Source organism: Arachis hypogaea, chromosome 17, assembly GCF_003086295.3.
Source record: "Arachis hypogaea cultivar Tifrunner chromosome 17, arahy.Tifrunner.gnm2.J5K5, whole genome shotgun sequence".
NCBI lineage: Eukaryota > Viridiplantae > Streptophyta > Magnoliopsida > Fabales > Fabaceae > Arachis > Arachis hypogaea.
The window spans coordinates 10,002,874-10,074,962 of NC_092052.1; the positions used below are offsets into that span (position 1 = coordinate 10,002,874).

Here is a 72,089-nt window from a genome sequence, read left to right on the forward strand (position 1 = left end):
AAAGTGGATAACGAATGAACACAATTTTTTATTAGGGTTCGATAATGCTAGGTTTTGAGAAACATAGTCAATTTTCTAAGTAATCAAATCCTTATGTAGTGTTTTTAATCATGATATTCTTGGCTGTCGTTGTTGTGCATTACTGTAAATTTTTAATGATTCGGGTTAAAAATGTTGCAGATGTCTATATTTGTGATCCCTGTATTTAATCATGGCGGAAAGCTTATAAGATCTGCAAATAGTAAGCTGCGTTACTTAGGCGGGGAGGTAGAAAAAATTTCCTCCAATGGATGTTGACTTTGTCAATAAGAAGGACTTGGAGGAACTGTTCAAGAGATTGGGGTATTTGACCTACAAAAAAAAATTACTAGCATGACCCAACTGTTATTGAGTTTGAGGATGGTCTGCATGTGCTTCGTGGTGACAAGAAGATCAACAATATGTGTGATTTCACTATGAGCCACATTCTGAATGAGTTCCACCTTTACTTTGAATATGGAGTGAAACTTCTATTGTAACTGAAGATGATCCTGTGGTTGAGGAAGTGGTTTTTGAAGATGATCATGTATTGGTGATGACAGATTCTTCAAAATCATTATTCTCATTATCTGATTCCTACGAGAGTGTCGAACATGAAGCCTACAAGCTTCCTCCTTTTTTGTATCAACCTTGTAAATAGTGAAGAATTCTGTGAACCAACTAACCAATTGAAACCTGATCCACCCAGAATTGTGAAGTCTGCTGGTAGACCAACTAAGAGGAGAAAGAAAGCAATTCAACCTCCTACACCAGATAATGGCAACAAAAGTCAGAAGAACCTTCCAGATTATTTATAGCAAATGTAGAGAAAAATGGTACTACTTCAAAAGATACAAGGGAGCAGGGCAGCCAAAAAGAAAGAGATAGAAGAGGGTATCTTTGGAAGTTGCACCAGTTAATCAAGATGGGAACAACAATGAGGATGCTGATCCATCTGCTGATCCTGCACCAGTGGTTGCTCCTCTAATTCAGGTTAACTAGATTATATAATTTCATCCATGGAATTCTAGGTCAATGGTGATTAGGGGTGCACATGGTCCGACCTAATCCGAATACCCAATCCGAACCCGAATATTTTAGGGGCTAAGTTGGTGTGATTTCACTGGGTTTGGGGTCGGGTAAGAGTCTTAAAAATAGACCCAGTCATTATTTAGGGTCGGATCTGAGTTAAGGCGATTCCGGTTTCACTCAACCCATGTGCACCCTAAGGAAACTAAAAAAGGTATATATATTTTAAATTAATTCCAATATTATGTTTTATTAATTATAAGCTTATTGTTTTATTTTTAATCACACTTGTTGAATTAGAAAATAGATAAAAAAATATCAAATTAAAATTTATGGACAAATTCAAGTTTAAATATGGATATCAACTTCTCGATAACAAGTTTCTATTTTATAAATAAGTGTATCATAAATAAGTTTCTTTATAAATTATTGTTAAAGCTTTAAATGCCTGATTTTCACCCGGTTTGGATATGGTATAATTGTGTCCCGAAAATGTTTAGGTTTCATCGAGTATAAAGTTGGGTTATGGTTTAAAAAATAAACCCAGTGTATATTTAGGGTCGGGTATAGATTAAGACAAACCCGATTTCACCGACCCATATACACCCCTAATGGGCCAACTCTTGTTTCACATTTCAGGATGGAACCTTTGGTTAAACTCACAACAATCCCAAGCCTCATAAAACCTACTTCAAAAGAAATTAGGGTCAGAAATGTGAAATACCCTTAGTTGTATTTTTTTTTTGGACATAATTTTTGACTATTTATATTTTGTGAAATGTGATTGCTATTTAATAGACATTCATTGTTTTTTTGCATATTATTTTTTGCAACTAAATCAGACTAAGTCTAAGAAAAATAAGAAAAATATGCCAAAGAGACCACATGCCCCACAAGATGGACAGGAGAAAATCTCAATCACTCAGTTTGCTTTTTCATTGGTAAATTCTCTTCTCAACTCCTTTTTTACTTTCTCAAACCTTGATTCTGTCAATTAATTATACAAAAGTCATGAAATGTGAAAAATAGAAATAACTGAATACACAATATCTATTAATCCAGAACCATAGTTTATTACAATTTCACAGTCTAATCTTTCACTGCATCCTTAAATTGTACCACCTACAAAACATTAAGATTACACTAACAAAAGCATACTAACTTTATCCATTTATAACTAAACTAAACCCCTTTACTATTACAACGCCCAACAAAATCAAGCCAAATAATTTTCACTTGTTAAGAGCACTACTATCCTTCTCAACATTTTTGTCTTCAACCATTTTCTTCTATATCTCTGCAATCCTTTCTTTCATATTTTTCGTTGGGTCTGCAACTTCATATTGTGCTACTTCATCAATACAAAAAGAGGCAATATACTTATCTAGCCAAACAAAATATTTGCAATATCGTGCGTTGACAGCGTTGTTCTATAGCAAAGATACCCACGGCTAAACTCCAAAAACCACCAAATAACTTCGCAAACCAAACAAAACCATAAATATAGAACTTACCTTAAAATAAGAACAACAAAAAAAAAGCCTCCTTGGATTTTATGTAGGGATAGATTCAAATAAAATAGCATAACTTCCGTAATTACACATTGGAGAAACAAATTTCTTCTTCATCATCCTCAACACTCCTTTTAGACTGCTTCCATCTAGGACTGGCAACGGGGTCGGGTAGGGTAGGGTTTGGATCCTACCCTAACCCTACCTGTGGGTTGAAAATTTCATTAAAACTCTACCCTACCCGCACTCTAAAGTTCTAAACCCTAACTTACTCTATCCTACTCGTAGAAATATCAAATTTTTTAAAAATAAAGATAAAATTCAATCATTCTAAATTTCATACATATTAATAAATATTTTAAATTACTAAATTAATTAACTAGTTTAGTGATTACACACTTATTGCAAGTCACTATATTAGAGATGTTATGGGATCAACACTCACCTCGTTTGAGTGCTCTAACTCATCAATCTAAAAATTTATAAAATACTTTTGAATAAATATATTATATACAAATATTTATATATATTCTTTATAAGTTTATAATGTCATTTGTTTAACCCGTATATTTTTTTAAAATATTAATTTTAAAATAATTCACAAATATATAAATTTATTTGGATTATATAATATTTTTAGTGTGAGAGAAAAATTATACAAATTTAGCAAATGTGGGTTTTTTTAATTAAAAAATAGAGTTGAAATTTTCAATGTATTTATTTTTTATTTATTAAAGTGAAAGATTTTTAATAGCCAAACCTAAATTATATATATGTATATTATATTTAAATAATGACAAATAAAAATTAAAAATAATAAAATTAAAAAAAATAATTTTCATTAATGAAATTTTCGCCGGCAGAAATTTATCAAGAAGGATAAATTTGGTTTGGCATAAGGCTATTAAACAAGGAATTTTGGGGAGTTGGAAAAAAACCCTAGCAGAGAAAGAGTACGTACTCCGTACTCAAAGAGAATGAGAGAAGGAGAAAGCGGGGACGAGCGGTTGAGGGTGAAACACGGTGAGGAAGATGGCCATGCCATCGGAAGAGATAAGGGGGAGAGCGTGGGTGGGTGTGCATCCGGTGTTAAGGAGGGTTCTTCTCGAGAGGGGTTAGGAAAGCCAACCAAGGTCTCTTTTAGAGATAAAGTTATTGGTGCAGAAAAGTCTAAGGCCTTTGCATTAGTAGGGTCTTTATCTGGGGATGGTATCGCGACGGTGACAGGTAAGCAGGGTGATTCTCGTCCACCAAGTGTCAGTTTTACCAAGGAGGCAAAGAGCTGTCTAGCTGAACCTTATAAGGAAGCCATCGTGATCAAGGTGCTGGATAAGTATTATGGCTACACGGCTCTCATGCATAAGCTCCGGATAGTATGGCGCATCAAAGGAGGGTTTGATTTGTTGGATGTGGGATTTGGATATTTTTTGGTTAAATTTGATATTGCTGGGGATCGTGAGAAAGTCATTCTTGGTGGCCCGTGGTTGATAGACGGTCACTATGTTGCAGTAAAGCCATGGGATGTGGATTTTAGGCCATGCGAAAAATCCTTTGGATCAACGCTGGTATGGATTCGAGTCTCGGGACTTCCAATTTGGTGCTACCAGGAACAAGCAATGCTGCGAATTGCTTCTGCAATTGGGATTCCGGTGAAAGTAGATTTGGCTACTAAGCTTGCAGAAAGAGGAAAATATGCCCGAGCTTGTGTTCAAATTAATCTTGAGTTGCCTGTAATTAAACATATTATAGTGGAGGGTGTGACTTATGAAGTGGAGTACGAGAGTTTACAGTTGATTTGTGCTACTTGTGCACGGTATGGGCATGATAAATCGTTGTGCATGGAGAAGGAGTCCTTGGAAGGAAACATAAATTCCTTTGGTGATGGAAAAAATAATGAAGCCCCAACACTAGTGCCACACAACAATCATGAGATTCAAAAAGAGGCTGAATCAGAAGCTCGTGATTTGGGTGAGAAATTAGGAGTTGTTAAAGGGAAGGATGTGGTTACGGAATCATTGGCTCCTCACGTGCCTGATGGTCTTGTTAATGAGGCATGCATGGATGATGGAGAGGGCTGGCAACAAGTGCTGCGTAAGAAAAAATTTACAATGGGCCAGTCATCAGGTTTGAAGGACCAAGATGGAAAGCAGCACAAGTTTGGTTCGAGAAGGGTTCCAAGGCCCAATTTGCATGGTGATGGAGGCAAATCAACTGGCATTAGGATGGGGAAGCAAGAAAAACATGAAATTGCGCCATCTCCATCGCGCAGAACTCCTGCACGTCGTGGAATTTCTCTACGGAAGCGTCCTCGGCCTTCCTCCTTGCAGAACTCGCCAGTTGATAAAAATGGTGGCACAACGGAGGAAACCTTAGTAGATGGAAGCATGGCAAATGCAGTGTCAGGGGGTCCAAAGGTGGCAATTATTGAGGATCAGAGTGTGCCAGTACCGCAGGACAAACCACCTATTGAGGTTGGTGATTCTGTTTAGAGTTTATGTTCTTATTTATTATGTCCCTATTATTTATGGATAGTTTAAATATGATTGTTTGGAATATTAGGGGTGCTTCTAATAAGTTAGCCCGGGTGCATTGTAAGGAACTTGTTAGGAAATTTAGACCTGTTTTCTTTATTGTGGTTGAAACTCACTCCCCTTTTCAGCATTTAAAATTATTTTGGGAAAGGTTGGGGTATCACTCTGTTGGTATAGTAGAGGCAGAGGGGCATAAGGGAGGTATTTGGTTTCTATCCTCTATGAAGGGTGTTTGTTGTAAGTTCATTGATGCTTTTGATCAGGGTGTTACTGTTGAGGTTCACTTTGATAATTTAATTTGGAGGTGTAGTGGTATTTATGGCAGTCCTCAATTTAATAAAAGGGTTCTCCTTTGGGATTATCTTGTTGCACAATCCATGGTTTTTCAAGGACCTTGGATTGTTCTTGGTGATTTTAATGAAGTCAAATTTTCTCATGAATCTAAGGGCTGTCAATTTTCTCATCAAAGAGCAGACATGTTTGCTACTTCATTAGGGGATAGTGGTTTGTTTGATCTGAAGACTATCGGGAGGCAGTTTTCTTGGTACAGGAGGGTGAAAAATTATGTTGACGTGGCAAAAAAGCTTGATCGAGTATGTATAAATAGTAGTTGGTTATCTATCTTTCCAGAGGCTTATGCAGAAGTTTTAAATAGGCTTCAGTCTGATCATTGCCCTATTCTGGTGCGTTGTAAAGGTCGTCCTCAGCCTAAAGGGAATCGACCTTTCCGATTTGTTGCTGCTTGGGCTACTCATCCTGGGTATAAAGATATTGTGAACCAGTCATGGTGGTCTGGTAATAGAGGAATTCATGGCAAGCTTTCAGAAGTACAGAAGAATTCACTAGAGTTTAACTCGAAAGTATTTGGTAACATTTTTGTTAAGAAATGTGAATTAGAGCAGCAGATTAATTATTTACAAAAGCGTTTGGAAGTGGTGGATAGTATTTATTTGCGTCAGAAAGAGCAACAGTTGCTTGATGATTATAATAATACTCTAGTGCAAGAAGAGCTCCTATGGTTCCAAAAGTCCAGAGAGCAGTGGGTAAGGTTCGGGGATAGGAATACAAGATTCTTTCATATTCAAACTCTTGCGCGAAGGAAGCATAATAAGATTCATGGCCTTTTTCTCAAGGATGGAGTGTGGGAAACTGATCCAGAGGTTCTGAGTCAAGAAGCAGAGTCTTTCTATAAAAGCTTATTCTGTCATTTGGATGATGTTGATTTGGGTTGCCTTGGTGATGTGCCTCTTCCTTCTCTGAATGAGGAAGCTTGCAATAATCTTACGGCACCAGTTACTATGGAGGAAGTTAAAACAGCTGTTTTTCACATGAACTCTTTTAAAGCTCCAGGTCCGGATGGGTTTCAAGCTTTCTTCTTCAAAGAATATTGGGAGATCATTGGTTTTGATGTTTGGAAGATGGTTAAGCAGGCATTCTCCGGTGTTACTCTTGATCCGAGAATGTTGGAGACTTTACTGGTTCTCATTCCAAAGGTTGAATCACCGGTATCTATGAAAGATTTCAGGCCGATTAGTCTCTGCAATGTAGTTTACAAGATCATCACGAAGGTCCTTGTTAATAGGCTTCGTCCTCATCTTGCGGAGATTGTTGGCCCGCTTCAAGGAGGATTTATTCCGGGACGAGGAACTCCTGACAACATCATTATTGCTCAAGAAGTCCTCCACTTTATGAAGAAGACTAAATCAAAGAAAGGCACACTGGCCTTTAAGATTGATCTGGAGAAAGCTTATGATAGAGTTGACTGGAGGTTTTTAGCTCATACCCTTAAGAGCTTTGGTTTTCCTATTCCTACACTTAATTTGATTATGAATTGTGTCACTGCTTCTTCCTTATCTATTCTTTGGAATGGGAGTCGTCTGAATGGCTTTACTCCTAGCCGAGGTCTTAGACAAGGAGACCCTATGTCACCCTATCTTTTTGTGTTGTGTATGGAGCGACTGGCATGCTTTATTAGTCATCAGGTTGATTTGGGCTTGTGGGAGCCGGTTGCTATTTCTAGAGGGGGACCAAGAATATCCCATTTAATGTTTGCGGATGACTTGCTTCTATTCTGTAAAGCTACAAAGAGACAAGTGCAAAATGTGATGTTGGTTTTAGAGAGTTTTTGCAAAGCATCTGGGATGAAGATTAATGTGGAGAAGTCTAAAGCGCTTTGCTCCAAGAATGTCTCTGCAAGAAGGAAAGAGGTTTTCACTGGGGTATCCTCTATCAGATTTGTCCAGGATTTGGGCAAGTATCTTGGAGTTACCCTTAGCCATTCTAGGGTGACTCGTTCAGCTTTCAATGGTGTCCTGGATAAGATTCGGAGTAGGCTAGCAAGCTGGAAAGGGAGTTTACTCAATCGGGCTGGTAGACTCTGCTTGGTTAATTCTGTTGCCGCTGCTATTCCCACGTACCAGATGCAGGTCTCTATTTTTCCCAAAGGAATCATTAGTAAATTGGAGTCTATGATGAGGAATTTTCTTTGGAAAGGACAAGTTGATGGAAGAGGATTGAATCTTGTTAGTTGGAAGGTACTGGTTACTCCAAAAAAATATGGAGGTTTGGGGATTAGAGATCCTTATTGTGTAAATATTGCTCTTCTTGGGAAGCTAGTTTGGACTTTTTTCCAGCAGCCAAACAAGCTATGGGTCCAATTATTGGATGCCAAATACCGATCATCTCTATATGACTGTTTTAGTTATCCTAAGAACAAGGACTCTCCCATTTGGAGGTGTCTTTGCAAGGCTTGGAAAGTGTTGAAGGATGGGTTTGCTTGGTGTATTGGAGATTTGAACCAGAATTTTTGGTTTTCTAGCTGGAGGAGAAAAGGACGGTTATCTAATGAGATGGATTATGTCCACATTTCTGATTCGAATCTCCGGATACAGGATATTTGGTCGGTTGGTAGGTGGCATTTGGATACTCTTTATTCTCCTTTATCTCAAAATCTGAAAGATAATATTCTCTCTTACAATCCAGATGAACAAGCAGGTCCGGAAGTGGGTTGGTATTGGAGTGGGTCTGCTGCCAAAGTCTATGACTCACGCAATGGTTACTTGTGGTTGTGTAAGCAGCTGTTTGGTTGGGAGGAGAGGGAGAATTGGCTTTGGCTTTGGCGTCAGCTTGTTCCGGAAAAGCATAAATTTTTGGCTTGGTTGTGTCTTAAGGAGGCTCTTCCTACTGCAAGTTTTCGCTTTAGAAGAGGGATGTCGTCATCGGATATGTGTCCAAGATGTCTTTCTAGCCAGGAATCGGTTATACATTGTATTCGGGATTGTCCAAAAGCTCAGCTTGTCTGGCAAAGGTTGGATATTCCTTGTCATCCTTTGGATTTGAAGAACTGGTTCTTGTATCATAGCAGAGAGCACCCGTTCAAGTTCTTTTCGGGACTTTGGTGGATATGGCGAGCAAGGAATAACGACATCTTTAATCCCCATGAAACTTGGCCTCCGGAAAAAGTCATTTGTCTGGCATTAACTTCAGAAAAGGAGCTTAGAAATATTTTTGAATTACAACGTATGTCCCTTCCCTCTACTCTAAATGGTTTTTGGAATCCCCCATCCATTGGTACTTTTAAGATTAATTGTGATGCTAGTTATTTTGGTTCGGGTGATAGTGTTGGTTTTGCTTGTGTTATTAGAGATTGTAATGGGAGCTGGCAAAGGGGGTGTTTGGGAATGATTGAGAGTAATAGTATTCTTCAAGGAGAATTGTTTGCTATTTGGAGAGGATATCTCTTAGCTTGGGATGTGGGTCAACGAGATGTTATTTGTGAGACAGATTGTGTGGAAGCATTTAATCTTGTTACTCAAGATGGTTTTGGGTTTATTGATCCACTGGTGCTCAAAATAAGAGATATCATGCATTGGAATTGGCGTGTTGACTTTCGTTTGATTATGAGAGATGCAAACACGGTGGCAGATACTATGGCAAAGATGGCGATGAAGTTACAACTTTCGCATGTGGAGCTTCTTTCACCTTGGGAGGAGTTTAAGAGTAGTCTTAAACGGGACTGTCCCTCTATTTAAGCAGTTCCTTGTTTTATTTTTTTTGTTTTTCTTTGTTTAATTTATTTCAGTCACCAAAAAAAAAAAATTTGGTTTGGCATTGACTACACATATCTATAAAACACTTTTCGTTTTTGATATTGGAATAATAATGATATTTTTTGAAATATGAATTGATGGGTGTTATTTTTAAATATGAAACCATTTAGTTAGAGAAATAGAAATCGGATCGTCTAATTTATGAGAAGTATAGAAATTAGACCGTTCTATTTGTGTGCCTTCTATATTTTTAAAAAATATACCAAAAATTACGAAGTAAAAATATATCACTACTTTTACTTTCATATAAAAAAAATCCTAAAAAAAGGGATTTTTTTATTTTAATAAATAAATTAATTATAATAATTTCTGAAATAAATAATTAAAAAAATATTTACGAAAATAAATACTCTTCTCTTATCTCATTTATACGGTAAATGAGATAATTTTGCACGTATCTCGTTTAGTATAAACGAGATAGGTGTAGTTTTTCAATTTTCATATATCTCGTTTATATTATGTTATCTCGTTTATACTGTAAATGAGATATATGTATTTATAAATTAAATATAATTTTTGAAAATAATAAAAAATATTAATAATTTAAATTGGACCAAATTCTTAAAAATAGAATATTTCAAATAATAGAAAAAATAAACACGTTACATATTAAACAATAGAAAAGATGGAATGTGCATTTAAAATAAGCACGTTACATATTCAATGAAATACGTGTAAAATTATCTCGTTTATGGTGTAAAAGAGATAATGAAAAGGTATTTATTTCAATAAATATTTTTTAAATTATTTATTTTAGTAATTATTATAATTAATTTATTTATTAAAATAAAAAATGCAAAAAAGGGAGGGTTTTGTTTTGGAAGGTTGAAACCGAAAACAAAAAAAAAAAGGACTAAAGAGCGGGAGGACGCAAAACCTCGCTACTGCGAACTACGGTTCTGCTCACTTCACGCAGCAACAAAACTCAACTCTCAGTCTTCACACTCAGCTACTTTAACTCAAACCAGAGCTTAAACCAAACCCCCCAATAAAAAAGGAAATGGAGAAAATGTCGTCGAGCATTGGCGTCCGTCAATTAACGGTGCTCGGGGAGTTCAAGCCGTTCGGTCTAATCGCCGAAGCACTTGACGGAAAAGTCGCCGACGACGCTGTCACCGACAAGTACGAATATTTCCTGTTCGATCCTGAAATCACGCGTGACACAGACGTCGAAGATAGTTGCGACGAGGTCTCTTCCGCCTTGACCAGTTGCGGCGATAACGAGCTCTTCATCCGAGGCAACCGGTAAGTAAAACCCTTATTTATGTCCTTACTTGATTCTGTAGCTGCAGAAATGAAGAAAATCGACAGCAACGAGATCGTGTTGAGCTTTAAAATATTTTAGTTTCAAATGCTGCATGATTGTTCACTTCGTTTGGATTCACGAGCTTTGTGCTGTAATCTAAACGCACATGGTGATTTGTGACGCAGGATTATTTGGTCGACTGGTGCAAGAGTGTTTAAGAGATTTACCTTGCGGTCACCGGTTGTTAAGGTGTGAGTTTTTGGCTTAAGCTTTATTTATGTTGTAGTAGTGGTTTTAAGTAGACTGAACTTTGGTTATGAAGTTAAGGATTGCTTTCCTGTAATCAATTTACGGTTACATTTGGATTGCTTCACTGTGTAGTGTTTTATTTTATTTAATGCTTTTAAAGTTAAGGAACATTATTTTTATGTAGGTTGTTATAATTTTAGTTGTTGCCATATATTTTGTTTGATAGATTTAAGTTTGAGGTTTAGGTACTTGCTTTGCTGTTACTTGTGATCAAATTACAAGTACTCTTTTAGAAGTGTACTAGCTCTGCTTATAGTTGTGATCGAATCACAAGTACTCTATTTGAAGTAAGAACAGATGCAGTTCAATTTCCCCTCTACACTTCCTAATTCTGAGCTTAAGTAACACTCGACTACTAATTCTGCAAATGCATTGAGATATCTTATAGGATACAGATCAACTCACTAATCTTAGTTACCTCAGGGTATCTTGTATCGTGTCATATTCATAACTAAAATGAACCATGATGTGAGACCAATTTAGGTCACCTATTGGACTGGTGTCCTAATAGTTATCATGCTGCACAGTTTCCTTTGACGAGTTTGCAGAGATAAGCTTTTCCAGATATATTGTTGCTCCTATTTGGAAACAGCCAGATTCCAGAGTTGTTTTTGCAATTTTGTAGCACTAGATACTAATGGAGTAGGCTATCTGGCATGGTTGATAAATATTGGGTATTTCATTTTATTTGTTTCAGAGATTTTGGCCGAGCTTAGGAAGTGAAAACCTTGCAGCAGCATATAGTTTATGCTGTTGCTCAAGCTTTTCGTTTTGGTGGAGTGTTTTGATTTTGAAGGAAAAATTTGGCATTAGATCTATCACTGGATAAACAGTTTTCATGATCTTTATTTGGATTTTGGTGTCCAACTTATAATTTCTTTTAGGGAATTTATATGGTAGGCATTCATATGATTGTTGAGACAGTGATGACCTTATTCTATTTATTCTGTTTAAAGAGGCTATATTTTCGTTCTTTTAAATCCTTGTTCTTAATAATGAAAGCCCTCTTCTATCCAAGAATGTCTCCTTTCCCTTGACTTGGCTTTGACCTTTGGGTTTTCAAGGAGGTTGATATTTATCCAATCAGCTGAGGCTGCAATGTTGTCCATGCAACCAGGAAGTGCAATCGTAGATCTCTAAACTTTCAGAATACTGATTTATTTCCTCCGCTGTAGTAAAGCTAATTTTTTGTTCTACTTACTAAATAATTTGTTTTCAACTATTTATTTTGAAATTTTAGGTGTGCTGGTGTCGCATGGGTCATACAGCTGAGGCTCTTCTATGTATATTACAAATTGATTGTTTGACAATCTATAATAACTCTGGTGAGTACACTAAGTGAATCTCAACCATCATACGATCGAAAATTCAGAATGAAATCATATGGGATGGCAATGAAAGTAGTTTTATGGCTTGATGGTTTAAAAGCTTTATTTTAGTTATTGGAATCAGGTTTCTTCTAGTCATTATTGGTATAGAACTAATGGACCTACAATCAAACTAGCCAATAAACTGCAGGTTTATGTGTATATGTTGTGTTTGTAGCACGAGGAAACTGGCCCAATTGTTTTATGGGTTAAATGCTGCAACGGCTTTCTTTCTATAACCTTGACATCTGCATGGATTCTTCAATTTCATTTGTTGTGTTGCTTTATCAAGGAATTGATATGCCTACATGCTCTTTTTTTGGGGGTATTTGATTTCAAATTTGTGCTTTGTCTACATGCCAGCCTGTTAGTATTTTCACGTTTGCTGTGGTGGCTAATAATTCCTTTTGTTTCATAGGTGAAGTAGTATCACCACCACTTTCTCGTGCTGTTTCATCTATATGGCCTCTTCCATTTGGTTTATTACTCCAGCAGGAAGTTGAGGGAAATATACCATCACGTGCACCTTTTTCATCTACAAGCCCTTTGATTGGTGCTCGTGATATGTTTACTGCACCTAATCATATGCAAAAGGGGGAAGGAAATGCAGTATGTTCACATCTGATCCTGATGGATCCATTAGATGAACAAGAAGTAAGTTATGGCACCCTATGAAATGTTGCTGAGGGTTTCTTCTTTGTTGTTATATCTAAGTTTTCAAATCTTGTGATGATGTTACATATCTAATGCATTATATTCTTGTCCTGGCAATACTAGTTATTGTTTTATTCCTTCTAAGCCTTTTCCCTTCAATTACTGTGATTGTAGCCGATATTTATTGAAGATCGAGGGAAATCAAACGTAATGAAGGAATATGATGAAAAGACAATTTGGACAAGTGATCGAGTGCCGCTTATGGCATCCTATAATAAAGGTTTCTTTCATTAAAGTTCTTGCAAGTAGTTTCTGGTTTCATTGTCAATATGTTATTCTTATGGTAACTTTTTATGGTGGTATATTGATTCAGGAAAGATGCAGCACTCATTATGGGTTGCAGAAATTATCAATTCTAACTTTGATGAGGCAACTGCTTGTTCATCAAATGTAAACCCTATGGGAGTATTACCCAAACACGTGTCCTTTCGTAGAATATGGCATGGAAAGGGAGCTCAAATGGCTGCTTGTAAGGTAGTAACAGCTTCTGTTATCTGGCTATGGTTGAGTGTACTTGATTATGCAATTTAATTATTTATGTATTCATTTTGAATTTCTGAAGGGAAATGTCATTCATAAGTTAATTGCATACTTGTTTCCTTTTTTCAAGCAATCAGTGAGAATGTGTTGATGCCATCATGGTATAACATGTTCTAAAAGCTGTTTTATTTGTAATACTATCAGCTGAGGAATAAATAATCAAAATGAGGAACTAATAATTAATTTATTTCTTAACTTTAATTATTAGTTTAACACATGTAGTGAATTTGAAATGATTGTCAAAATTTTTTAATATTTTATTTGATTTATTCTTCAGTTTTTAGTGGACCACCTTGTTGCACTAGTGCTTTGTGAATGTCTTTTAGAAGTCTATACATTATTACTGTATTATTTCCCTTTTATTTCTCACTGTAAGTTCCAACCATTTTCTATTGTATGCTAAGATTATCTTATTATTTGGTTTTGGTTTTATATTTACAGTTACTCTGCACATAACTTTAAATTAATTCCTTTTAATGATGTTTTGTAAAAGAATCTGTCCAAGTTGCCTAAATGTTTTGTTGCAATAGAATCAAATTATGCAATTGAAATTTTTTATTCAGTTTAGACCAGTACCCTTAGTCCATAAATAAAGAGTTGAATGCTCTTAGTATTTATTGTTTCTGTATTCTTTTTCTTTTTTCTTTTTTTTTTGTTTATGAATTTTCGTTCAAATGATTGCTAGGTCTTCATGGCCACTAATGATGATGCAACTCCTCTTGTCTGCTTCTTTCACCAAGAACAAAGAAAGTTGTTGTCTGTTGGGCTTCAGAGTGTTGAGATAAATAATGAGATTGTGTTTGATGTTAAACCTGACATGAGCTGGATCATAGATGCGGTTGCAGCTGCACCTGTGACTGTAACTCGCCCCAGGTGAAAGTCTATTTCCACATAACATATTTGCTTTTATAAATATATATAATTTTCTTCAAATATATATGTGCTTTTCAGGGTCAAAGTTGGACTACTTCCTTATTCAGATATCATTGTTTTGGCACCGGATAATGTTCTGCTTCTCTATGTAAGCATTACGCATGGGTGGGAACCTATTGACTGACACATTCTTAATTTCTTTTCTTTGTCCCGACATTTCCTCCTGTATGTCCATTGTTTTATATCTACTTGTCTCTCTTTGGCATCAAATTGTATTTATGATACAATATGTTTCCTTGGTTCCTTGTGGGTTAATGTTCGTGTTTTTTTTTTTCTCTTTTTTGATTAATGCTTCAATGCTAAAAATGTTGTTTCAATTATCACTTATTTTTTCAGATAATGGATGTGACATCATTTTTTAAATTTACCTTTAAATATTTGAACTTCAGGAAGTCTTTTTTCCTTAGTAATATTGTATTGATAGACTTAGTGGTTTGGTAGAGGTCATTAAGTTTCTATTAAGCAGTCATTTTTCACTGAATGATGCCTTTGACTTGTTCCGGCCTTGTGATGTTCAACTGATATGTTCCCAAGATTTTTGTTGACATGTTTTTTTATGTTGTCTGAATACAATTTCTTATAACTTATAAATGTAGCTTAAAACTTGGGACTTTAAATTTTTTTAATTTTTTTTTTATCAGATTGATGTTTTGTTCCTTATTTGACTTTCTTCATTTTCTTATATAATATTTTCTGTGATTCAAGTGGCATCAAGATGTTAATATATGTTTTGGTATGTTTGCTTGTATTGTAGTCTGGGAGGCAATGTCTGTGTCGATATGTATTACCTTCTTGTTTAAATAAAGGTCAGCACTTGTATGATTTGAAGTTTCCAGAAACATCTTTTCCTAATGACTTAAAGATTAGTGGCCTGGCTGATGCTGTTGAGGGGCGGGTCAATGTAATAGTAAATAATAGGCAGGTATGAAGATTTGTAACTAAGGCTCCTTTCTTTTCCCTTTTCACTTAGAAGTTGCTGGCAGATTTTTTGGTACTGGATTCAAAGTTCTACTTATTAACAGGAAATCCTGATTTCGATATTCATGCCTTATATTTGCAGATGTTTAGATGTGCATTACGACAAAGTCCTTCATCATTATTAGCTAATGACTGCATCACTGCACTTGCTGAGGGGCTTAGTTCTAGTTTCTACAGACATTTTCTTGGTGTTCTCTGGAGAGATGGTGATCCTGCTCATTTATCGGAGGCGAAATCTAGTGTTGATTCAGAATGGGACTCTTTTTGTCATGTGATTATGCAACTGTGCAGAAAATCTAACGATACATCCCAAAAGTGTTCTGGTTCAGTGGCACACTCTGCTTGGGACTTCCTTCTCAATAGCCAATTTCATAATAACTTCTGTAAATTAAACTCCATGTTTGGAACATCGGGTGCGGCATCACTTGATCAGAAAAAATCAAATTTCTCTAAATCACTTGTGGACAGTAGAGAGAGTTATGAAAAGCCATTTTATTCGGATCTGCTAGTAGAAAGCCTGGACTCTCTTCATGCATTGTATGAGAACCTGAAATTTGACAATCTTCGGAAGAGGTATTGCCTTTGATATCTTATTTTCAAGCAGTTTAGGTACCTATTTGCATTTGTCTCTGGTGGACATAGCTAAGTCTGTTCTGAATATCTCTTATTTCCATTCTGGTAGGCTTTTTGCCTGCTAATGCTCACTTGGTTTAGCAACCAGCTAACTGATTGGGTTTGGTGATCGTAATCTTGAGTTCTTGACTACCTACTAGTTATTAATTTATTGTTATTAGTGTCATGTTGGTTTGATTATGATATAGCCCTAGTTTAAGATCAGTAGCTACCATTTATTTTATAATCACATCGGGACATTCTATTGCATGATTGTTAGAAATTCAAAGGGCATGATGTTTTGAATTAGCAGTTGGTTACATTTGTCTTGTGCAGTCTTCATATTAATGTTATTTGAATATAATCGATATACCAAGTCATTTTTCCCCCTTAACATATGAGATTAAGACTGACCTATTTAATGGAGAAAGTTCAGTGGTTGAGGAGTAAGAAGACATATGTATTGACGATTCATTCAAAACATGGCTAAGCAGTTAGTAGAAGACCTTGGTTTGTGTGTTTTGGGATTTAGGATCTGTTTGAAAAGTTTCAAAAGTAACTTTTTGAACTTTTGACTTATGAAAAGTAGTAGTATTAATATCTGGTGCAATTTTTAAAACTAAATTGCAACTTTCTAAGAAGCTATTTAGGAGTTTATAGAGAAGTTAAAAAAAATGATTTTTCTCATAATACTATTACTTTTTATCACATTTCTATAAAATAAGCACTTTTAGAACTAAAATCCCAAACACAAAAGAACTTATTTATAAGCTACTTTTAATATAACAATTTATTGTTTAAGTTATTTTTTCAAAAGGAGCTTAATTAAGCTGTTTATCCAAACTGGACCTTACTACATTTGTTACCAGAATCCTATTGCTAGTAAATCAGCCATTTAAAAATTTGGAATATAAAAAAAAGACTTGTAAAGTAATCTACAAATTGCAGGATATTTTGGCGTTCTATTACACTTGAAAAAAAAAAAGGATGGAGCCGAAGAGGCTAATAGATGCAACAATGTTGTAGTATTTCTGCCCATCAGAATGAGAACTCTTCTATGGTAAAGATCATAAGCAGAGCACCAAGAGAGGCTGACATTCCATAGAGTCTTTGCTAAGAAAGGCTAAAACATTTTTCATTTAATACTTCTTTTATTGCTCTATTTGACACCTTTAGAAGCATCCATCCTTATGTAGGCTGTATTCTTCTTTTAGACCAATAGTTTTTGTTAGGCTCAATGTGCTTGGCTGCCATTGTTCTTCTTGGCCTGCTGTTTCTATTAAAAGTTGAAAACTGCTGGAAGATCATCCACATCCATCAGTAGCCTCTGTTCGTCTGTATACTTGGCTCTGAAGGTTTCTCTCAGGACTTCATCTGTTGTTACTCATTTTCTGCATCTCTATATTACCATAATTTGTAGATTTATGGTGTACAGGAGGGGAATTGCACTTGTTTTCCTTATGCTGTGGCCTAGAGAATAAAACTTTTTCTTGTGAGCCGAGTATTGTCAGCTAAATTGTGAATTTCATATTCTTTCTGTTTGATTTTCAGATAAACTAGTTTTATGGGATAGAATTACACATTTGGCCTCTATTTGGTGTAAAGCTCTTGATATTTTTAGATCACTTTCCCTCTTGGTCATGTTGAGAGATTGGAAAACTATGGTTTACTAATCTTTTGTTATTTTATTCGGAGGATTTGTTATCCTGCCATCTTCTTGTAGCATTCTTTCCCTGTCTTAATGATATTTATTTTAAAAAGAAAAACTGTTCTTAACTTATTTTTTCTACCATCTGATTTATGCATTTCTTCTTGTTCTGTATGCTGTATGATTTCCAGTGTTTTCCTTAGTAATTAGTTTTTCTATTTTAATTTTTCTTTTTTGGTTGAAACTATATTTTTTCTGTGATCCTATATGGTAGTTGTTGCTTATAGGGACTTGGAGCTTCTAGCAATTCTGTTATGCAACATTGCTGAATTTCTTGGTGAAGACAATTACTTAGACCACTATATTCGAGATTTCCCTGGCCTCTGTAAAAAGTTTATGCTGTCTAGACCCACAAGTTCCCATAAAATTTGTCCAAGTTTGTTCAGATGGCTTGAGAACTGCTTGCAACATGGATGCAATTATACCAATATTTGTGATCTTCCGCCTTTAGTCCGTAGAGATGCAAGTTCTGTGGTTAGCTTGGCCCGACAAATAGTTTCCTTTTATAGTATATTATCTGGTGCAGAATTGCAAGGGAAGAATCTTTCTTCTGGGGTTCACTGTAACATTTCCATGGGATCACATGGTTCAAAGGAGGAGCTTACTGTTTTAGCAATGGTTGGTGAAAGGTTTGGACTTCAACAGTTGGACTCACTTCCATCTGGCATATCACTTCCACTTCGTCATGTAAGTTTGAATTTCTTGAGGATGTTTTATGTCAATTTATAATCAGACAAATTTGTTCATGGAGTACCTCATGCTGCAGGTGGTATTTTTTTTCCTGATATTTAAAACTGTCTGTTTTCTTATTTCTGCTTGCATAATCTCGATAAGACAAAATGTATCAGATTTTGCCTGCTGTTTTTCTTACATTTCTTTGATTGTTTCAATTATCTTGTAGCACTATTTCTTTTCTTCCTTTTTTCTTTTATTCTCTATAGTCCCATTGCTACTATGGTATTTTTCGTCTTCGATTATTCAGGCTTGCAAGGTATCCGTTTTAATAACTTGATTGAGCCCTTAGCACCTAATTACTGTTATGCTTTCTAGGCATTAGATAAGTGTCGAGATTCTCCCCCCAATGACTGGCCAGCAGCTGCTTATGTTCTTCTTGGTCGACAAGATTTGGCAATGTCAACTTTATCACGTGAATGCAAGTATAGAGAAATTGAAACACCAACTAATGTGAATGTAATCTCTATGTCCACACCTTACATGCTAAATCTACATCCAGTCACAATATCCTCTACTATATCTGATGCAATTGGATTGGAAGGAACAAAGTTTGAGGATACAGATTCAGTTGATGGGTCTATGACTGATGGTATGGAGCATATTTTTAACTCGAGCACACAATTGCGCTATGGTCGTGATCTGAGATTGAATGAGGTCTGTTTTTGTGTTGTTTCACTAAACATAGGAAGTTTGGAATAAGATTGATTAGATTATTTATATCTTGCAGTGATACATTCTTCTGATCCTTCTTGTGGCTTGTCTATTAAGAAAGTGATGATTTTGGGCTTCAGTTTACCATTTTAGGCAAGGATCAGTAGCCAGCTTTATTGCCAACACTATACATGATCCTGAGAATTTTTGCATGATGGTTAATGTTAAGCCTTCTTGTGTATGTTATGCATAACAACATCTAGTTTAGAAGATTTTCCATAGGTAGATTTTTATTTTTCAATTATTTCTTGCTCTTCTAAGGAGGACCCTTTACCCTCCTTTTATCTTGTATTTTTCTTCTCTCCGTAATAGTGATATTCTTCTTTTGTCAATGTATATATATTGATTGTTTGCAGTTGTAGAAGTTTGAAATTTGCTGACTTCTCTTGATTTTTGGATTATTCTAGGAATGGTTGTATGGTAGTGATTGTCCTCTGCTATCTACTGCATGGTCTATTCTTGCAGTATAATAACGACCCACTGTCACTTGATAAGTGTTTCACTGTTGCAAAAGCTACCCATAAAGTTTGTTCCTGTTTTCTTGAATTTGGCTCTTGCTACTTTTACTAGGTTAGACGCCTTTTATGTTCTTCAAGGCCTGTGGCAATTCAAACATCTGTCAGTCATAGTGCGTCTGATCAGGACCTCCAGCAGGTATGCCCTAGTTTTAAACAGTATTTGATTTGGCAAGTAATTATTTAGTAAAAAATCACTTTATTACTGATCTAACTGACATGGTGTTGATAGTAATATTCTAAGCAAGTCCCTTCTGCCTTCAACATTCTTTCATATACCAATTTGAATTACCTAAACTGTCTTACCATGACATGTGGCATACACAACCATTAAGTGATATCACTCTAGGTAGTGTCACCTACATGCATCAGATAATGCCAGTGTTCTATTATCAATTGTATTTTCATACAAAGTAAAATTACAGCTTTGTCCTGAAAAGTTGTAGCTGTAACAGATTTATCCCTAAATAGAAAACTCATAATTTGGTCCCTAAATTTACACACATCCACAACAACTTAATCTTAGGGACCAATGAATTAAAATTTATGAATCCTAAACCGCAGATATAGTTGACCTTGTATTTCCTCAACCCGTTTTGACTACAAAAAATTACACCTGATTATTGTGAATTAGAAATTTTGGAATTTTTTAATTCACATATTGTGGGTTCCCCCAGCTCTTGCTCTAGTCAGTAATCTCTCAATTGTTGGTCAAGTTTTAATTTCTTCAAATTTGTAGTTAGTTCTTTCCAATTATATCATTTTCCTATGGTGTGTTGACATGTCATTTCGTAAAATAATAATAGTTGACTGTCCAAGAACTGAACTGGCCTATGAATATAATTCCAGAGACTAAATTGACAGTTTGAGATTTTAGGGATGGAATTCAATCACACTTGCAATTTCACGTTCAAATTTGACCTTTACTCAAATGTTCTTTATATTTTCCTTGCTGACTGGATATGTTTTGTCCTTTGGAATATTCGCCTTTGACGTTTTCCTTTTCCTTTTAACTTTTGTGAAGGCTCAATTGTGGCATCTTGCTCAAAGGACCACTTCACTTCCTCTTGGACGTGGGGCATTCACTCTTGCAACTATATACACACTATTAACTGAGGTGCTCTTACATTTAACTACTTTGGATTTCATTGTCGTTTACACTTTCTTATGGGACTTTTATAATAGGCGTTTACAGTTCCCAAGCTTGTACTGGCTGGTCGGTTGCCTGCTCAACAGAATGCGACTGTAAGTTTCTATTGTGCGCTTATGAAGTTAGTATTAACTTTTCACTTTCTTTGTATTTGTCATGGCTTATATACTGTTGTCCACTCGAAGGTTAATCTCGACCCCAACATCAGGAACATACAAGAACTCAAGTCTTGGCCTGAATTTCATAATGCTGTTGCTGCTGGACTTAGACTAGCGCCCCTTCAGGTTTGAGATGGATTATGGTTATGTTGTTTCAGGTGCATATTGATGCATCCAGAACTTATGAACACAGTTTTCTCACTGTGATTTTTTGGCCCAACTTCAGATCCTCTCCTGTTCAATATGGAACCTTCTCATGTTCATTATAATCATGAGAGGATCCTTATCCTCTTTGGTTTCTAAAATTGAGTTTCTTTCAAGTTTGTTAGCAAGAGATGCTCATGTCTGTTCTTTTATTTGGCCCTTTGGAATGACTTAGTATTATTTAGTTTTTTAATTAAATATTGGATCTTGTAATGTTACTTTTATGCGTAAGAAGTATTTTCTTCATGTAGCTTGCATAATGTTATATCTTGGATGTCTTTTCTCCATAATGCACATACCCCTTTGCAGGGAAGAATGTCAAGAACGTGGATAATATATAACAAGCCTGAGGAACCAAACTCTGTTCATGCTGGACTTCTTCTTGCCCTTGGATTGCATGGGCATCTACGTGTATTAAGTATTACTGACATTTACCAGTATTTTAATCAGGTTGAATCCACTGGAGGTTTCTTTAATTTTGTTATCTTAATTTTAGCACTCTATTATATTCTCATGGTTTATTTATTGATTGTGTTAGAAAAATAATTAATTATAAATTTGAATTGGAATGATATCTGAATGAACTAATGCACTGAGCTATGTATATCCCATAGTATTCACTGCTGCTTTTTTAAGTTTATTGTATATTTTTTTGACACTGGATAACTATTTTGCTTTCGGTTGTTACCTTTTTAGTTGGACTCCATATATATATTTTTTAAAAAAAAACTTGACGAGGGTAATTATACCATATTCAAGGCTTATGGGGTTAACTGCAACTAGGTAATTGAAGTTTCCAAAGGACAATAAACTGACTTTGCATTTACAGTTCTTTGATTCCTTTCTCAAGTCAGTGCCAATTTCAACTAATTTCAAGCACTTAATATTAATGGCCTTGAGGACAATGTTTTCATCTTTTCTTTGTATTTTTTTTCTTTCAAGTTTAATTTTGTATGACTGGAATTATTGTCGCTACATTATTGCAGGAGCATGAAAGTACTACTGTAGGATTAATGCTTGGTCTAGCAGCTTCTTACAGAGGTACCATGCAACCAGCAATATCAAAGGTATCAAAACACAATCTTTTCCCCTTTCCAATGATAATATTGAAGATCCCAGCCTGCAGATAGCAGGTCCTAACTTGAATGCATTAGAAAGAATACCCTTTCCAATGAATTTTGCTAGAAAGCACACCCTCATCTGCATAGTTGCTTGTTTTTTCATATTTATATGCAGACAAAGCAACAAGATGTACTATGCTTGTTTGTGATTTCCATGAAATCAGCCCCTTTTTATTCAGCGTCTATGGCAACATTCATCATACTCACAATCCCTGCATTTTATTTTGCTTCTGGTATCTTAAATTGGTCAAACTTGTTTTAGATGAGGACTGATCGATCTTCTTTTGGCAGAGTCTTTACATTCACATTCCTGGACGTCATCCTTCTTCTTATCCAGAGTTAGAGCTTCCAACCCTGCTGCAGGTACTTTTTCTCATGTTCTGTATATTTCCTCGAGAACATTCAATGTTTGTGTGTACTATTAATGTTCCCACCCATTGGTTAATTTGCAAGTGCACTTTTTCCCTCTCAGTCAGCAGCTTTAATGTCTCTTGGGATTTTATATGAAGGTTCTGCTCATCCACAAACAATGCAGGCTTTATTGGTAAATTTATTTATCATTTTTCTGTTATTTATTTCATTCTTGAAAATTTTTAAGTTTTGTTTGCCTGTTATATTCAATCCATGCATGTATAGGAAACTGTTGAGAATGTGGAATTTAGATAGGGAAGGACAAACGAAGAGAACAAATACTATGAGATGATGTGAAATACATTGATATGATTATGTTATGGTGTGTTACAATGGAAAAAGACTAACTTCTATTTATAATAGTAGTAGTGAAACCTTAATCACCGATAAAGAAATAATGGTGTAGTCATGGCCAATATCAAAATTAGTTCTAATTTCAAGATATATTGTTTTCTATTCTAGATATCTTACAGAAATACTATTGATATCTCCTTTGTTTCTCCAGAAATACCTTGTATCTTAGCGTGTACTGACTAATCTGCTGCTTTCTGTGTTTGTCATGATCATTTGGCCCGTCAGCATGATTTACTTTCTTGCTGTCTCTTTCCCCTTCTACTAATGGCAATAACTTAAGAATTTTTCTACATTTATTATCATTTATGCATACGAATTGGTTAACGGAGTTGTAATTTAATTGCTTCCATGATATGCAATTATGCATATAGCATTGTTTATTTTCATTCTGCAAAAAAGTTGTTTACGAAGTAAGGACCAGGGTTCCAATACGTTTGGGGAACTACATGTTCAATAGAGTAGAATCTGGGAATATAAGCCTGGATCGGCATTTCTTGTTGATTCACAATTATTGGAAGTAACTACTACGACTTTGATGCTTAAGTCAGCAAGGGCCCTAGTTCCATGCTCCTTCATTTATAAAGATGGGAGTTCCATCATTAAGGAGATTTAGTTCCATACTTCTTCATTATAGAGATGGGAGTTCAACCATTAAGGAGGTTTTATCCCTATACTTTTGGCTTTGGGAGGTGGCTTGTAATCTGCTTTTGGAGAGATAGAATCCCTTTAAGTTTGCTCTTCTGGGTTACTTATGGTTTAGCCATTAGACCAAATTCTGTTTGGGTCTTTTTGGCCTGGAGTATCTAGTCCATAACAATAATACTTCTGTCTTTTCTAGTTGAATTAAGGTTTATAGGGTTGCGGTATCTTTGGTTTGTCATGTGTTAATATTTAATTTCATTAATTTGGCATGTAACTTTTTTTCAGGGTGAAATTGGGCGCAGAAGTGGGGGTGATAATGTTCTTGAGCGAGAGGGTCATGCCGTTTCTGCTGGATTTGCACTGGGCCTTGTTGCACTGGGTATGTGCTTACACAGATAACAGTTTTCTGATCCTGCTTTACTTTTTCTTTATCTAAAATATATGTTGCCTGAAGGACATGGAGAAGATACACTCGGTTTCATCAACACTTTCGTGAATCGTCTGTTTCTTTACATTGGTGGCAAAGTTCAAAATGTACGTTATGCAATCCACAAATTCTCTCTCTCTCAATAACTTTCCCTTGTTGAGAACTTTAGAACTTTTTTTTTCTGGTTGCAGTTAAAGAGGACTGTTAGTAATGTCTGCAAGAACTCTTACAATCTTCTTTCATTAGAAACTTTAGAATGTACTTTGCATAACTCATAAGTACTTTCAAAACAGGAGAGATCTCATTTTTCGACAAACTCAATGGATGAAAATCGTGGCTCTGCACAGGTTCGGTGACGTCAATTGTATTTTCTTTTTTTTTTCTCTATAATGAATTGTGTATGGCAAATATTGTGATCATGATAGAAGGAACTGATCTAAACACTTCAACTTCTCCTATTTCATGTAGATGATGGATGGGACAACTATCAATATTGATGTAACTGCACCAGGAGCCACCGTTGCCCTTGCTTTAATGTTTCTGAAGGTACATCCAGTAAACTTGGTCTAAATTAAGTAATAGATATGTCAAGAAGTCTGTTTAGTTATTTATGCAATTTTAAGTACTTTTTACCTTTCTATATTGTGAAGAGCAGGTTCAGTATTAACACTTCCAATGCCTACATATTTTATAGCTTCCTTTTACCAATGTCGTTTCGTTGATGCACAAAAGCACATATTGTGCATGTGATATAAACTTATTTTGGAGTCTTTGTAACTTTGGGCTGTATTCTTTTGACAGACAGAATCCGAGGCAATTGTGTCTAGGTTGCCAATTCCCAGTACATATTTTGATTTGCAATATGTGAGGCCCGACTTCATAATGCTTCGTGTCATTGCTCGAAATTTGATAATGTGGAGCAGGTTTGTAATATTATATTATTTTTAGCAATTTACTGGGATCTGTTTGTCATCCTTTTGCTTCACATTTACTGCATATTTTGTAGGGTACATCCGTCAAAAGACTGGGTGTTATCTCAAATTCCTCAGGTTGTCAAATGTGGTGTAGAGGGTCTCGGAGGTGATGGTGATGGTGATGATGTTGATGATATGGATGCTGAGGCTTTCGTACAGGCTTATGTTAACGTAGTGGCTGGAGCCTGTATATCTCTTGGTAAAATGCTTCTTGGTCTTTCTGTTGATATTATCACGAATTTAAGTCATGGTGTTTCTATGTACCACTGATCTTTCTCTTAGAATTTTTATTGCCAAATTTCTTTATATCAAAGGTAATTATTTGACTTGTACTATATAAATCATCATGGGCTACCATCATTGTTGATGATATTTAATTTAATTAGCTGAGGTTTCTTTTATGTTTTTAATTTCCATGCTAGGAACAACTCAGTGGTTGTGTTGTTTGATCTTTATTTTGACACTTGTTCTTCTTAATCATGTCAGGGCTGGTGTTTGCTGGAACAAGAAATGGAAATGCACAGGAATTACTTTATGAATTTGCTATATACTTTCTGAATGAGGTTGGTCCATTTAGTTATTAATTAGGGTTTAGCTAACATGTGTCCTTAGGGCACATGTTAAGTTTGCAAAACTTTTCAAAACTTTTTACTAATAGTAAGCTTATCATGTTCCCTTAGGACACATGTTAGCTAAACCCTATTAATTATTACACTGATTAACTCATCCATGCATGTAAATTGTAAAGTGGATGGTTTCCAAATAGTTTATCTTTATTTTACAGATCAAGCCTGTTTCCCCTACAAGTAGTGGAAAGGTTTTCCCAAAGGGGCTGTCTCGCTACATAGATCGGGTCACATTGGAAACATGCCTTCATCTGATTGTGCTTTCTTTATCTGTGGTACATGCTTTGCTCTTGCTTCCACTTTTAACTAATTATTATATTGAAAGTATGGGTGAAATTCTACAGTTGAACTCTGCATTGCAGGTTATGGCTGGGTCTGGACACTTGCAGACATTTCGATTGTTGAGATTTCTAAGGAGCAGAAACTGTGCAGATGGGCAATCTAGTTATGGTATTCAGATGGCAGTAAGTGTTGCAAACACCTCCCTTCCCCTTCTCTCTCTCTCTCTCTCTCTCTCTCTCTCTCTCTCTCTCTCTCTCTCTCTCTCTCTCTCTCTCTCTCTCTATTGCAGGAATTTGTTTATATTACAACAACAAAGCCTAATTCCACTAGGTGCGATCAGCATCTTGGATCAAATAGCGCCATATCATATATCATGATTGCACTAAGCTCACTTTTGCTTAAATCTCTATTGACTGCTCATTCATAGTCTTCTTAGGTCTCCCTGTATCCCTAACCACTAGTCTATCTTCCATCTAGTCAACTCTTCTAACTAGATGCTCTGTTGGTCATTTCCCAATATGTCCAAACTATCTAAAACGAGATTTCACCATCTTTTTAACAATAGGCGCCACTCCAATTTTTTCTCTCATATCCTCGTTCCATTTTTGTCCATTTACATATGATTACTCATCATCTAACTGTAATTTATGTATCTCTATAAGATTGCTATTATGTGGGCTAGCTTTTGTGTTTCATCTGAAATGTGTGTACCTGTTTATTCATGTACATAAAGGAGATAGTATTGTTGACAAATCACTTTGAAGTTCAGATACTTCATACTTTTGGAAAAATATACTTTAATCACATTCTCTATATTCTAGCAAAATCTTGTATATGCTTTAAATTTCTTTATTAAAGTGTTATTTGGCTTTCTTCGATATCACTTCTAACTTTGGGTCTTATAAATCTGCTATTCTAGGTAAGCTTAGCTACTGGTTTCTTGTTTCTTGGTGGTGGAATGCGAACATTTTCGACAAACAACAGTGCCATAGCAGCCTTGCTCATTACTCTATATCCACGCATGCCCACTGGTCCGAATGATAACAGATGCCACCTTCAGGTATATCAGATATCTGGAATTGTTGTTGCAATGAAAATACTCAAGAGTGTCTGTATATTTTATTCTTTGAAATTATGCTCTTCTAAAAAACTCTTTTACAGGCATTTCGGCATCTCTATGTGCTTGCTACAGAGGCACGATGGGTTCAAACCGTTGATGTTGACACAGGTCTGCCTGTTTATGCTCCTCTTGACGTCACAATCAGAGAAACTGAACATTATGCTGAATCAAGCTTTTGTGAGGTTACTCCTTGCCTTCTTCCAGAAAGAGCTATTGTAAGTCTGAATTGTCTTCTGTCTTACTTGGGTTTCACTCTCTGTAGCCATTTATTCTGTTTGAATTAACTTCTGTTTGATTGATTGGGAGTGAATCTATTTCCTAGTATTTAATTGGAGAAAAAGAATCACGGTTCTAAGTTTTTTGGTTTTGATGGCTGCAGTTGAAAAGAATACGTGTTTGTGGGCCTCGCTACTGGCCTCAAGTAATAGACTTTGCCCCTGAAGGTGAACAATAAACTATTATTCTATCTAGATGATCTCATAACAATTTGAGATTTGTATTGTATTCTTTTGAAAAAACTAACCCCATATTATGCATTAAATAACAGATAAACCTTGGTGGAATTTTGGTGACAAGAATAATCCATTTAATTCTGGTGTTCTGTATATCAAAAGAAAAGTTGGAGCCTGTTCATATGTTGATGATCCCATTGGGTGCCAGTCGCTCTTGTCTCGTGCAATGCACAAGGTTGAAATTGCATTATATTTGATTCTGTTAGACAATATTTCATAAATTCTTTACAGCCAGTTTAACTTTTGTTGGTCTAGGTGTTTGGCTTGACAAGTTCAAAAGCATCTGATACAATCTCAGACATCCATAGTGGATCTAGTGCTGCCACAGTTGATCAGTTGGTCAGTACCTTCTCATCTGATCCCAGTTTGATTGCTTTTGCACAACTCTGTTGTGACCCCTCTTGGTATAGCAGGTAAGATCATATTGAGATATTATTTTCTTTTTTTCATCCTGCGTCTTTCACATCCATGCTCTGTTTTGATTTTATCTTTAGTATTTAATTCACTTTATTTATTTTTAAGCATGAAGAGTTACTTAAATCTTGTGATGAATAATTACTTGTCTGAAATAATGCCTTTTCATGAACAGTCTCTCTCCGAAAAGTTCAAATTATGGGATAAAGTGCATGAATTTTTATATCTTAACATGCCCCTTCGTGTAGCAGCCACTTTAGGCTTGAAGTGTGGATATTGGACAGACTCATTGTATTTTATGCAGAAGTTTACATTTTCTTACGAAGGAAAAAGGAAAGAAAGGTGGCGGAGAGAATAATCCAATTCTGGACCACTTGGTCATGGAAGCTTAAGCTTACTACTTTCTCATGAACTCTGCAAAAGTCTAAATTGCTTGCTAAGAGACACATGAATGCTTTTACATTGTAACATAACCTTTAATGATTACAAATGCATAATTTATATTAGAGTGGTGCCAAGAGAACAAATCCAAGTACAAATTTCATATACGTAAAAGATCCATGTGCAACAATGCTAGATATTGGTTGGATCCCCCCAGCCGTATGTTGCCAACTGTACATATAATATTATTAGTGATTGCTTATTCATTTTATCTTGTTTTGTATTTTGCTCGTATTTGTCTGCTCTAGTAACATTAGCCAACTGATTGCATAAGCCGTATTGTTGACTTGATTGCTATCCATACAAACTTTTTGCAGTGACGCACAGTCCACAATTCTGTTTTCTTTTTCCATTTTTTGGTGCTATCTGGCCATTTATGTTTCATTATTACTGACATTGATATTGAAGATCGTATTTCATAAGTAAAAGATCATAAAACCATGCAGACTTATAGCACTCAGCATCAATCCTTTCTATAAATATATACCAATATCTGAATAACTGAATGAAACTTGCTTGCAGATCCGATGCTGATTTCAAGGAATTTTGTTTGCAAGTATTATTTGAGTGTGTGAGCAAGGATAGACCAGCTCTTTTACAGGTAAGTATAACAGATGACTACCGATGCATTATTCAAGTACTGTCAAGAAATTAAGATATGCTCCTCTCACAGTTTATATATATATATATATATATATATATATATAAATAATGAACATATTAGTTTATGTTTGCTTGCTTTAGCATTCAAATCATATTTTTTCTCATTTTTTTAAAATGTGGCGTTATGTTTACTGATAGTACCCTTTTGTTCTTTTTTTTCCTTTCTCAGGTATATTTATCATTGTACACAACTGTTGAATCAATGGTTGGCCAAGTTACTACTGGTGCTGTTGTTTTTGGGGACTCACTATCTATATCTGCTTTTAAGGTTAGATATATATTTACCGTTTTCTAGTTATACCTCCTTTTTCAATTAACAATGTTTCTGATTATTCAGTTGGGGTGTTTATCCCCTTCTGGCCTCTTAGATTTGGTTCTTACGTTTAAGGTATTATTTAAAGATGGTTAAAGAGCCAAGCAACATATATGTTGCCTGGACAAAATACCAATGGATTCCATCATATATGTTGCAATTAAACATCACTTATAATGTTCACTAAAGATGAGGTAGATGATGCTTAGTACATGTATTCGTGTTTGTTTCTTCCAATCAAGTGTATTTTGAGATGATATCTCAACAATCTGCATGAACATGAGCTTTGGTGCAACAGTAAATTTGTTCGCCTGTTCATAACCTGTTGTTCATGGGTTCTCAAGGCTGTGTGCATTTGACACAACACAACACTCAGGTGTCCCTCATAAGCATACGTGTGACTTAACATGTTCAATTATATCTGCTTGCAGCTTGCGCTGACTTATATTGAGGCGTTGATGACTCAGAAATTATCTGCTCCAAAAGGAGGAATCATACAATCAACATTTGTAGGTTCTCTTAGGAAGCAGGTGGAAGAGCTCCTAAATGGTTCTCAGGAGTTGAGGGATGATTTTCATAAATATTTAAAATTGGGGACATGGCCTAATGGGGAATCCCAAGATAAACGTTCGATACTACTTTCTTGGTTCCTTCATTGGTATGATGTTCCAACTTCATCTGCAATCAAGTTTGCCATTGACAGGGTCAAGCCTAAGCTAATGTCTTCATCTTCGGTTCCGTTGTTGCATCTTTGTTTTCCCAGAACTCATATCAACGTCATTAGTGAAATATATAGATGCTTTTCATCGTAGGTTAGCTTTTAATCTATTGATTTACCGATTCTGATGTACCATACTTTGTAACTATATATTATTATATCTATTTATGTATTACCAATTATGATATCGTATGTTTTATGGCCTTGCATTTGGGGAATTGCAATGACCAAGTATAGTGAGCGTTAGTTTCGATGGGAATTATCTCATTGATAGCTATTGCTAAATTATTTTTAAGAAGCACAAGTATTTTGATCTTGAAAGATGAAGCAGACTTTAAAAATAAACTAAACCGAACCCTTATACAGAAAATGTTGATAGTGACATTCATTGTGTGATTGCTTTATTTCTTTTTCAAGGATAGATGTACAATTCTGGTGCTTCCGTTGCATCCGACCTTAGGCTAAGTTGGTTTTAACAAATAAAATGGGAAAGTACAACAAAAAAAAAAAAAAACAAAAAAGAAGGAAAATGCTGTCCATGTCCTACAAAACTAACAGTAAATGACTTGAGTAACAAAAAGCTTATAGGGACAACAACCGCTGTAGCACTGAAGGGGACCAAAAAAGGAGAACTTTTTCTTTAAGTAAAAGAGAAAGAATAACAATTAAGTAAAAAAGAGAAAAATGAGAAGTATTGTATCAAAGTATCTATATGTATTTGGGGTCAAGATTGAGAAATGATACGTGTGTAAAGGAACTCATTCCAAGTGTCAGGCAATCCTGGTAGACACCAATGGATGCAATCTGCATAAGTGGTTGGGTCAGCTTGCTGTTCTTTTGTTAGCATCTTCCCTTGGCGAATGGTATAAACAGATGTATGTGCATCTTTCCTGAACTCTGATAATGTTGTTATGTTAATGAAATACACTGGAACCTTCATTGACTTTGTCACATTGTTGGCTATCACAAAAAGTCTTCTATCTGTTCCCACATTCAATGGGGTGGACATGTTTGTAACCGGAGTGGTTTCCTTGGCACATTTTATGCCTTCTGGGTTGTTCCAATCCTCACTCCTATAATGTGCAAATTTATTCATTATTACCATTCACCAAATAAACTAGCAAAATCCAAAAGGTTAGTGATTAATTACTTGATATGAAGAGGGGAGGTGCTGGTGAAGAAAACTTTGGTTCTATTTGGGTCAATGTTGGCATCCACCCATTTTGACCATGTATCAAGCACTCTCGCATATGCTACTGGCCTTGGCACTTCATCATATTCCGTGGACCCTTCATCAAACGTCCCTCGTCTATACATTGCATAAGGATCAGTGTCATGAATTTGCTTCAAAGCTAAGAATAAGATAACTTAGAAAACAAGAAATAGTGTATATATTATTGTGCTCACAAGACTTTCATGGCGAAAGTGTTCATCCACCAAATATATGTGTTGAAGATCAAGTAGTCCACATTAATCCAATTCACACCATGCTTTTCAATGGATTCAGGCATGATTATCCGGTTCAATATGCTGTGCATGTTTGGATCATCTGAATTTGACTCTACAAGGAATGGTGCCCAATAGAACTCCACTGTAGTAGTAGTGTGGTCCGGTTCCTGCATGCGCATGCATCAAAGCTTAGTTAATCAAATTGAGAAAAAGAAAAGTAAAAAATTACACTCACATTTTCTTGTACGCTAATCAACTTTGGCAACAAAAGAATGAATCGGTCAAATATATAGACAAAATATTACGGGTACACAAGTTACATAGCTCAATCAAATTGGAGTGGATCCCAAGCAATGGTACTTTATTTTTATCTATATATATATATATTCCCACCTGACACAACATGTCATTTCTTAATTGCCATTGTGATTGGAACAATCTTCCGATCCAAGGCCAGATCTTACAAACTATATGGTAGTTAAAGAACTAACCCCACTTGGTCATCAAAGTCAATGGCCCACTTAATTTGAACCAATCATTGTTACTAATCTAATGTATACGATGTCATACTAGTGCTTCATCGTTATGGCAAATTATTATAATGTATGATGATTAAAGAGAATGAAAAGTAGCTTTCTTCTTTTGATTTTACTTTTTATTTATTTTTATATAGTTTAGCTACATGAACTCTAAAAGAAGAAAAAGGAGAGATAGTAACCTCAATTTTGAAGATAGCAAGAGAACCATCCTTGTACCATGTTTTCTGCTCTGGAGGAGCCACAGATTGAACCATACAAACCATTGATTCCCACTGGTTTCTGTTCAGTGAGTCTCCAACAAACATTAGCCTCTTCCCTCTTATCTTCTCAAACAATAGCCTTGGCTTGAACCTTCAAATTAAATATGCAACCAATAAGAACATAACTAGCATCAATTAATTGGAAACAAAAATGGGAAAATTGATTAAAAAAATTATTTACTTGGGCATAGAACAATCTCTTGGTTGCCACCTCCAATTCTGATAGAGGGAATCAGGTCTTCCATTTCTCATGCATGTGACTTGTGAAGTGAGGAACTCACACTGTTCTTCTTTGTACAAAGGATGTGTTATGTTATCAAAAACCCACTCTCCATTGAACAAGTCACAATCTTCTGGTGGCAACTCAACTACCTCCTCTTCAATATCATCATCATCTTCATCATCATCATTCTCCACAACTTTCATCTCAATCTTCTTATTGTTCTTATTCTTCTTCGTCTTCTTCTCTTGTTCTGCTGCCACAATCGTTTTCAAATCAACTCGTTCTTGGGTTTCTTCAGAATCATTATCCGTTGTTGTTGTTTCAAGTTGAGTCCTTGATGAACTCTTAGAAGAAGAAACAGTGACACTGACACTGTCTCCGTTATTATTATTACTACTACTGCGATGATCTTCTTCATTATTATCCTCTTGTTTCTTGGTGGTGATGACACTTTGAACCACAGTAGTAGTTTCTTCTTCCACGTGTTTTGAAGATTCTTGAATTTCTTGAGCCTTGTGAGTAGAAAAGGGAAACTCAGCAAGGGACTTAACATCCTCGTTGTACATGAAGACTCCAAAGAGGAAAATGGAGAAAACAACGACGAAAACAGAGAGGTTGTTGTTCTTTCTTCCCTTCATTGCTCCCATTTCTGAGTTGAAAAGCGGAGTCTTTCGACGAATGATAAAGGGCTGCATGATAAAGAAGAATGAGTTGATGATAAGAAGATGATGAATGAGATAAGAGAGAAGAGAGGTAGAAATATAGAGACACATTTGAGAGAAGAAAAAAGAAAAAAAAAATAAAAAAGAGATAGAAGAAGATGACTTTGTTTGTTGAAATTAGGGGTTTGGTGGAATGGCCTTGTCTTGGAAGGAAGTGAAACAGAACACAAGAACAGAGAGAGAGAGAGAGAGAGAGAGAGGAGGGAGAGTTGTCTTTCTCAGCTCTCGAGTTTCTTTATCTCTTTACTCCATTTTGTTCATCCATTTCCACTCTTTCTTTCTTGGAGAAATCTTTTCTATATGTTTTATGTGTTTTCTTTGTTTAGGCCTATTTCTGTTTTTGTAGAATTTTACATTATTATTGACTAGATAAGTTAACCGTGGAAACTCATCATCCAATTATTCTTATAGGAAGTTATTAGTTAAAAATTATTAGATGGTTTAACATGTTTAATTAAATTATTATTTAATAATTTTTAATTATTAATTTTATATTAAACAATTACACGTGAGTTTTTACTTAATTTCATATATTTCAGTTATTTTTTTAATGCGTATTTGATCTACATATTAATCATATTGCTATATAGGTTTATGTTAGGGTAAATGATTATATTAGTTCCTAAAAAATTATTTATTCTCTAAATTAGTCCTCAAAATATTTTTTTAATTAAATTCATCCTTAAAATATTTTAAATTAGTCATTTTAGTCTTTTTTTTATCACTTTTGTTGCTAACGGCGTCAAAGTTTGTTGATGTGACACGTTAAGTGATATCACAATACACACCTAATAGTCCTAATTAACGGCTAATATGATAAGTTTATGAAATTACATCAAATAAATTCCAAATTGAGAGATTCCAATGCCTCAAGTTCTTCCTTCAATTAGGCTTTGATTTGATCTAATTTCATAAACTTATCATATTAATAGTCAATTAAGACTCTTATATGTATGTTGTAGTATCACTTAAGATACCACATTAATAAATTTTGGTGCCATCAATAAAAAAAATGACAGAAGGACTAACGCGATTAATTTAAAATCTTTAAAAGACGAATTTAATTTAAAAAATCTTTCGAAGATAAATTTAAAAAACGAATGATCTTTCAAGTACGAATTTAATCATTTATCCTTTTATTTTATTATTATTCAATCAAATATTTATATGTTTTAAAAATATTTAAAATAATAATAGATGGATATATAAATCAAATATCTTTGCTTATATAATTATGTAATTAAAATTTTCACTTATTTGTATATGATTCTCTTTGTAATCAAGTGCCTCTTAAATAGAAAGATGACAAAATAAGAAAATGAGAGTATAATTATTATTAATTAAGGTAATAAAACTCGCACATAATAAAAATTATAAATATAATAGCAATTAATTCTTTACTATATTACTTTATAATTTTCTTTGCTTTAGGGGATATTTTTCTATTTGATAGAGACGTTTAGCATTATTCTTTTATCAATGGTTGAGATCATTGTAAATTCTTTTCTAAAAACTAATTTCTTATTCATTTCAGAGAAGTTAAATTTATAGAAATAAGAGTATTCATAGGCGACTCTTATCATTAATGTGAGAATGTAACCTCTAAAAAGCAATTCAATAACACCATTGGTGACTTGGTGTAAACAAGTTTTTATAATTTCATTTTTAGTGTTCTTTAATTTGAGTCCTTGAGCCTTACTCTAAGTCTCTGACCTTATTATATTGGAAGAATTTAAATGTATTAGGTATATTGGTGTCCTAATAACTTTAACCGTTGATTTTAATTATAAAAAATATATAATTTATATTAATTAAAATTAACGATTAAAATTACTAGAATGCCAATATTTTGGATACATTTAAAAACTTTTTTATTATATTATAACCGGTTGAATCCACCGTACAAGATTTATATTTGTATGTATGCTTAAAAAAAAAAAAGAAGACAAAAGAGAAGGATCAATTAATTAGTCCTTACTTTATTTAATTTGGTTTCAATTTTTAATTTCCCTTGATCCTTTTGGCAACTACTTTCAACAGATCTCCCTCTTATAATTGAGACAATACAGTGAGGAGTAATCTCAAAGCCTTCAAGCTAAGCTAAGGTTGGTAGAAGTCTCACTCAAAATGAAAAGGGTGGGAGTTTGGTTCTTTGGTTGACACCATGTTGTTGTCTTTCAGCTTTCACCATGTTTCTTCTTTCTCATACTAATCTTTCATAGTCTAAGTTATTGTTAGTGTCTTAGCTTGTATAGTTATGTTTTCATGGTATATATGTTTTCGGAGGGCCACCATGGATTATCATATTTAGATTTTTTTTATTGAGATATTTACAGGATGATGAAAATGATGTATGGTATCCATCCGTCCAAATTAAAAGCAGTTTATCACATAATATCCACTATATTATATATATTGGTAAATATTTATATATGCTATAGTGGAAAGTAGGGGTGCACATAGGCCGGGTGAAGCCGGGTTTGATGTGACTCAGACCCGATCCGAAACATACATCTGTTCTATTTATTAGACCCGTACCCGACCCTAAACCCGATGAAACTAATACACTTTCGGGCCACAATTATACTGGGTGAAAACTGGGTGAAAATCGGGCCGTTAACATTACATTACGTTGATACCTTCTTGTAAGCTAGTATGTAAAAATATCCAAATTTTCAAGACTCCAACCATTATTTAACATGGTAAAATTCACTTAGAAAAATATAACAAGAACCAACCCTTCTTCAAAATTAAAGCATAACCACAATCATACTAAAACATAGCCATAATCAATACTAATATTGTCTAATAATACCAAATATTTAAATCAATACAAATAACACAATATTATGCATTAGTCTAAAGTCTTATGCATTCTAAATATAAAACATTAACTTATATTCTTATAATGACTAATAACACAAAATATTAAAGTTTACAATACTTAAATTTCACATAAGAATAGTTATGATCCATCACTAATAACAAAAAAATTAATTGTGTATAATGACCGGGCCACCGGACCGACTTCGGGTGACTTGAGTTATGACCCGGACCCAATCCAAAATAATAACCGGATCTATTTTTAAGATTCTTACCCGGTCTTAAATCCGATAAAATGATACTAAATTAGTCCCTAAAGCATTCGGGATCAAACCAGACCTTCGAGTCGGACCGGGTCATGTGCACCCCAGTGGAAAGGAAAAATAATGAAGAGAATGAAAATTCTCTTTAATTGATAATTGAATAAATATTACATAGAATGTGCTAATTTTTTCAAATGAGGTAAATATTTCTTTATTTTTGTTCTCGGTACGTAAACACTTCTTCATCATAGAATTACCTTAGTAATTAATTACATCATGTACCATTTTATTTTATTTTATGATAATTTCTTTTGGTTGAAAATATATAATAGAATATGACACGTTTAGTGTTAGTTTATATTACTTTTATAATTAATTACTTATGGTTCGTAAATATTTAAAAAGATTAATATAATATAGATGTTATTAAAAAAATCTATTGGCAGAATCCAGATTCCATAAGTCAACTATTAAGGCATTTGAATTCTTTTATTTTTAGGCTGTATTATTCTACTTTTTTAAGTGGACTTCATTACATTAGTCATTCCCTGTAAAACTAGAGGGAAAACGAACTACAAAGCCTTTGATTTATTATGGACTACTTCCCATTAATTAATTAACACATCTTTAATTATCCAGAATGTTTATTCATTATATATGTCACCTCAATTATATTCTATTATAATGATAGTTTTCTACTTTTTCTTTACCTCGTTTGGCAGTTGGCACAAGCCTTGAAGAAAGTTGTTGCTTCCTTTAATATTTATGAATCTCAATATATGACAGAAAAAATTAAATATTTTGTGAGATTGATTTTGAGAGGAGCAATGCTATGTGTTAGTAAATATTATTATTTTTTGTTATTATTTAAATATTTATATTTATATTTTATAAGAATTTTATATACAAAAAAATATAATTTATACCTATATTTATATCATAAAAAATTCGGCAAATAATAGCATATATTTGCGGCAGTTAACGACTTTTTTTAATATATCTACTGCTAAATGTTGATTTGTAGCGGTTAAATAAAATTGCCGTTAATAATTTTTAGCGTCTTATTTTAAAGTAATTCACAAACTGCCGTTATTTTACTTAAAAATTACTGCTACTTACTGAAATTTTTATAGTGTTATCAAAATTTGTACATATAAATTAATATATTTTATATTATTTTTTAAAAATTTATACATATTTATTAATAAAATTTATTTATTAAAAATAATTTAATATTTATGTTATTAAAATAATGACTAAAAATATTTAAAATTGTTGGCGATGAGAATTTCTCTCTTGGAAATACATTTGCGTATTCTAAAGTCTTTTAATTTTTTTTCAGTAGTAATTAATAAAATGGTGGATTGGTAGCTAAGTAGCTAACACAATCATCACTGAAATAATGTCATCACCAAGTAGCTAACACATACACGATCTTGTTGCACAAAAAATAACTGATATAACAAAATAAAAAGTAAATATTGTTATATTCCCAAATTGATAATATTATTTTTTATTATATATTATTTTTTAAATTACTTTCACAATAATAAAACATAATAATAAAGAATAAAATAATAAAAATAATGAATAATTTGATAAAATCATATAAAAAAGAATGACAATATCAAATTTAGACGTGATAAAATCATTTATATATTTATTTTTTAAGTATTAAATTGATGAAACTACTTATTAATTACTATTTTCGATTCACATGTAATAACCCACGTGCGTTTAGACACATGCATAAAAAAAGTTTTAATTATTTTTTAGTTTTTATAATTTTATTAAATTTTTAATTATATTTCTATACTTTTTTAATACACTGTTTTTAATTTTATAATTAAATTTTTTTAATATAAAAAATATTAAAATTAACTGAATATTTTTTTACAAATTGAACATATTCATAATTAAAAACCTAATTAGATATTTCATCGTATATATTTTACGAGAAATATTCTATTAATTTTAATATTTTTAATATAAAAATAACTTAATTATAAAATTAAAAATAATATAAAAATTTAATTATAAAAATTTAATTAAAAATTTATTAAAATTATAAAAATTAATAGAATAATTAAACCAAAAAATAACCCACGTTTGTTAAGATCGATCGACTTTGAAAATATATAATAATTGATCACACGAAAGTATAAAGAAAGAAAGAGAAAGGAAATTAAATGAAGGAAAGTTTATTAGGTTACCAACTCAAAGCGAAAATAAGAATAGTAGAGAAACAAAAAATAATGATGATGTTTAAGAATTTAAGGGCAAGATCATATGCATGCTATCCTAGGGAGCCAATAATAAAGGTGTTGAAGGATAGATGAGATACCTATTAGCCTTAAGCAAAAGGTATTGACTCTAAAAGTCACTAGTTGACAAATAAGTCAGAATCATGATTGAGTGAGATGATTTTATTAAAGTGAATTTTATAGTGTCTATAATTTAATATTTAATTTTTATTTAATTTATTTTTATAATAAATTTTAAATATTTAATAATTATTTATTTTTATATTTTTATATTAAATATTAATTTTTAATTTTTTAATAAATTAAACAAATATTTTTAGACACTATAACAATCACATTCTATTAATTGGATTAAGCCCTTTATTGTACGGAAAAGTATAGATATCTCTATAGATAACTAGATAAGGTGTTGTTTCTAAAATGATTAGAAATTTTAAAAATATTAACAGGAATGAGACAACCCCCCCCCCTCCCCCCTCTTCCCTCCCCCAATAAAATAAGTAAATAAACAAAAAAAATGGAATAAGAAATAATTAATGTGATGCATGCTTTTTTACCCATAATATATATACACACAAGTCGATGCTTGCTTCCAAAGTTCTCAATAATATTGATATCAAAAGAAAAGGAAAAGTTTCCGATAATGTGGACAGTTGGATATATATATATATGAGTTTAATTTTTATATGCTCACAGTGTAAAATATACAATCATATAATTATAATCGTTTTTTGAATAACTATTCACGCAATTAATATAAAAAATAGTTATTTTTACTAAATTTTATCATTATATGATTAAATACACGTATAAATAATTTTACACTAAAAGTGTATCAAATTTAAATTTATATAAAATTAGTTACTAAATCAACCACTTATATTAAATATGTAGTAGAATATAAATATGCATTAAAAATAAATAAAATAACATATCTATTTATATATAGATATATAATAATTGATTTTTTTTATGTGCATATAATATGTATATATATTCAGGATGTAGAGACATTTTCTGTACTTTAACTACGAATTATTTAGCTTAATTTCGTATCAAATTACGATTAAAAAAAAAGAGCAAGAACGTGAGTTTGGTTGGTGAAGGGTTTTTCTACAATATACATCTAATTTTGGGAGAAGAAATTAAAAATGTGTTTGGTACGTGAGAAAAAGGGTAAATGGTATACGAAAGAATTGCTCAAAATCAAAAAGTGAATTCCAATCTAGATGCACCTTATGCAAGAAGAAAATATAAAAGTCAGCAATAATTCTATTCTTATATATATCTTAAATGTGATTCATTCTATGGTTGAGGCTTCATCTTTCTTTCGTTAAATATAATACTAGGTTTTACAATTAATAAACTTTGTTGGGAAGCTTTGGATTCAAGAGAGATAATGACATCAAAATCATGAGCAACTGAATATTTTTGAAAAGCAAACTTCTAAAGGCATCAAAGGCAGACATCTGATATTAACATTAAGATGTATACATCAAAATTAGCTAAGTTGCAACATCACTTTAATTTGTATAAAGTACCAAACATGCGGATACTGAAAGTATTAACGATCCCTTATATATATAAATGGAAATATCATCACCTTACGTTAACTAATAGATTGGAAATAAAGAAATGAATATTAGGAAAGAAAAAGACTCCTTATAAATTAAAGAGAAAATATGTAAATTGGTTTTTAATGAATTTTAGATAAGACATTTTAATTTTTAATAAATTTATTATTATAAAGTTTTTGAGAATTGTTCTTATTGGATATTAATTATGTTCCCACTTTCAACTGAAATTTTTATATGTATATTGGATAAATAAATTTTTAATAAATTAAATTTTATTATAAAATAATTAGATTCTAAAAAGTATCATTATTAAATAAATTAATATTTTTTAAAATGACAAAAAGAGAGAAATAATTATCCATAATTTTTAGAGAATACAAATTTATTAAGAAGCAAAATATCCGATAACCTTAAATTCTTTAAAAACAAATTTAAGTATTTTACTCTAAATTAAATCAATGGGGTTTAACATTTAAGTCCAACCGTGAAAAGCTCGGAGAACATAGGGTGAAGCATTAGGAGAATTCACTCTTTTTTCCATCCTATTTATGCTATAATTCAACGTTAAGGCTCAGGACCAAATGAGAGACCCAATTCAAAGGATTGACTCTCACCTTACATCGTCCTTTCCTCAAGAAGTCGGTTCTTACTACGACTTGCTCTAAAGAAGTCAGGGACGAAGATTAGCTGGCAGATAACACTCATTCAAATAAATAACTGCCCCTAAAATCTCTCAACCCACTTCCTGGAGCCATATCCCAATTTTCCTAAGATAAAGGGACGGTTATCCTCCTTAAAAGGTGGAACTACTCCAACGGTGGTTATTGGTTCACCACTATAAATACACTAACACCCCTCAGGTATCACTAAGTCCCAATACTCTCTAGACCTGCTTACACCATTGCTAACTTAGGCATCGAAGTGTCTTTTCAGGTACCACCTCCCATTTTCTCACACGCACAAGTCAGACGGGGGCCCCAAGGTGCAAACCCGCTCGGAGGCTTCCTTCCTCAAACGATTGGGCCAACCCAACGAGTCTAGTCCACTAATCTCCGGTTACCCAACGTAACATTGGCGCCGTTGCCGGGGAGCCGAGAGATTAACCAGTAATGGCGGACAATTCACCAGAAGATGGTCATATGGCGTCCGATTCAGAACAAGAAAACCTGAACACCGGAAATAATGACGTGGACACGACCCTCCACCAAGGAGCGAACGACCAGCACAGAAAAGGTACCTCTGGGTTAAAAAAATCCAAAGGTAAACTCTTCGGAGGGACGCGAATCAGGAAAAGAAGGACCACCACATGCAGCCGAGCTAATGGGACTGGTCCACGGCCACCAAGGTCGTTTGGAACAGCTGGAACAGGAATTAGAGCGACAACGAGAGGCGGAGAGGAACCTAAGGGATGAGATAGAGCGACGAAAAGAGTTGGAGGAAAAACTCTTGAAATTAGAATCCTCCCTTAGAAGTCGGAACTCCCGCGGCGACCGAGAAGAGTCGCCCTTGGGAGGAGAGGATCCGTTCAGTGAGGACATAATGAGGGCAAAAGTTCTAAGAAACTTCAAAAGCCTTGATATGAACCTCTATGATGGAACCACAGACCCGAAGCATCATCTAAGCAACTTCAAAAGTCGAATGTATCTGGCTGATGCTTCTGATGCTACTCGTTGTAAATCTTTCCCGACCACCTTGTCAAAAGTAGCAATGAAGTGGTTCGATAGCCTCCCTCCAAGGTCGGTCACTAGTTTCGAGGACCTCTCGCGAAAGTTCTTAATGTAGTTCTCCATCCAGAAGGATAAAGTAAAGCACGCACCAAGCCTCCTGAGAGTAAAACAGGAGGTCGGAGAACCTTTACGGGACTACATGGAAAGGTTCAACAAAGCGTGCTTGGAGATTCAAGACCTGCCCACAGAGGCAGTTATCATGGGGCTAGTAAATGGACTTAGAGAAGGTCCATTCTCCCAGTCCATATCAAAAAGGCACCCCACCTCCTTGAGCGATGTACAAGAGAGAGCAGAAAAGTACATCAACATAGAGGAGAATTCCAGATTACGAGAACCAAGTTGGCGACCTGGGCACCCTCACTCATCAAAAGAGAAAGAAAGGGAGCCCAAGAAAAAAGAGGAGGTCAGCTCCGATAGGCCGAGGAGATATCACTCTTATACTCCGCTAAAAGTTTTCATAGTGGATGTATACAGAGAAATCTGTAATACTGAAAGATTGCCACCCCCTAGGCCCATCAAAAATAAGGGGGGGGGGGAGCTGCGGCGATTACTGTGAATACCATAAGATGTATGGTCACTTAACAAACGATTGCTACGACCTTAAAAATGTGATAGAAAAGTTGGCCAGGGAGGGTCGACTTGACAGATATCTCATGGAAAGGTCAGACAATCATGGGAAAAGAAAGCGAGATGACGGGGATAGAAGAGACCCACCACCACAAACCCCAGAGAGACACATACATATGATCTCGGGGGGATTTGCGGAAGGGGGACTCACCAAGTCATCTCGCAAGAGACACCTAAAGCGAGTTTACCAGGTCGCCACCACCACAAACCCCAGAGAGACACATACATATGATCTCGGGGGGATTTGCGGGAGGGGGACTCACCAAGTCATCTTGCAAGAGACACCTAAAGCGAGTTTACCAGGTCGGGAGCGAAGCACCCGACCTCCCAACTATCTCATTCACCAAAGAAGATGGGCACGGGGTAATCTTTGGACACGATAATCCAGTGGTAATAACCATGATCCTGGCAAATGCATATCTCCACAGAACTCTAGTAGACCAGGGGAGTTCAGCTGACATCCTTCTCAAGCCAGCGTTCGACAAGCTAGGATTGGATGAAAAGGAGTTAAAGGCTTACCCTAATACCCTGTACGGGTTAGGCGACACGCCGATAAAATCACTAGGGTTCATACCCCTCCACACAACTTTTGGAAAGGGGGAAATATCCAAAACTCTGAGCGTAGACTTTATAGTCGTCGACGTTGGGTCAGCATACAAAGCCTTGATTGGCAGGACTACCCTAAATCGGCTCAAAGCGGTGGTGTCCACCCCTCACCTTTGCATGAAATTTCTAACACTTGTGAGGATAGCAACGGTACGGAAAAATCAGAAATTGTCAAGAAAATGCTACAATGAAAGCCTGAACTTGAGAGAAAAGGGCAAGGAAGTTCACACCATAGAGCTCGGCGGAGCAAGATCCAAAGAAGAGCTGCGGCCACAACCAGGGAAAAAAACTGAAGAAATTCAAGTCAGCGAGGAGGAAGGAAAAAATACCAACATAGGAGCCAGCCTAGAGGAAAACCTAAAGCAGAGGTTGACAAAGCTCTTACGAGATAATTCCGACCTCTTTGCCTGGAAAGCCTCCGACATGCCAGGGATAGACCCCGAGCTCATGTTCCACAGGCTCTCAGTATATCTTGGGTCGTGACCTGTACAGCAGCGAAGGCATAAGCTCGGTTCCGAACGGGCTCAAGTGGTGGAGGAGCAGGTACAAGCGCTCTTAGAGGCCGGCTTCATCAAGGAGGTCAAGTATCCGACATGACTAGCAAACATAGTACTAGTCAAAAAACAAAACGGCAAGTGGAGGATGTGCGTTGACTACACCGACCTGAATAAGGCGTGTTCTAAAGACCCATATCCACTTCCAAGCATTGATACTCTAGTAGACTCCAGCTCAGTGTATCAATACTTGTCATTTATGGATGCTTACTCGGGATACAGCCAAATCCCGATGTATAAGTCGGATCAAGAAAAAACATCATTCATCACGCCTAGAGCAAACTACTGCTACGTGGTCATGCCTTTTGGATTAAAAATGCTCACATACCAAAGCTGATGAATAAGGTGTTCGCTCCGCACCTTGGGAACTTAATGGAAGTCTATGTAGACGACATGCTGGTGAAAACCAAGGAGGAGACCGACCTCTTGACAGACCTCTCGCAAGTCATCAACACCATAAGGTTACATGGGATGAGGCTAAATCCCGCAAAATGCACCTTCACGGTGGAGGCTGGAAAATTTCTGGGGTTTATGCTGACGCAAAAGGGGATCGAAGCGAATTCTGACAAGTGCAAAGCCATCCTAGAAATGAAAAACCCGACTTGCCTAAGAGAGGTTCAACAATTGAACGGCCGACTTGCTGCCCTCTCCAGGTTCTTGGCAGGGTCAGCATTAAGATCCCTTCCACTGTTCTCTCTACTAAGAAAATGATGCTAGTTCGAATGGACTCCAGAGTACGAAGAAGCATTCCAAGAGTTCAAAAGGTTTTTGAGCCAACCTATAATTCTGACCCAACCTATAGTTGGGAAAGAACTCGTCCTATATTTGTCCATAGCAGACAAAGCTGTAGCATAAGCTCTAATACGGGAAGATGAGGTCGGGCAGCATCCCGTGTACTTCACCAGCAAAGTTCTACAAGGCCCTGAGCTAAGGTACCACAAACTAGAGAAGTTCGCCTACTCCTTAGTAATAGCCTCTCGAAGGCTACGGCCTTACTTCCAAGCTCACACAATAAAAGTCCGAACGAACCAACCCATGAAGTAAATCCTCCAGAAGATGGATGTTGCGGGGAGAATGGTTCAATGGGCAATAGAGCTCTCCGAGTTCAACCTAAAGTACGAAACCCAGACGGCAATTAAAGCCCAGTGCCTCACCGACTTCATAGCAGAGTATGCAGGAAATCAAGAGGAAGAACCCACTACATGGGAGTTGTACGTAGATGGATCCTCAAATAAAGTAGGAAGCGGTGCGGGCATAATACTGGTCAACAAAGGGGGAACTCAAATAGAAGTCTCCCTCAAGTTCGAATTCCCAGCTTTTAACAACCAGGCAAAATATGAAGCCTTGATTGCAGGATTAAAGCTGACAGAAGAAGTCGGCGCAACGAAAGTCGTAGTATACAGCGACTCTCAGGTGGTGACTTCTCAGATAAATGGAGAGTACCAGGCTAAAGACCCCAACATGAAGAGATACTTGGACAAAATCTTGGAGCACCTCAGGCGCTTTACAGAAACCGAGATCAAGCATATAACTCGGGATCTCAACAGCAGAGCAGACGCCCTCTCCAAGCTAGCAAGTACCAAATCAGGGGAGAATAATAGAAGCCTGATCCAATAGACCCTCCAAAAACCCTCTGTAGCAAAAACAGAGGTCAAGCAAGACGTTCTTGAAGTTGCCGGATTAGACCTCAGGTGGATGAATCCTTTGATTGAATATCTAAAATTCGACATCCTACCCAAAGAGGAAAAAGAAGCTAAGAAAATTCAGAAGGAAGCACAAAACTACACTTTGGTGAGAAATATCCTTTACAAAAGAGGAGTATCAACACCATTATTGAAGTGCGTCCCAACCTCAAGGACGACAGAAGTCTTGGAAGAGATCCACAATGGCATCTGCGGAAATCATCTCGGAGCGAGGTCCCTGGCTAGAAAAGTCATCCGAGCTGGCTTTTACTAGCCGACACTGCAGAAAGAGGCCACCGAGTTCGTGAAGAAATGTCAACCATGTCAAATGCATAAAAATTTCCATGTCGCTCCCCCTGAGGAGCTCATAAGTATAACTTCTCCATGGCCTTTCGCTAAATGGGGATTGGACCTATTAGGACCTTTTCCCCAAGCTCCAGGTCAAGTAAAGTACTTAATAGTGGGAGTAGACTACTTTAGGGGTGCACATGGGTCGGGTGAAGCCGGGTTTGATGTGACCCAGACCCGACCCGAAATATACACCGGGTCTATTTATTAGACCCGAATCCGACCTTAGACCCGATGAAACCAATACACTTTCGGGCCACAATTATACCGGGTGAAAACCGGGTGAAAACTGGGCCGTTAACATTACATTACGTTGATACCTTCTTGTAAGCTAGCATGTAAAAATATCCAAATTTTCAAGACTCCAACCATTATTTAACATGGTAAAATTCACTTAGAAAAATATAACAAGAACCAACCCTTCTTTAAAATTAAAGCATAGCCACAATCAATACTAAAGCAAAACCACAATCAATACTAATATTGTTTAATAATACCAAATATTTAAATCAATACAAATAACACAATATTATGCATTAGTCTAAAGTCTTATGCATTCTAAACATAAAACATTAACTTATAGCCTTATAATGACTAATAAAACAAAATATTAAGGTTTACAATACTTAAATTCCACATAAGAATAGTCATGATCCATCACTAATAACACAAAATATTAATTGTGTATGATGACCGGGCCACCGGGCCGACTTCGGGTGACCCGAGCTATGGCCCGGACCTGACCCGAAATAATGACCGGGTCTATTTTTGAGACCTTTATCCGGCCCTAAACCCGATGAAATCACACCAAATTAGCCCCTAAAGCGTTCGGGACCGGGCCGGGCCTTCGGGGCGGGCCGGGTCTGTGCACCCCTAGACTACTTCACGAAGTGGATAGAAGCAGAACCATTAGCCACCATCACTGCCCAGAAAAGTCGGAAGTTCCTCTACAAAAACATTATCACAAGGTATGGGGTACCTCATTCCATCACCACGGATAATGGCACTCAGTTCACCGACTCAACCTTCAGAAGCCTGGTAGCCAGTATGAAGATTAAACACCAGTTCACCTCGGTAGAACACCCACAAGCAAATGGACAAGTCGAGGCAGCCAACAAAGTTATACTGGCAGGATTGAAGAAAAGGTTGCAAGATACAAAGGGAGCTTGGGCTGAAGAGCTCCCCCAAGTATTATGGGCTTATCGGATGACACCACAGTCTGCCACAGGAGAAACACCCTTCCGATTTGCCTATGGCGTAGAGGCCATGATACCAGTAGAAATCAACGAGCAAAGTCCAAGGGTGGTCTTCTACGACGAGGTCAGAAACATACAGGGGCACAAAGAGGAACTTGAACTGCTCCCTGAAATCCGAGAATAAGCCCAGATAAGAGAAGCTGCATTGAAACAAAGAATAACTACAAGGTACAATAAAAAAGTCATTTGAAGAAACTTCACCCTAGACGACTTGGTTTTAATCAGAAATGACATTGGAGTCAACAAATCTGGGGATGAAAAGTTCGCTGCCAATTGGAAGGGACCATACAAAATTAGTGATGTCTTAGGAAAAGGTTATTATAAGGTGACCGACTTAAACGGCACCGAGCTACCTAGGTCGTGGCATGCTTGTAATATGAAACTGTACTATAGTTAAAAGCGAACTCCACTCCCTGATGTACTCTTTTCCCAACTTCATAGTTTTTTCCCAAAAGAAAGGGTTTTTTTCTGGAGGGGGTTTTTAACGAGGCATCAAAGTGGAGGCTGAGGGATGGCAAATTATCAAAAACCCTTAGTAGCAATAAAGTACCTTTGCAGATAAATAAAGAACTTTTTATTATATCTCTTATAGATTTCTTCTCACTTTTTTACTCTTTCTATGAAACGCGCCGGCTTAAACTCGACAAAGCATGAAAATCCCATGAATCGACCTAGATGGTCGTCAGGATAAAACGACGAGGTACAAGTCGGCGTAAAGAGGTTATAAAAGTAGATCATAAAAGAACTCGGAAGATAGCCGACTAATAAGTCGGAAAACCAAGGAGAAATGAAATGCATCGCAAAAATAGCCTAAGTTCGGAAACTCAATAAAAGCAAATTGAGTACGAGGAATATAAAAAATAGACAAGTAAGCCCATCGAAAAACCTAAGGCGGAAATTGTCCCAAAACTTTGAGAAAAGTTCAAAGATAACTTAGACAAAGGATAGGATAGTCAGTCCAGGTAAAAGTTTTTCCAAAAAGATCAAAGAAGGTTTTCAAAACCTAAACAGAAAGCATGCAGGACAACACAAACATAACCTAGAACCTTTATCCAAAAAAGGGTATTTTTAATATTTTGTTTATGGCCTTAAGAGGCCAAAAAATTGTCAGCAAGCTACCACCACAGAATAAAAACATAAAAAAGAAAAATTGTTATAAAATGGGGGACCCACAGGCCAGGCCCCATATAGCCAGCATAATTTAATTGGAAGATGGAATGTCATCACCACCAGGAGTCGGAACAGCAGGAGTCGGAACGGCATCAGAAGAAGTCAGAGCAGGCTGGTCAGGAACTTCAAAAGGAACCCCTGAAGAACTCGGAACGTCTCCCCGAGGAGGAGACTTCATTATCCTCTGCCCCCAAGTTTTTAACTCGGAGTCAGTTTCAGGTCGGGGAGGGGAGACAATTGCGCCATTCACTACGATTTTGTCAGGATCTAAGGGAGAAAGGTCTAGGTCGGGAGCAATGACCCCGACTTGTTCCTTAAAGATCCTCCATGCCTCCTCCGCTCCCTCAGCAATGGAATCCTCCAAGACCTGAAAAGCGTCCCGACACCCAGAAAGCTCCTTTTTAAGATCTAAATTCTCCACAGAGAGCCTAACATAATTTTGCTCCGCCTTCTCCTTAAGGCCCTCCGCCATGGCACACTGGCCCATCAACTTCTTCTCCCTCTCTCGACCACGATCCTTCTCCTCCTTCAACTTGGCAACCTCCTCCTTTAGCTTCTTCTCCTCCTCCTGGTATAAAGAAATTCTCCCCTCGAGCTCCTCAACCTTTCGGGCCGAACCCAAAGAGCTAAGGGGAGTATGTTCAAAAACATCCAGGAGTCTCGTACACACCCCAGCCGCCCTGATACTCCCCTGAACTATGACATTCAGATGGTTCCGAACCATAGCATCATCCATATTAATGGATGAATGAGGAAAAATATAGTTTCGGACAAATTGGAGACCATCGAATGTAGCCCTGGAAGAGGAGCCAAAAGTCTTTCGCTTCTTCTTCTTGGGTTCAGGAGAAGATCGGGGCGGAGGAGGAGGAGAAGGAAGAGAAGAAGTAGAGGAAGAGGATACCACAAGGGGACGAGAGGAAGTCCCCAAATTATGAGGAGGAGGGGAGGGGGAGGAGGAGGAAGATTGCCAGTGGCCCTCGCCCGATATCTTTTCTTTGCATCTTGAACTTTTTGATAAGAGGAGGCAGAAGCTTTCTTTACCATTTCTGAAAAAGACAAGGTGCAAGAAAGTCAGAATCCCAGAATTAGAACTAAAACAAATCGGAGCAAAATCAAACAAGTCGGAGCAAAATAAAAAATAACCATATCTACCTAATTGAGTCTGTACAAAGGTCGGAGACCCCTGAAGGAACTTCTTTGTATCAAGATAAGGGGCTCTCCCCCAAACTTCTCAGAGGAACCCCACAACAACCTCTTCAACCTCGTCTAAATCATCCAAACCATACTTCTCCACAGGAGAAGCCTCCAACCAGTATAAAGGAAAACGAGGAACAAAATTCTCATCCAGGAAAAAGGGGTGGTGACCCTCTACAGCTTGAACTTTAAAAAAGAAATTTTTGAAGTCATGGAAGGATTCATCAAAAAGGTTGAAAACTCTCCGACCCTGAATAGCCCGGAAAGATACCCACTGTTGTTTATTGTTCTGCCCACTAAAGGTCTTGGTCATATGAAAAAGATAAAATAAAATCCTCAAAGAAGTCGGAAAATCTAAGGCTTGACTGATAAGTTGGTAAACCTTCAAAAAACCTCAAGAGTTGGGGTGAAGTTGAGTAGGAGCGACACGGCAATGGTGCAGAACAGAAACCTCAAAAGCAGAAAAAGGCAGAAACACTCCCAGTCGAGTGAAAAGACTCTCATACATAAAAAAGAAATAGGGTCCTCATCAGAAGCCCTCCCAAAGCAAACTCGGTCTTCTGGACCTGGGGCAATCGGTTCATATTTTGGCTCGTCTTCATCAAAAGCACAGATCCTATGATGCGTGCGAAGATCAGTGATGTAGTCGGTATCTACCAAAGGTTCTTCCCCAAGAACCGTGACATCCACTCACTGAGCAAGGGACTCTAGAGAAGACATTTTCTCCCTATATAAAAAGGATAGCAAAACCTACAAAGGAAAAAGGAAAAATGATCAAAAGCAGGGTCTCTAAGGGGCCTGTGATCAGATCCTCAAACAAAACAGAGTCACTAAGCCTACAGTCAACCCTCCTCTCAAAACGAAAATATGCAAACGAAAGCATTTTGTAAAGAGAGAGCAGAAAAAGAACTAACTTTTTCTTGAAAAAGAGGGTAGGGGCAGTGATGGCTCAGAAAGAGGAGGAGTCCTCGCGAACAGAGTTTTTCTTTTTGAATGAAGAAGGCAAATGCGAAGGTTTTCATAAACGAAACAAAGAAAGAGAGGGAAAGTATTTATAAATACGTTAGGGGCATAATGGTAAAAACGGAGGACGTCATTAAAGAAGTGCACCGTTACCAATGTAACTGATCCCCGCGTGTGAATACGCAAATTCCTAACGGACGCGACGTTTTGATTAGACGCAACTGTTGAGAAACTTTAAAACACGTCGGTTCTGAAAAATCACGTCGGTTCCTCACCAGGTCGGCTACAAACCCGAGTTAAAATACTCGACCCCAACTCTTAAAAGAGATTGGGCTCGAGTAGGGACACTGTTCATGCCCTGACCCAACGCTAAGACCCAGGACCAAATGAGAGACATAATCCAAAGGATTGACCCTCACCTTGCACCGACCTTCCCTCAAGAAGTCGGTTCTTACCACGACTTGCTCTAAAGAAGTCGGGGACGAAGATTAGTTGGCAGATAACACTCATTCAAATAAGTAACTGCCCCTAAAATCTCTCAACCCACTTCCTGGAGCCATATCCCAACTTTCCTAAGATAAAGGGACGGTTATCCTCCTTAAAAGGTGGAACTACTCCAATGGTGGTTATTGGTTCACCACTATAAATACACTGACACCCCTCAGGTATCGCTAAGTCCCAATACTCTTTAGACCTGCTTACACCCTTGCTAACTTAGGCATCGGAGTGTCTTTGCAGGTACCACCTCCCATTTTCTCACACGCACAAGTCAGACGGGGCCCAAGGTGCAAACCCGCTCGGAGGCTTCCTTCCTCAAACGATTGGGCTAACCCAACAAGTCCAGTCCACTAATCTCCGGTTACCCAACGTAACACATCCTATAATTAATAAACGTGGGTTTGCAGAATTGATTATGTCATAATTAACTTTTAAGTAATTAAAAAAAAATAATTTTGACAATAATAATAAGAGGAAGTATAGGGAGCCAATGGAATATCTGTATAATGTATACAATGGGGGTATAGGAATGTTCGATTTCAATTCAGTAGGATATCAGATGTTTATTATCCCTGGTATTCGGATGGTTATTCTGGATAGTATGGGTGTATTATGTTTGAGAAATTAATAGTATTTTATCCTGGATGTTCATTTTTTAACTCATATTGAGCCAAATAAATAGCTCATTATACACATTGTACAAATAATAAAAGTGAATAATAAAAGTGAATATCCATCCGGCTCCTAAAAATTTTTTCGAACGACTTTGAGTCTTTCGACAAAAAAAATATCCTTTTCGACCCTTGATATTAAACTTCGTGAGACTGATTAACTTTTCTATCAATGATCTCTCTCCAGTACATACTTATATAATATGCTAATCACTAATTTATCATCTATTTAATTTTTATAAATAAAAATAATTTAAAATTCACTAATATTTCTTGGTTTTACACTGTAAATTTAGCTAATGTATTAAAAAAAAGTAACAAAAAAATATATAAAAAAAACTAAACGGTATTGACAATTATGAATTATCTTTAAAAGATAACGAGGATGCCAACAAAAAAAAAAGAATTTGTCAATTCTAATTGGTTCTTAATGGATAAATCAACAGTTTAATATGTCATATAGGTTTATTCCACTAATTAATACAGAGAAAAAATATTAATAAAAAAACTAATTAGTCTCACAAAAATAAAGATTAAGAGCCAAAAATGATATTTTTTTTATTAAAAGTCTCGTTACCTTTTAAAATAATTATCAGGAGAGTTTAGAGTTTTGTTTATAATAATAATAATAATAATAATAATAATAATAATATCCTTTTTAAGTCAAATTTGCAGCATGTGATTTCTTATATTCTATAGGAAAACTAATACATACTTTCATAGTGCTTTTGCTTGCAATAGCATTAAATAGAAGTTGATATATTGTTAATCAAACCATGCTAATCCACTTATATTGTTAAACCAAGGTTCACATAAGCATCAGTTTTTGCAGCTGAAAGCCTAAATAGAAAGGGAAAAAACTTCCATTATATATATAGATATATGCCTCCACACGTGAAGTTAATAGTTAAAAATATTGGATTATTTGACAAATTTAACTAAATTATCATCTAAAAAGTCTCAATTAACAATTTCATATAAAGATAAATGCATATAAATTTTTACCCAAAAATATATATTGAGTGTTCACAAAAAGTGTATATTATACTATTTTTAAAAACTTAATTATTCAGCAATAACAATTTTTTTTTTGGTGTACAAGAATAACAAATTTGATTATCTTATTATAAAATATTTGATTTTTTTATTGAAAAATCCTAATAAGTAATGGCCCATATTAGTGCGCACACGGTTTTTTTAAGTATTCTGGATCCTAAACCATAATGGACTTTAATCAACTTATCATCTTTCCACAATGACTCTACAGCTCTACTCCCCATCATGCTTCCCCCAAAATTCATAAGAAAAGAAAAACACTTCTCCACAACCCTCTGAGTTCATGTGTTTTTCCTCCTTTATGTTGATAGTATACATTTTATTGAAAGAGGAAATTGTAGGCGCTGCCTACCCAAGATTGGCATAAGCTTGACAAAGTAGTAGTAAGATTTATTCATTTTCTACTTGAAAATAAAGTTCAAGCACCAATAAGAATATAAGATCCTAAAATACTTCAAAATCAATCCAATAAATAAATAAATGGAACATATACATCTCATCACAACCAAGTCCTCTCATTTCTGTTTTCTTTTTCCTTCACCATCCAACCAAAATTCAAAGCAAACTAAAAAAGGTAAAAACCCTCATACCTCACACAAGCACACAAATTGCTTTAAAAATAAATAAATAAAAAAAACCACCTGTTTTAGGACTTGAACCAAAAAAATCATTATATAAGATGGGAAAAGACAACTCCAACTTATAGCTAGTTTTTGGTATCTGGCCTGAAATAGTAACGTTGGAGATAGCGAGACATTGTTACCTAATTATTGGTTTTTTCATATTTATTTTGAGGCCATATTTTAATTAGTCTCACTTTTTATCTCTATTTCAGGACAGTAACCAAAATCCAGCTTAATTTAATTAAGACGGTACCTATCTAGTGGGTCTTTGAAAAGGAGGCGTTCATGGTAGACTCTCCAAGCATAGTCCTCAAAGTCAAAAGAGTGAAACACACGCTCACGTTCTTCATCGCTTTCTTCCTTTTGGTCTTCGTTGCCAAGAAAAAGAAGAGGAGCCACAGTGGTCTCTGTAGGAAGCGTTATGAGCAATGACATTGTGATGCAACGTGACTCTTTTGCTTCCCCCATTGCTCTTCCTCTCACTTTCTTCAACTTCCCATTGCTCCACACCTAAATCATGTTACATAACATTCACAACATTAAGCTTAATTAGACTATATTATTATCTTCATGTGGAAATGATATTACGAATAGTTAATTAAATGATTCAGTAAATTTGATAAAGTTTTCAAAGCTATGTTCAATTCAATTAACACATATTTAAGGGGCAAAAGAAAAAGAACAATTGGCAAGTCGATAAAGACTTTTTTTTTTTTTTATTTGGTTGAGAGTCGATAAAGACTTAAAAATTAAAATGGTCAACACGATTACGTGACCATGTAACCTTTTCCTCCTAAACCAAGCCACTAACCAAACAGAAAATAAAATAGAAAAATTCAAAAGAAAAGCAACAACTTCACAACAGTGTTTTTGTAAAATAAACACAGCAATTAAAAGAGCTCTGTTATATTTTATGTGACACTTGACTTATAATTAAATCACCAGCATCAACATCTAAAAAGAAGGAAAAAAATATAAAACCTGAGCAATATCTCCAAGAGTGACCAAGATGGAGTCCACGTGCGGCACCACGTGCACCCAACCCGAATCCGAGAGCAATGAATACGTCTTCTCTCGCCTTATCTGGTACTGCAAGGCCACCACATACGGGTAAAACCCGCCCGAATATTCGGGTCTATTTCCGGGCCGATCTTCTGAAATCCATAAGATAGAACACAACCGGGTCGGGTCATTCCCGATCGGGTTTTCTAGGCCCAAACCTTTCATTAACTCGTCGATGATCTTCAGGCCCAGTTTTTCAAGAGAGAGTGAGAACTCGCGGAGAGATGACAGAATCAACTCGGTTGATGACTCGGTGGAGCAGGACGAGTCAAGACGGAATGACTCGCCGATTCCGAGTCCGAGTTCATCGTCGTTTTCGTCTTCGTCTTTGTCTTCGTCTTCTTCTTCGCGTTCGTATCCGAGTGGCCAGTTCTTGGGGAAGGAAGATTCCTTCTGGTCCCGAGGGAGGTTGAAGAGAGCGAGCGATTCCGACTCGGCCGAGGTGGCGAGTTCGGAGGGGACTGAGTGATCGGTGAGTTGCACGAAGCCGAGTTGGGAGAAGGAGGAAAGGATGTCCGTACTGTTGTCAGAGAGGGATATGGAGGGAGGACACGTGGCGGCGGGGGAGGAGGATGAGGTGGTGGCGGAACGGCGGTTAGTGGGGAGAGAGAGGTTTGGTGGGAGGCGGTGGAGGAGGCGGGAAAGGGCGTCGGCGGCGTCGGAAGTAGAAAGGAGGGAGGTTTGGTTAGCCGAGGGAGTTGGTGGTGGTGCTGTGGTGGCTCCTCCGTGGAGGTTGGGGAAGAGGTGGTGGTGCTTGTGAGCTGAAGAGGCCATAACGTGAGATAGAGAAAACACAAAAAAGTGCGTGAAATGTGCGACACTGAATAGATTGGCGTGTTTCTTGAATCTTGGGTTCGTAGTTTCGTACATACGAATGAATGATTAAATGTATTTTGTATACGATATATATTCATATTGGTAGAACTTTTTCCAAAATTTTTTGTATTTATGATATCCTAATTCAGCCGCCTAAAGATTAATCTGTTGTGATATTGAGATTTATTTAAAGATTTATAGTTTAATAAATTGTTATATACATTTTTTTTCAAAAATTACTTGTATTGTTTAAATATCAAAATAAAAATGTATAATATAATTTTATATATTAATTAATATATATTTAATTTTTAGGGTAAAAAATAAAAATAAGCCAAGGGAGAAAATAATTTACGTGAATAAGCCAAAACGAAAATTGTTTCATGAATCCACCAATGCACATTTATATGTAGTTCGAACCAGCTTGGTTCGAACTCTATTTCTACATAATTCGAACTAACTTGGTTCGAATTATACACAAACACATACACACATAATTCGAACCAGCTTGGTTCGAATTATACACACACATGCACATACATAATTCGAACCAGCTTGGTTCGAATTACACACAAACACACGCACACACTAATTCGAACACACAATAATTCATGGTATAATTCGAATTATGCTGTTAAAAAAATTAATAATTTAAAAATTAAAAAGATATATATTTTATTTCATACGTTAAAAAAAACTAACAAAATATTTAATTACGAGACTTCTTTAAAATATTAATGAGCTATCAATTCGAATTCTATACAATACTTTTCTGTCCATTTTTAATAGTTCATGAATATTTTTTAATAAATTTTTTAATAAATTTTTTTAAATTATACTACAAAAAATATTTTATCCTATGCAAAACAATTTAAAAAAAATGGCTTAAAAAATGTTAGGAGTACTATAAAAATTTATAATGTTAGAATAACTTAGGTAAATACATGCATGTACTCAAATTTTAAATAAAATATTCTACATAGTCAATAATAATTTAGAAATGAAAGAAAATATTTTATTCCATACAAAATAATTAAAAAATATATTTTATTCTATACAAAATAATTTTAAAAAATGGCTTAAAATATGTTATGAATACTATAAAAATTTGTAATATTCTAGTGATTTAGGTAAATACATGATAAAAATATTTTTTTTTTTAATTTCTAAATTATTAGTGACTATGTGGAGTATTTCTTTAATGTCTTTAAGTCATTAGGACATTACAAATTTTTATAGTATAGTACTTCTAACATCTTTTAAGGCATTTTTTAAATTATTTTGCATAAAATAAAATATTTTTTTATGGTATAATTTAAATAAATTTATTAAAAAATATTCATGAGCTATCAAGAATGGGCAGAAGAGTATTGTATAGAATTCGAATTGCTCAACATATAATTTGAATAAGAGTAATTCGAACTTCCCTATGCGTAATTCGAATCATGTAATATCTCACCATATAATACAAAATAATTTTATTAAAAAATTATCATGAATATTTTTTAATAAATTTATTTAAATTATACCATAAAAAAATATTTTATTCTATGCAAAATAATTTAAAAAATGCCTTAAAAGATGTTAGAAGTACTATACTATAAAAATTTGTAATGTCCTAATGACTTAAGACATTAAAGAAATACTCCACATAGTCACTAATAATTTAGAAATTAAAGAAAAAATATTTTTATCATGTATTTACCTAAATCACTAGAATATTACAAACTTTTATAGTACTCATAACATCTTTTAAGTCATTTTTTAAAATTATTTTGTATAGAATAAAATATATTTTTTAATTATTTTGTATGGAATAAAATATTTTCTTTTATTTCTAAATTATTATTGACTATGTAGAATATTTTATTTAAAATTTGAGTACATGCATGTATTTACCTAAGTTATTATAACATTACAAATTTTTATAGTACTCATAACATTTTTTAAGCCATTTTTTTTAAATTGTTTTGCATAGGATAAAATATTTTTTGTAGTATAATTTAAAAAAATTTATTAAAAAATATTCATGAACTATTAAAAATGGACAGAAAAGTATTGTATGGAATTCGAATTGATAGCTCATTAATATTTTAAAGAACTCTCGTAATTAAATATTTTGTTAGCTTTTTTTTAACGTATGAAATAAAAATATATATTTTTTTAATAAATTTTTTAATAAATTTTTTTTAATAAATTATTAATTTTTTAACAGCATAATTCGAATTATACCATGAATTACTGTGTGTAATTCGAACCAAACTGGTTCGAATTAGTGTGTGCGTGTGTTTGTGTGTAATTCGAACCAAGCTGGTTCGAATTATGTAGAAATGGAGTTCGAACCAAGCTGGTTCGAATTACATAAAAATAGCTTTTGGCTTATTGCTGAAATGATTTTCAGTTTGGCGTATTTACGTTACACTATTTTTGGCTTGGCTTATTAGAGTTTTTTACTCTAATTTTTATATTAATTTTATTTTAATATTTTTATGAATAAAATATATTTTTTATTTTTAAAATTTATTAAAAATTTTAAAAATATTTTAAAATTTTATTTTATTTTAATTTTATTTTTGATATTTTTAATTTACATTAAATATATCTCAGACAACTAAATTTTCACAAAATTTAAGACTAATTCAATAATAATACATGATAATTATATCTAATTTGTTTGTGTTAAAAATTATTTTATAAAATTGTTACTGAATTGATCATAAATTTTTTAAAAAATGAGCCTATCAAGGACATATATATTTGATGTAATTCAAAAGTTTTTAGGATAAAATTAAAATAAAATAAAATTTAGAGATATGTTTGAAATTTTAAATAAATTTTAAGGATAAAAAATATACTTTATCTTATTTTTAAATTTTAAAAATTATTTTATAAATGGTAAATGTAGTTGTTGTTATTTGTACTTGTTAAAAGTCATTTTTAGTTTAATTTACTAAACATATATACTATAATTTTTAATAGTCTCATTATACATTTGAATCTTTTTAACAACAAAATCTAACGCAAACGTTACACACTCTTTAATATGAATATCTTCTTTTTCTTAGAATTTCTTCTTTTTTTTTTTTTGCGTGTTTTCTCCTCATTGTCGTTCTTTTATTGTTACTACTGTTGTGTTGCATTTTTTTTCTTTTTCTCCTCCTCTTTCTAGTGGTTTTATAGCATTATATATTTTTTTATTTGATTTTTTTGTATTTATTCTTGCTAAAAGATAAAATAAGAAAAATTTTGAAAAAATGACACAAGAAGGAGAAAATGAATAAAAAAAAAAAGAAGAAGATGAACAAGAAAAAAAAGAAGATGATAATGATAATGATGAATAAGAGGAGGAGGAGTTTTGAATAATTATGCATAATTTATCAGAAAATAGTACTAAAAGATTTTAATCGTGACATAATAAGTTTCTCAATTTTGACACTGAAATTTCTTAACCGTAACACAAATTCTTACTAAGAGGTAGGGGTGTACATGATCCGGTCCGCCCCGAAGACCTGACCCGGCCCCGAACATTTTAGGGGACAATTTTGTGTGAGTTCACCGGATTTAAGGTCGGGTAAGGGTCTCAAAAATAGACCCAGTCATTATTTCGGGTCGGGTCCGGGTCATAGCTCGGGTTACCTGAACTCGACTTAGTTATCATACACAATTAATATTTTGTGTTATTAGTGATGGATTATGGCTATTCTTATGTGAAATTTAAGTATTGTAAACCTTAATATTTTGTGTTATTAGTCATTATAATACTATAAGTTAATATTTTATGTTTAAAATGCATAAGACTAACTAGACTAATGCATAATATTGTGTTATCTGTATTGATTTAAATATTTGGAGTTATTAGACAATATTAGTATTGATTGTGGTTATGTTTTAATTTTAGAGAAGGGTTGGTTCTTGTTATATTTTTTTAAGTGAATTTTATCATGTCAAATAATGATTGGAGTTTTGGAAATTTGGATATTTTCACATGCTAGCTTACAAGAAGGTAATGTTAACGGCTCGATTTTCACCCAGTATAATTTGGCCTGAAAGTGTGTAGGTTTCATCGGGTTTAGAACCGGATTCGGGTCTAACAAATAGGCCCGATATATATTTCGGATCGGGTCTGAGTCACATCAAACCCGATTTCACCCCGCCTATGAACACCCCTACTAAGAGGGTGAAACAAGAATGATAAGAATATAAAAACAGGAAAATGAGTTTTGAGTTATACATAATTTATCAAAAGATAGCACCAAAATTTTTTAATTGTGAAACAATAAGTTTCTTAATTTTGATACCAAAATTTTTAACCGTGTCATTTTTAATTAAATAATTATTTTTCTTATCATTGAATTAGTTGGGTGTATTGAATTCATATATAAGAGGTTTAGTCATTTCTGTGTCATTTATAACAAATTGATAATTTTTTTGTTTAAAAATATATTTAAATGTATTTTACTGGTTGAGTGAGCTAAAATTTTGGACTTAGAATCTTTAAATTTTTTTTTTGTATTTTTTACCAAAATATTCTATGTCATTTCTAACTAAATTATGTATTTTGTTATCACTAAATTGATTGTGTGATATTAAATTAAAAAAAAATAGAAAAAGAATTTTGAGTTATGCAAAATTTATTAAAAAATAGTACTAAAATTTTTAACCGTAACATAGAAATTTTTTAACCGTGTTATTTCTAACTAAATGATGTATTTTTCTTATTGTTGAACTAATTAGATTGTATTGAATTCATATATATGAGGTTTATCCATTTTTTAATTATTTATAATAAATTAATGTATTTTTATTTTAAAATATTTAATATTTTTATTTTTATTACTAAAAAATTATTAAAAACTAAAAAAATCTTTTTTATTAAAATGAATTTTTTTTCTTAATAACACCCCCAAACAAGCTTATTATTTAAGTCTCTGGTTATTATATAATTATCTTTTTAATATATCTTCTTTTTAGTAATATTCTATTTACTATTTTCTTTTAATGTTAAAATAATCAAAATATCAATAATGGAGTATATCTAATAAAAGATAAAAAATAAGGATAAAAATAAAAATAACAATGTGACAATAAAATAAGGAATTTTTCGTATATATTTTATTGTAAAAGGTAATCATTTTATATGGTATATAATGATAAATATTTGTTATTTTTTATTAATTATTTTTAATGTTAAATTAAAAAAATATTTAAAATACACGTATAACATTCTCCTAATACTGTATCTTGGTGGCTAATATTAAAAGGATGCTACGGTAAAGATGCCATTTTCATCTTTATGTAAAGACGTTTTTATTTTGTGGTTGTTATTGATTTAAAAGCGTATCACTAAAAGTGTTGCTTAAAGAGAAAGTGTTACCCTTAATCGTTAACTTGGTTTTGATACCAATTTTTGGTTTGCAACCATTTCTACTATATGATACCAATTTTTTACTAGTCCTTGATGTATATTCTGATTTTATTTTTATAGTTTTCAATCTTGTTTTAGTTTATAATATTCTTTTTTGCATGGATTATTGTATATAAAATCTTTTATCTGTTTGTCTTTTTCTTTAATATAATTTCTCAAATCCTCAAAAACTTCTTTTATTTCTATACTTTCTGTTGTTTCTAAATACCTTCTTAATTTTTCAACTTCATTCTCCATTAACAGCTTTAATTCTTTTAAGTCATAATATGATTTTCCAGGCATTTATAAATTTTTTAAGTTTAATTCCAACTTGTTTATATTTATTCTTATTTCTATCCTTTTTATTATAAGATCATCAATTTCGATCCGAAGGTTATTTAATTCCCTTTTATACTCTTTTATTTTACTTTTTAATTTTTTCGCCCTTTTTCTTTTTATTTTATTTTCTGATTTTTCAATCTTTTTATACTTCATTATTTATTTTAGAATTTCTGCAAACTCTATCATCGATTCATCACTATTTTCTAAAGATTCTATTAATTTTTTTAGCTCTTCAACTTCTCTTTTTAACTTGTCATAGATTATTTTTAGAGCTTCAAATGCTCTTTGATTTATTTCAGAAAACTGTAAATAATTCAAACGATTTTCTCTTTCAAAGAGCTCTTGTTTCTTGTCTTGATAAGTTACATATATTTCTTCTTTATTTATTGTCATAATTTAGTGTTTAGAGTTTCATTTAATTTTTCGACCTTTTTTGTTAATTCTTTTATTTCAGAATTTTCTTCTTTAATCTTTAACTTAGATAAACTTAAAGGGCTATTAATTTTAGATTCTCTTATTTGAAAATTCGATGAAACTAATTTTTCTGATGGTTCTTTTAATAATAGAACTGGGTTTTCAATAGCTTTATATTTTGGTATTTCTGTTTTTACAATTTTTTGAAATAATTCATCGACATAAATTCTTTCTCTATTTTTAAATATTATACTATGATGGCTATTTGTTAAAGAATAATTTATTGCATATGTAATTGAAAATGGTTCATCATCTTGTTCCATTAGATTCTTTCTGTGAAATTTATAAGCCAAACTTATAGATCTTCCAAGATTTTCAGTTGATAAAGGTATAGCATATCCAAGATGGGCATTGAATTTAACATTTACGTTTGCCAAGTTTCCATGAACAATTCCAATTATTTGATCTATTGGGTCATCAGTAATTCTTTTGTCACAAATTGCTAAGCTTATTGGTGAATTAATTCCTTTCATATATGTAGATTTGATTAAGACTTGTATAGTACTAATATGAATCCATCCAATTTTAGATCTTTTTTGTTGTTCCTTAATTTTCTCAATCTGTTTACCCAATTCTTCATCATTTATCAAAGCTATTTCAAGTTCTCCATTGGAGGATTTTATCTTTATAGGGGCTTCAAGTTGAATTTTTTCATAGTATATTATATTTTTTCTATTAAAAACTTCTTTTAAAAGATTTTGTTTATTAAAATTTTCATTTGATTTGAGATTTAATTATGTTTTTAGAACAACCTGTTTTTCATTATCTAATAAAGCAGTTAATCTATAGTAATCAGATTCTTCTGTTAATTCTAAACTTTCTAAATAATTCATAATTGAAAGACTAGGATGAAGATGTACCTTTCTGGAGGAAAACTTCCTTTATTTAGTATATTTTACATAAGGTGTTTTTATCTCCAGAGGGGAGATTGTAGATACTAACTCCAGATGGGAGTTTAGAATTATTTTTCCCTAAGGGAATTCTTCGTCAGACTACAGAATCGCCTCGGCCGCTTCCTCCTTGCTCTCCTAGCATATGAGTACTCTTAGCCTCCTGCTTTCTATTGTCTGATGCCTCTACAATTGCCTGAATAACCTATTTATAATAGTTGGGTTTGATGGACAATTCCCATCCTTACTCTTCTTATGACGTTATTGCTTACGTCATTGTTTGTTATCTTGCACCAGCTACATTGTTAGTGCTTTATGACCTAAGTGCTTACGTCACTATTCAATAATATTGAGAGATGCTTCAGATGCACTGTCCTCCTCTTTTATCATGTGACCCTCAGATGCGTTGTCTTCTTCCTTCATCATGTGGGTTGATTCCATTTCATTATTGCTTTCTTCAGATATCTCTGAGGCACATAGCTGGCACTTGTGGTCTTCTCTGTCTTTTATCAAATAGCAGAGATTCCTCTTTATCCCTTCAGGGAGCTTTTCTAAAAGTCCAGATAAGTTGTAGAATGCTGATTCAAATTCTACCAAGAGTCTCATCTCTCTTTCTTCAATTTCATTTCTTTTACTGGACACAAGCAAAGTATTTCTACTTTTATAATTAATCCTTGTGTGAGATTCCTTCGTTATTTTTGAGTTCTTTCAAAGACCCTTGCTAATGTGCTGGCTAGCCTTCCTTCATGACTGTAGATTGTTAAATCTTGAATCTGATCAATTGGTTGAAAATTTTCTGGGAAGACGGACATGAATATTACTTGGTGTGCTGGAACCAAGCATTCTTCTTCTTCATTAAAAATAGGTTGACTGTTTGTAAATTTTAGGGATATATCCCTTGGATTTACATTGTCAATCATATTTTTAAATCTCTTTACTGCATCAACGAATCCTACAGGAAACTCACTAATAATTTTTAGATCATTAAAAATTAAAATTTTATCAATTAATCCATACTGAAAAAACTGATAGGTGTCAGATGAGGAAGCATCTGAAAATATAACCAGCTTTGTTAGCTGTTCTTTGGCAATAGGATAATATCCCAAAATTGCCCTTTTTTCTTCAGTCCAATTTAGGACTATGTTAAGGGTTTCTCTGAGATTTGATCTACAGATCCTTTTCTTTTCCTTGATTTCATCCCTTGTAGGAATGTTTCTTATTATCCCTGTTCTCTGAGTTTGAATTGGAGCTTTATCTGCTCTTTTTAGGGTTTGCTCTGGATGGAGAGCTTCGTATTCTCTGAAGGATTCCTTTGCCTCTTCCAGTGTTAAAAACCCTCCTTTATGAATTATCCTTGATTGATGTGTGAATGGTGCTGCTTTTTCCCAGGCATCATATACTCCTTTCATGGGGCCATTATAAATTACATAATATTTTTTATCTTGGGTGGATTTTTTAATAATTTCAGCAATTATTTTATTTTCTAAAATTTTTTCTTCACCTGATTTGTCCACCATGCTTAGCTGGCTGAACTCTGATGGTTTTGCTTGTTGTGTTGATTTCATTGCTTCAATGGCCTTCTTGAGGGATTGGATCTGTGTCCTTATTTGCTGACAATGCTTACATTTTTCGAGCTCTTGCTCATATTTTTGAATTTCTTGATCTAATGCGTTGTAGACGAACTCCATTCTCTTGTTAATGTATCTGCAATAACATTTTTGTCACCTTTAATATATTCAATTTTTATTGGATATTGTAACAAAAATAATTTCCATCTTACCAATCGTCCATGATTATAATCAACTTTTAAATTATATCGTATGAAACCTGTTAGATAACTTAAATCTGTCCTTAATGTAAATTCTCTGGGTAGTAAATCAATTTTCCATTTCTTAAGAGATTTAATTGCTGCTAGAGTTTTTTTTTCATGAGTGGTATATCTCTATTCTGTTGGAGTAAAAGTCCCTGAAGTATACCTGCAAAGTAATTCCTTTGGGGAATATTTAGAATCTAGTGATTCTTTTTCTTGTTCTAAACCTTTTATAGTTTTCTTAGCTTTTAGACATCCTGACCAGGTTATGTCTGAAGCATCTGTTTCCACTATTAAGTAGTCGTTTTCTTCTGGAATATAAAGTTCTGGAAGTTTTTCACATAACTCTTTAACTCTTTGAATTTGCATACTATTTTTTTCTTCCCATTTTCATTCTTTTTTAGTACTTATTTTTGGAAATAAGCTTTTAGTGTATTCTGTTATATTCTTTAAAAATCCTTGATCAGAAATATAATTTATACACCCTAAAAATCTTTGTAACTGTTTTCTATCTTCTATTTTATTAGGAAATAAATTTATCTTTTCTAAAATATTTGGTTGAAGTTTTAGCTTTCCTTGAGTGGATAGAATTAATCCAAGAAACTCTATTTCTTGTTTTGTTATTCTTGCTTTCTTTTTGCTAAGAACTAATCCTTTTTCTTTACATCTTTCTAAAACTATTAGTAATTTTTGAAGATGATCTTCTTTATCCTATTTTGTAAAAATTAGTATATCATCAATGTATACTAAAACAAATTCATTTAATTCTTTTAGATTTTCTTCCATAAATCTTTGATAAATACCTGTGGCTTGTTTTAATCCGAATGGTAATACATTCCATTCATAGAGCAACACACTTGTTGATTCTTTTGTTGGGCAAGTAAAAGCAGTTAATTTCTTTGTTTCTTCGTCTAAACGAAGTTGCCAATATCCTGATTTTGCATCAAGAGATGAAAACCAAGTTGCTCCTTTGATCTTTTCTAAAATAGAATCTTTTCTTGGAAGTTTATGAGCATCACCAATGGTTGCTTCATTCATTTTCTTATAATTAATTACCATTCTTCGTTTTTCCCTTTTAATTTCATTATTGTTTTCGACATAAAAGGCTGGAGCCGCATGAGGACTTTTACTTATTCTTATAATTCCTTTTTCTAAAAGACCTTTACATTCTAATGAGAACAGAACTCTTCTCTATCTCTTGCAGAATAAGGAATTTTATTTGGAACATTTATCTCTTTTGTAGGATCTTTTAATTTAATGCTTACTAATTCTTTATTTGTATTTTTAATATCTAAAGGATTTTCACCACAAATTTTATCTAAAAGTTCTTCTATCTTTATTTCAAGATTATTTTTTGGAATATTTATCTGAAAGTATAAATTTAAATAACATGTTTCTAAAATAGAAAATATTTTAAATTTTAAGATCTTATCTATAGTAGTAGTTGGTATTTTTATACGTTTTGATTTTTGATTTATTGAAGAATCGTGTGGAGCTTTTAAAACTATATATGTTAATTCTTGAATGAATGGATGATATAGCTTTAAAAAGTTATTTCCTATGATAAAATCCATTCCAGAATCTAACATATATATAGATGGAACAATGAACCTATAATTTTGAATGAAAATTTTAGCCATCTCTGCTTTTTGGTCAATTTTATGTATTGATTTGTCAACTATTCTAACTCTTAATGGTTTCTTTAATTTTTTCCAATCAAGTTTTATATTTGTACTAGCAAAGCATTATGTTGCTCCAGTATCTATGAAAGCATTTATAAACTTTTCTGTTATTTTTATAGTAATAAATGTGGCATTATTACTCAGTCTCTGAGTCTGTTTCTGAGACATATTCAAAAATATAGTCTAAGTTATCATCGGATTCTTCTAATGGTTCCATGAAACAAGACTTAGCAATTTCTATTTGTTTGGTAAGATCCTTTTTATCCTTCTTTTTTGGACATTCATTTGCATAGTGTCCTTCTTCTTGGCAATACCAACACTTACAATTTTCTTTTTTATTTGGGCAATAGTCATTTTTTTGTCTTTTATTTTTATTGTTATCTCTTTTTCTAAAATACCTCTTTTTTCTCCAGTTTGGATAGTATTTTCTTTTTCTAAATTGATATTTTCTTTTTCTTTGAAAATTTTTATTAAGACCATATTTTTGAGGTATCTCTTCATTATCTTGACAGCAAATTCTAATTATATTTGCAAATCTTTTTTGAATCGCTTCTTGCATACAATGTTCTTTTATTTCCTCTCTTATTGCAGAGGTTGCTCCACCAAAATTATTTTCAATTGTCCCTCTATTTATTTCTCTTATAAATCTTCCCATTATAAATTCATTAGCAGGATATGGAAGTTTTGTTATATACATACTAAGATAATGATTTTTATCTTCTTCTTTTAATTTGTAATAATGTATTCTATATTCACATATATATGACTCCACATTACATAAATCATATATCTGAATATTAGCTAAATGATTTTTTGCTTCTTGATATTCTTTATTATAGTCTTCTTGTCTATGATCTATAATATTTTTTCCAAAAAATTCTTTATATAGAATCATCATTATATGTAATATCTTATCATAAGCTGTTGTTTTTGTTGCTAATTCTTCTATTATTTGGTTTTCTATTGATGTCATATAATCTCTTATAGTTCCTTTAGTATGAAACCCTATGTAATTCCAAATATCTCTTCCAGACAATTCACTAAGTTTTGGATTAGTAAAGGCTTCTAATAAGAAGGAATTTAACCAGTTTTCGAAAATTTCTTTTTCATTCTTTTTACAGTCTAAATCGAGCATTCTTTCTCCTTCCATTTCCTGGATTTTAGGAACATATTTTGATGGTATTTTTGTATATTTTGAATCTTTATTTATAAACCCCTTTTTAAAAGCATAATTATCAAAACCTGTTTCCCATTTAAATTGAGATTGATTATCCTTAGATGTTCCAGCTTCATTTTTTACTTGTATTGGAATTGCTGGTTCTTCGTCACTTGAATAATCTAGGATGTGTTCTTCATTTTCTATGTTTTCGGAATTTACTAATTCTTCTTCTATTTGAAATCCCTGTTCCATAATATTATTTTCTTGAGCCATTTTTAATTGTTTAAAAAGTATTGTAACTTCTTCTAATTTTTCTTCAATATTCATAATTTCAATGGTGGTTTTACTTTTAAATCTGTTATGTTGATTATATTTTGAAATTTTTCTTTTTTGGGATTCTCTTTTTCCTTAATTCTTTGAAATTTTATGGATACTAATATTTCTTCAAGCATATCTACTATAGAATTTACTTGTGGGTTAAAAGTATGATAAAGATGTGAGGAATCATTTCCATGATAATATTTTTTAGAAATTCCATGTGAAAAATAAGTTTTTTCAGGTTTTTGAAGTCCTTCAATAAAACTTATAGTAAAATAAAGATTTTGAGAAAAATCATTTTGTATTGATTTTAAGAATTCGGTGTTATTACAGTTAACATTAGTTAAAATCATTAATTTTTTATCTATTAATTTTAATAATTTAATTATTTCTTCTCTTAAATCTTCTAATTTACTTTTTTCCATTAGGTGACGCTTTTTTTTGTGAAGAGTTACGATTTTAAGTGAAAAGTGTGGCTCTAGAATGTGTGAATCAAAATTTGCTAAGTAGACATCTTTATCGTAAAGTTATTTTTGAAAACTTTATGTAAGTGGTGCCCATATTAAAAATGTTGAAAGATAACCGCAGATGAAGGAAGTAGAAGCATTAAAACATGCCACGCAGACTTTAGTAGAAGCACATCAGCACAATGGAATAAAAAAAAAAAATAAGTGGTAGGTTTTTTTTTTCGTTCACATGACAACAAATAAAATAAAAAAATATGAGAGCTAAGTTAAGTGGTAGGGTTTTTTTTGGACATATAAAGTTAAGGGGTAGCAGGGACGGACATAAGGGGGTGAGTGGCGGCTTCGACTTCCCAACTTTTTTTAATAGTAATAAATTATTATGTATAATTTAATTTTTTTAAAAAAATATTTAGTATTTAGTTTAATATAAATAAAAGTTCAGTCTAATTTAAATATTAATAATTTTTAATATTTAAAAAATACGTAATAATATTAAAAAAATCTGAAAAAATATTATTACTAATATTTTTTAATTAAATAAAAATTTTTAAATCTCATAAAGTGATTTTTTTTTCTTCTTTTGGCCTTTTTTTTTATTCGTTTGGTATTAATTCTTTATGTTTTAACTGTTATAATTAAGAAATTTTTTTCAACTATGAATATTGTGAAAAATAATTTAGAAACAAATGAAAGATGAATTTCTTACTAATTATCTTTTAATTATATTGAAAAGAAAATTGTTAAAAATTTTGACACAAATTCTATTATTGGTGAATTTTATGATACGAAGAATCGACCACTTCGTTAGTAAAAAGTATACACATATTTTTTTTTACTTTAAAATATATTCTCTATCCATATATTCTTATAATACATCTTATATTATATAATTTTTTTACATAATTTTTAATATTATAAGTATTATTGACCCCATAATATTATTTCTGGATCCGTCTCTGAGTGATAGTTAAAGTTAACCCTGAAGATGCTAATTATTTAATTTTATCTGATGCAGAAATGTATGGTTGAAACATGAATGGCAGCCTTTGCGGCTGGTTGTGTATATTATAGAGCTGCAGGTTGGTATAATAATGGGGTCTTGTCTTGTGTCCGTACGTGTGCCTGTGCCTCTGCATGCCTTCTGAGGAAAAGATGCTCCTCGTGACTATAGGAAGCACAATCCAAGGGATCTCAAAGGGATTTTTTTGGAATGAAATAAAAAAATTCTTTTAATCCCTAAAACAAATTCAACGAACTTTAGTTTTGGAGATAAATTTTTTAGGACAAAACACTATAATAAGCCAACGTCAATCCAAATTTACCTATATGAGCCAAAATGAAAATCGATACAACAATGAGCCAGATCATATTTTTATGTAATTTGAACCAGGCTAGTTCAAACTTCATCTTCAAATAATTTGAACCAGAGCAGTTCGAATTTCAAAGAAAAATTGAATGTAAATCGAACCAGACTGGTTCGAACTACCTATGCAAGTAATTCGAACCACTCCAGTTCGAATTATGGGGAAATGAGTTCTTCATGTAATTCGAACCACCCTGGTTCGAATTACGCTTAAGCTAGGTTGTTAGTAATTCGAACCACCCTGGTTCGAATTACTAGTGATTCGGCTATATAAGGAGTTCGAATCAGCCTCATTCGAACCATTCTCATCTTCCCCTGCCCCACCAAATCTCAGAGAAAACGACCCAGATTCTCTCCGAGAAAGACCTGAACGGAATACTCTGCTCATGGGGGACGATCCGGCACGGTTATATCGCTTGGACGGAGTCGCCCATATAGCTGGGGTCATCAACGAAGAGGTTAGTACGGAAATAACTTTATTTTACCGGTACATGTGAGTTAGTGGTTTGGCATGCGGGTTAGATGTTGGTTTAGTTGGTGGTTTATTTTAGCGGTTTATGTTAGTGATTTCTGTTAATGGTTTATGTTAGTGGTTTTTGTTAGTGGTTTATGTTGGTGGTTTTCCTTAGTGGTTTATCTTAGTGGTTTATGTTAGTGGTTTATCTTAGTGGTTTATGTATGTGGTTTATGTAAGCGGTTTACGTTAACGGTTTACATTAGTGGTTTATGTTAGTGGTTTATGTAAGCGGTTTAGTTGTGGTTTTATAATGTTAGATCTTTGATGTCAGTAGGCTATGGTGGTTTCTAATTTAAGTTTCTTATGCAAATGGTTCTCGTTCTTGGATTTTTAAGCGGCTATGTAGAGTAAGGTTTTTTTGGTTTAGGGATTATCGTGTTGATTATGTTTGTCACCGGTAATTAAGTTGGTTCTAATAATGCGGTTCATTTCTTCCGCAGCCTCAGCGATGCATCAGGAGCATGCGGCGGCAGCAGGGCATGGTCCTGGATGACAGATACGTTCCGTACCTGCAGATGGCTGGTCTTTACCATCTTGCAAGGCTGAACGATAGATGGTTCCGGTTGGACGAGGCCCTTGTCAGTGCGTTTGTTGAGCGATGGCGTCCGGAGACGCACACGTTTCATATGCCGTTCGGAGAGTGCACTATCACACTGCAGGACGTGGCATACCAGCTGGGTTTGCCAGTGAACGGGCGTTACGTCAGCGGCTGCCTATCAGAGTTCCATGTATACATCGATGGTGGCCGTCCAGCCTGGGTTTGGTTCGAGGAGTTGCTTGGAGTGGTACCTCCTCCTAGCCAGGTTCAGAAGTACGCGGTCAACTGCAGCTGGTTTCAGGAGACGTTTGGTGAGTGCCCGGAGGGAGCTGATGAGGATACTGTGCGTCGTTATGCCCGTGCGTACATCATGATGTTGTTGGGCACGCAGCTTTTTGCGGACAAGTCGGGCAACCGCGTTCACATCAGATGGCTTCCGTTTGTAGCTAGGCTGGAGGAGATGGGGACCTACAGCTGGGGTTCTGCAGCACTGGCATGGTTGTACCGGTGCATGTGCCGTGTGGCGAACAGAAATGTTATCAAGCTAGCGGGCCCACTTCAGCTACTTCAGTCATGGATTTTCTGGCGATTTCCTCGGTTTAGGCCTGCAGGATTTGTGACGTTCAGCTGGCCATTGGCCTCGAGGTACTTCCTTAATCTTTGTCTATTTCAATTTACTACACATAACCGCGTGTTCATTCATAATGTATTGGATACCCTAAGCACACATATAAGTAGCGGTAACACATGTGCATGTTGCAGGTGGTCAGGTTACATCCCTTCCAGTAGCGAGAAGGGTCCTAGAGTTCAGACGTGGAGGCTCTGGATAGACCGGTTGCAGGATAGAGAGGTCAGTATTTTACTAAATAAGTTTTTTTATTTAACCACGATTTACGAGTTGGGATCACGAGATGCCCTGACATTGTATCGTTCTGGGTGCAGTTTATCTGGATGCCGTACAGTAGCCCTGATGTACTTCATGTCGTGCATCCCGAGGTTTTGGAGCCTCGGCATATGGTGCTGTGGCGGTCTGTTACATCGCTTATCTACTTTGCCGTCATAGAGTGGCATCAGGTAAACAGGGTTCTTCCGCAGTTTGGAGGGGTGCAGCCCCGTCCACAGGCCGCCCTGAACATCGACTTTCTGATGTCGAAGGACGGCAGAGGCGGCGATCGATGGTTCCCGTCCTATTTGCAGAAGTGGCATCAGTATTGGGACGACCGTACGGAGAGCGTGCTGAGATTCGATGTTGTTGCTGACCCTGGTCCGTCGCATCAGTTCTTGGATTGGTGGAGTCAGCACGGGAAGAGGTTTTTGTCTCCGGATCCGCAGTTGGGCGATCCGAGAGCCGTTGCTATTCCTGTTGAGGCCTCACAGCGGGGAGCTGGGCAAGTACCTGAGATGGATCGGCCTGACGACGTGCCGGACAGGAGGCGGGTTGATAGGAGAGCTCGCGTGGGCACACGTCGTAGCCAGCGTGACTGGGGGTGGCTTGAGCGTGCTATGGAGGCTGGCGACGAGGCCGGCCCCGCTAGGGGTCGACGACGACATCATCCTGGCAGAGGTAGAGGGCGTGCTGCGGTTCATGCCGCTGCACCTGACCCTGAGGACGATGACGATGATCAGCATGGGCCTGAGGGCGGGGATGGTGCAGGGGCGGCTTCAGTTGCTGGTGGTAGTACCCAGGATGGGGTTCACGGAGGTGAGTGGTATGGCTCCGGGATGGGTGACGGGGCTGAGCCTAGTGACGCTGGACTTGGGTCCGGTCCTTTTGGACATTACTTTGTTGGAGTACCCACCGACGACCAGCCTCAGCAGGACGGTACTCCATGGGTTATTCCCGGATCACAGTGGCAGGACTTTCTTGAGGCAGATACGCTTGATGCGGACTTCGGCAGTCCACGGTTTCTGGCGGAGATTTTGGCTATCATGCAGGAGGACGAGCCGGGCAGGAGGCGTCCTCAGACCCCTGGCACGCAGGCACCCTTAGATGTTGATCTGAACGAGCCTGCTACGACTCCTGTTGGTGACCAGTTTGCTTTGGGAGGTACCCCAC

At 34.5% G+C, this 72,089-nt stretch overlaps 3 protein-coding genes across 5 annotated transcripts; 1 reads left to right on the forward strand and 2 right to left on the reverse strand.

The window, feature by feature from the left end:
* Positions 1-10,012: 10,012 nt before the first annotated feature.
* LOC112767279 (anaphase-promoting complex subunit 1) lies at positions 10,013-30,281 on the forward strand. 2 transcript variants are annotated; one of them, XM_025813156.3, is made up of 38 exons: positions 10,370-10,443; positions 10,630-10,693; positions 11,818-11,881; positions 11,994-12,078; positions 12,539-12,774; positions 12,949-13,054; positions 13,148-13,308; positions 14,060-14,247; positions 14,326-14,395; positions 15,062-15,229; positions 15,368-15,858; positions 17,833-18,292; positions 18,656-18,994; positions 19,622-19,705; positions 20,591-20,683; positions 20,752-20,811; positions 20,902-21,000; positions 21,388-21,528; positions 22,065-22,145; positions 22,491-22,562; positions 22,672-22,743; positions 23,892-23,985; positions 24,061-24,140; positions 24,327-24,380; positions 24,502-24,579; positions 24,835-24,956; positions 25,040-25,206; positions 25,494-25,570; positions 25,792-25,908; positions 25,996-26,097; positions 26,835-26,975; positions 27,077-27,250; positions 27,415-27,478; positions 27,583-27,722; positions 27,803-27,960; positions 28,925-29,003; positions 29,235-29,333; positions 29,810-30,281. In XM_025813156.3, the coding sequence occupies exons 3-38, from the start codon at positions 11,852-11,854 to the stop codon at positions 30,188-30,190; spliced, it is 5,163 nt and encodes a 1,720-aa protein (XP_025668941.1). In that variant the 5' UTR covers positions 10,370-10,443; positions 10,630-10,693; positions 11,818-11,851; the 3' UTR covers positions 30,191-30,281. The 2 variants fall into 2 exon arrangements, with proteins under 2 accessions (XP_025668939.1, XP_025668941.1); XM_025813154.3 differs by lacking the exon at positions 11,818-11,881 and having other exon boundaries at positions 10,013-10,443.
* A 187-nt stretch (positions 30,282-30,468) lies between these two features.
* On the reverse strand, positions 30,469-33,617 carry LOC112767280 (xylan O-acetyltransferase 1). Of its 2 annotated transcripts, XM_025813158.3 has the most exons (6): positions 33,393-33,617; positions 32,526-33,256; positions 32,264-32,435; positions 31,504-31,712; positions 31,247-31,405; positions 30,469-31,169 (listed from the first exon to the last, which is right to left on the reverse strand). In XM_025813158.3, exons 2-6 carry the CDS (start codon positions 33,212-33,214, stop codon positions 30,821-30,823), a joined length of 1,578 nt encoding a protein of 525 aa, XP_025668943.1. In that variant the 5' UTR covers positions 33,215-33,256; positions 33,393-33,617; the 3' UTR covers positions 30,469-30,820. The 2 variants fall into 2 exon arrangements, with proteins under 2 accessions (XP_025668943.1, XP_025668942.1); XM_025813157.3 differs by having other exon boundaries at positions 32,526-33,473.
* Positions 33,618-53,018: 19,401 nt separating this feature from the next.
* LOC112764967 (gibberellin 2-beta-dioxygenase 1) lies at positions 53,019-55,179 on the reverse strand. Its single transcript, XM_025810820.3, has 2 exons — positions 54,173-55,179; positions 53,019-53,701 (listed from the first exon to the last, which is right to left on the reverse strand). Exons 1-2 carry the CDS (start codon positions 55,121-55,123, stop codon positions 53,429-53,431), a joined length of 1,224 nt encoding a protein of 407 aa, XP_025666605.1. The 5' UTR covers positions 55,124-55,179; the 3' UTR covers positions 53,019-53,428.
* Positions 55,180-72,089: the final 16,910 nt, after the last annotated feature.

Excerpts from the sequence above, each read along its gene's own strand:
- LOC112767279 (XM_025813154.3), top strand. The coding sequence starts at position 10,199 with ATGGAGAAAATGTCGTCGAGCATTGGCGTCCGTCAATTAACGGTGCTC. Across the intron at positions 13,055-13,147 it reads TATGGCATCCTATAATAAAG|GAAAGATGCAGCACTCATTA; the intron begins GTTTCTTTCATT and ends ATATTGATTCAG. Across the intron at positions 14,396-15,061 it reads ATAATGTTCTGCTTCTCTAT|TCTGGGAGGCAATGTCTGTG; the intron begins GTAAGCATTACG and ends CTTGTATTGTAG.
- LOC112767280 (XM_025813157.3), bottom strand. The coding sequence starts at position 33,340 with ATGTGTCTCTATATTTCTACCTCTCTTCTCTCTTATCTCATTCATCAT. Across the intron at positions 32,436-32,525 it reads AGAGATTGTTCTATGCCCAA|GTTCAAGCCAAGGCTATTGT; the intron begins GTAAATAATTTT and ends TTTAATTTGAAG. Across the intron at positions 31,406-31,503 it reads ACTTTCGCCATGAAAGTCTT|ACGAGGGACGTTTGATGAAG; the intron begins GTGAGCACAATA and ends TGCAATGTATAG.
- LOC112764967 (XM_025810820.3), bottom strand. The coding sequence starts at position 55,123 with ATGTACGAAACTACGAACCCAAGATTCAAGAAACACGCCAATCTATTC. Across the intron at positions 53,702-54,172 it reads CTCTTGGAGATATTGCTCAG|GTGTGGAGCAATGGGAAGTT; the intron begins GTTTTATATTTT and ends AACATGATTTAG.